The 68,464-nt window shown below is 63.7% G+C and overlaps 3 protein-coding genes across 4 annotated transcripts in view; 1 reads left to right on the forward strand and 2 right to left on the reverse strand.

Moving 5' to 3' along the window:
- LOC309821176 (sodium-dependent neutral amino acid transporter B(0)AT1) overlaps positions 1-5,957 on the forward strand; it is a gene marked incomplete at both ends in the record, with an annotated part of 15,841 nt that extends 9,884 nt beyond the window's left edge. The window contains 6 exons of the mRNA XM_082652339.1: positions 1,535-1,663; positions 1,767-1,923; positions 3,405-3,609; positions 3,751-3,910; positions 5,436-5,598; positions 5,754-5,957. Coding sequence (XP_082508465.1) covers positions 1,535-1,663; positions 1,767-1,923; positions 3,405-3,609; positions 3,751-3,910; positions 5,436-5,598; positions 5,754-5,957 — 1,018 coding nt within the window. The remainder of the gene's footprint in view (positions 1-1,534; positions 1,664-1,766; positions 1,924-3,404; positions 3,610-3,750; positions 3,911-5,435; positions 5,599-5,753) is intronic.
- Positions 5,958-31,067: 25,110 nt separating this feature from the next.
- Positions 31,068-50,979, reverse strand: TERT (telomerase reverse transcriptase; the record flags this gene model as incomplete). The annotated part of the gene is made up of 16 exons (XM_082651917.1): positions 31,068-31,171; positions 31,648-31,785; positions 32,578-32,702; positions 33,296-33,357; positions 33,995-34,121; positions 35,566-35,754; positions 37,441-37,512; positions 37,925-38,038; positions 38,787-38,872; positions 39,337-39,432; positions 42,093-42,251; positions 42,853-43,032; positions 43,891-44,071; positions 45,257-45,452; positions 49,293-50,655; positions 50,761-50,979. The coding sequence occupies 16 exons, from the start codon at positions 50,977-50,979 to the stop codon at positions 31,068-31,070; spliced, it is 3,411 nt and encodes a 1,136-aa protein (XP_082508043.1).
- A 9,353-nt stretch (positions 50,980-60,332) lies between these two features.
- Positions 60,333-68,464, reverse strand: part of CLPTM1L (CLPTM1 like) — a gene marked incomplete at its 5' end in the record, with an annotated part of 12,665 nt that continues 4,533 nt past the window's right edge. For both annotated transcript variants that reach the window (XM_082651879.1, XM_082651878.1), the window contains 13 exons: positions 60,333-60,825; positions 61,334-61,449; positions 62,168-62,212; positions 62,293-62,348; positions 62,832-62,866; positions 63,326-63,408; positions 64,148-64,198; positions 65,149-65,214; positions 66,120-66,223; positions 67,125-67,209; positions 67,680-67,774; positions 67,984-68,101; positions 68,388-68,464. The exon at positions 68,388-68,464 is cut by the window's right edge and continues 2 nt beyond it. In XM_082651879.1, the coding sequence (XP_082508005.1) occupies positions 60,741-60,825; positions 61,334-61,449; positions 62,168-62,212; positions 62,293-62,348; positions 62,832-62,866; positions 63,326-63,408; positions 64,148-64,198; positions 65,149-65,214; positions 66,120-66,223; positions 67,125-67,209; positions 67,680-67,774; positions 67,984-68,101; positions 68,388-68,464 (1,016 nt within the window). In that variant the 3' untranslated portion in view covers positions 60,333-60,740. The remainder of the gene's footprint in view (positions 60,826-61,333; positions 61,450-62,167; positions 62,213-62,292; positions 62,349-62,831; positions 62,867-63,325; positions 63,409-64,147; positions 64,199-65,148; positions 65,215-66,119; positions 66,224-67,124; positions 67,210-67,679; positions 67,775-67,983; positions 68,102-68,387) is intronic.

Below are 68,464 nucleotides of genomic sequence, written 5' to 3' on the forward strand. Positions count from 1 at the left end.
AGGCGCACCAGCACGGTGAGCTTCTGTCAGGTCGCAGGCAATGAGAGACTCGGAGAAAAGGAAGAACCGAGCAGGGCGAGGGGTCTGGAGCCGGGGGCTGGGCCGGCTTGGTGTCAGAGCGGGCTGGGGCTCCAGAGCACGTGATCAAAGGCTCCGACGGCGGGTGGGCGATGAGTGTGGTCGCCCAGGCCGGGGGTGCCGAGTGAGGTCGCCCAGGCCGGGGGCGCCGAGTGTGGTCGCCCAGGCCGAGGGCGCCGTGAGGCCCAGCGGATTGGCGGCGGGGCGTGGGGGTAGTTGAGGGTGAAGATTCAGCTGCTTCCAGCCGCACACACCCGCCCCCTTTAAAGCGCACAGTCCCGTGGCTTTTCGTGTGTTCACAGTCATACAACGATTGCCGCTAATCCCAGAATATTTCCAACCCCCAAGAGAAAGCCCGCACCCTCCCCGGCCCCGGAACACTCAGCCGCTTTCTCCCCGGGGGTCAGCCCCTCCCGACATCTCACAGATGCGGCCTCCACCAGGCTCCGCCCTCTGTGTCTGGCTCCTCCCACTGAACTTGAGGCCCTCGGGGTTCGTCACGCTCCTTCCTTTCGTGGCTGAGTCGCCCTGAGGCCTGTGGACGGGCCACGCTGGGCTCCGTGTATCATCCCTCGGCCGCTGGCACCTGGTTGTGTCCACTTTCCGGCTGCTGTGAACGTTTGCGTCCAAGCTCCGTGTGCGCCTGTTCTGGCTCCCCACAGGTGTACCCCAAGGGGCAGGGCTGGCGGGCTGCAGGGCGGCTCGAGGTCTAAGCATCTGGGGCGCCGTTCTCCACCGCGGCCCCCCCACCTCACAGCCCCCCCCAGGGCCGTGTGCGCGGCCCTGGTCTCTCCACACCCTCACGCCCACCCATCACTCTCAAATGTTTTGGTTCCGGCCGCCTCGGTGGGTGTGCCGTGGCGTCTCACTGTGGTTTGACTTGCATTTCCCTGGGGCTCCTGATGGAAGCGCCTGGAAGGATGGTGTTGTCAGCAGCAGGGAGGGGGGAGGTCAGTGGTCATGTGCTGAGCTGAGGGAGGCTTCGGGTGTCCAGGTGGAGGGGGGCGTCCTCAGCCGTGAGGGCCTGCGGCCGGCAGAAGGGGTCCCGGCCAGGGGGTGGGGGACACCTGGCCCACGCCGCCTCTTTGAAGCCTCTGTGGCTGGCGGGCTGTAAGGTCCAGGCCGTCCTGCCCGCGTGGGGCTGACGAGTCACCTCCCGGGCCCAGAGCAGACGCTGGCCCAGCAGAGACTTGAACACAGGCATCTCCGGCTCCAGCTCTGGGGTCCCCAGGGCCTGTGGGGGCACCGAGGGGCCACCAGGTCGCAGCAGGGCTTGGGGACCGTCACCTGGCATCGGGCGGGTTGTCCGAGAGCCCCCTCCCCCATCCATGCCCGGGGGCGGCTCCGTCCCAGGCTGGCCCGATGGCTCTGGCCGTCCCACTCGTGCCGGCGCGGGCTGGCCGGGTGGACACGGCGTCCCCGGGCCTGTGGTCACCGAAGCCGCTTTCGTCCGCAGCAACAACTGCGAGATGGATTCGGTCATCGTGTCTGTGATCAACGGCTTCACGTCCGTGTACGCGGCCACCGTGGTCTACTCCATCATCGGCTTCCGGGCCACCGAGCGCTTCGATGACTGCTTCAGCGCGTGAGTGGCCGGCTGGCGCCCGGGTGGCCGCTGCGTCCCCGCCCCTCGCCTCCGCCTCCAGGGAGCCCGCCCGGGGCTGGAGTCAGCCTCACTCTCTTTCCAGGAACATCTTGACACTCATCAATGGGTTCGACCTGCCCGAAGGCAACGTGACACAGGAGAACTTCGCCGAGATGCAGCAGTGGTGCAATGCCTCCAACCCCGCGGCCTACGCAGAGCTCAAGTTCCAGACGTGCGACATGAACACCTTCCTCTCGGAGGTAGGCACCTTGGGCCGCGAGGCAGGGCAGCGGGCACCTTGGGTGGACACCAAGCTTCCCCCGGGAGCTCAGTTCTGACAGACCCGTCCCCCTGCCACGTGCCGGCCCACCCTGCCCCTCCTGCCCCCTGGGCGCCGGGTCTAGGTCACCAGCGTCTGCTGGGCCACGAGCCCCAAGTGTGAGGCCCCGAGATGCAGAGGCAGGGACCCAAGGGCCCCCATGGGCCTGACCTCTCCATGGCCTCAGGTCAAACACACAAAAACACCCCGGGGTCCATTTTTACTTTAATTTCTTCTGCAAAAAGGGCAGAGTCATTATAACTGTACTTTTTTTTTTTTTTTTTTTTTGCGGTACGTGGGCCTCTCACTGTTTTGGCCTCTCCCGCTGTGGAGCACAGGCTCCGGACGCGCAGGCTCAGCGGCCATGGCTCACGGGCCCAGCCGCTCCGCGGCATGTGGGATCTTCCCGGACCGGGGCACGAACCCGCGTCCCCTGCGTCGGCAGGCGGACTCTCAACCACTGTGCCACCAGGGAAGCCCATAACTGTACTTTTGAAATTGCTCGACGGCCTGTGGCTGTCACGGTGCTGGGAAACCCTCGCCTGACGCACAAATGCTTTGAACACCAGCTCCAAGATTAGTGACGTTTCGTTCTGTGATGCTCGTGGGCCAACATTTACTAATTTTGTTTTTGCAATTTTCTTATTTGGAGCCACCCGACATTTCGGGGCACGTGGAGCATTGTGGGGGCCTGGCACTGTTTCTCCGGCAACAGCACAATCTCGCCAGGAGTGGACACAGAGCAGAGGGTCCTCCCTGCCTGGCTCTCCCCTGGGAGCCCCGGGTGAGAGGGACAGAGTCACAGTGACCCCCTCCCCCGCCAAGAGACTGAATTTCCTTTCTTTTTAAAAAGCAACCTTATCGAGGTGTCAGTTCTCACCTGGAAGCTCTCCCGTGTCCAGCGCAGTTTGCAGGGTTTTAGTAAGTTTACGCCGTAAGTTCACGCAGTCCCGCACCCTGGACGTCCTCCGTCAGCAGAGCTCCTGCCCCCCTCCCCACGCCCCGGGCAGCGCAGACGTCCTTTTGTCTTTTCCACGGGGTCTGGGCTCTTAGACCCCCGGACACGCTCCTCCGCGTTGTGGGCACCAGGCCGCTGGTGACGACGCCCCTCAGCCTCCCACCCTTCTGCGCGGAGCTGAGTCCTTGTGTCCTGGGCCCTGGCGTAAAGGCTGCTATGCTGCCTTGGGCCCCGGCTTCTGATGGGATCCCGGCCCTGCGTGGGTCCTGCGGGGGCTGCCGGTTCCCCGTTCAGTCCCTCCGAGCTCAGGTTTAAAATACGCTTAGGGCTAAAAGACGAGATCTGGTCGTTTCCCAGAATGGCTCCCGTCAGCCGTATTCGCGTGGTGCTGGCTGGCGGGCGGGGGGCCGTCTGACAACAGGGCCAGCCTGGCCCCTGGGTGACGCGCCTGCCGCACCCTGCAGGGTGTGGAGGGCACCGGGCTGGCGTTCATCGTGTTCACCGAGGCCATCACCAGGATGCCGGCGGCCCCGCTCTGGTCCGTGCTCTTCTTTATCATGCTGTTCTGTCTGGGCCTGTCGTCCATGTTCGGGAACATGGAGGGTGTGGTGGTGCCCCTGCAGGACCTCAACGTCATCCCCAAAAAGTGGCCCAAGGAGCTGCTTACAGGTAGGCCGGACCGGGGCCGGGGCTGTTCGGGCAGAGCTGGGAGGACCGGCTCCGGGGGTCTCGGCCGTGGTGCAGATGTGGGGCCTGGGTCCCCGGCGGCCCGCTCTGCCCCGGTGACAATGGCCCTGCTGTGCCCCGCAGGCCTCATCTGCTTGGGGACGTACCTCCTCGCCTTAGTTTTCACGCTGAACTCCGGCCAGTACTGGCTGTCCCTGCTGGACAGGTACGCGGGCTCCATCCCCCTGCTCACCGTTGCCTTCTTCGAGATGTTCTCCGTCGTCTACGTGTACGGCATAGACAGGTAAGAGGGAAGGCGAAGGACCATCTCTACTGGCCAGGGGACATTCCCATCACGGGACAAAGGGATGCGTTCGGGGCAGGACAAGGGGCGGCAGGCCCGCGAAGACACGGGACCAAGCCTGCATCTCCCTTCCGGCCCGGCGTGGTGTAGGCAGGGGCCTGGCCCTGGGAGGGCGACAGGGAGAGAAGAGGGGTCCCGCATGCATGCAAACCGTACCCCCTCCAGCCTCCGGATGCTCCCAGGCCCCAGGATAAGCGCTGGCAGCAGCGGAAGGAGATAGCACAGTCTCGGGGTGGGTGAGAGAAGCCAGGGTGGGTGCACAGGCAGGCCGCTTGCTGTGGGTAGAGGGGCTTCCCCAGCACCCCAACTGTGGGGTGCACAGCCAGGGCTGCACAGCCAGGGCTGCTCCCTGGGGTCTGGGGAGGGTTCTCAGGCAAAGAAAGGCAGACAAGTGTGGCCTGGTCAGCCATCCCTTGGCCAGCCGTTCAGGGCATCGGGGATCGGTGGGGACCCAGAAGACGGTCCCTGGGCTCTTAGTAGGAGCTGGACTCACCACAGCTCCAGAAACAATCTGCTGGAAACCCATAGAGCGAGCCACCTTGGGACCCCTTCCCTGCACCCCCAAGAGCACGCGCGTGTGTAAGGACACACGTGCAGGGGGTTCACTCGCAACACAACTTGAACCAGCCTGGTGGCGCCGTGGGGAGACTGAGGCGCACTTGGGAGACCTGCTGTGTGTAGCATCAGCAGACGTCAGGGAGGGACGTGCGGATGGAAAGGTACGGATGTCATCGCATGTGTGATGCTGACCTTGCAGCAGGTGTGAAACTGTCTGAGAGAGCACATCCCTCTGTGAACAGCCGGAAGACTGTTGAAGCCAGACACTGGCCCGGGGCAGCTGCCCTGTATCACTTGCCTCGGGGAGGACGGGCCGAGCGGAAGCGTCCGGTCACGGGGCTCCTGGGCCCCACGGGGGACGAGGCCCGGGCGCCTGCGCTTCTCCAGCAGCATCGTCTGTGTTCGCCGGGCCCTGGACGGCTCACGTTCACGCTCTGCCCACTTTGTTCTGATTTCTGCAGATGACAAACGCATCTGTGCAGAAGGGCATTGGGCACAGGACAGGGGGAGATGGTGAGGTTCCCCAAGGTCAGGGCTGCTGCTATGCCAAGGAGGCTGAGGCAGAGGCTTCGACGGCTTCCCTCCTCCATCCCCAGAAGTTCCGGCCCCTCCTTTGCATCAGTGCCTGCCCGGGGCCACCTCTGACGCGAGTCCACAGTCCAGCTGGGCAGTGGCGCGGTGGGGCGGCGGGGGTTCTCAGAGGCTACAGATCGGCTTCTGCTGCACCCACGGTGGTCTTCCTCGGGGAGGTGCACCTTTGCCCAGAAGGATGTGACGGGTCAGGGTGCGGCGTGGCAGGACTGGGACCGTCTGTCTGGGGGTGGAGAGGCTGCCTGCCCTCCGCCATCTTGGGATGAAAGGCATCTCAGTGTGCACCGGCGACAGCCCCCTCGGTCTCTGCTTCCAGGTTCAACAGGGACATCGAGTTCATGATCGGCCACAAGCCCAGCATCTTCTGGCAGGTCACGTGGAGGGTGGTGAGCCCCCTGCTCATGCTGACCATCTTCCTGTTCTTCCTCGTGATCAGCGTCAACGAGGAGCTCGTGTACAGCGTCTGGAACCCGGCCTACGTGAGCCCTGGGCCTCCGCGGTGGGGCTGGGGGCCGGCTCCCCCGCCCTTCAGCCTGGAGGCCAGGAGGGAGTCACACGGGGGAGAGGGCATTTCGCCCCGAGGGAGGCCCCGGCTGCCTCGTCTGCTCACCCCAAGGTCGCTCTCTCTCTCCAGGAGGAATTTCCCAAATCCCAGAAAATGAAGTACCCGAACTGGGTGTACGGCGTGGTGGTCGTCGTGGCCGGGGTGCCCTGCCTAGCCATCCCTGGCTTTGCCATCTACAAGCTCATCAGGAACTGCTTCCAGAGGGCAGGGGACCAGCAGGGGCTGGTTGGCGCGCAGTCCACGGTCTCGGTGAACGGGGACGTGAGGTCTTGAGTGGCCCCGCCCACAGCACGGGGGGTGGTGCCAGAGGAGAGGGTGGGCTGCACGTGCGTGCGTGTGTGAGCGTGTGTGTGTGCACGAGTGTGTGTGTATCGTGTGAGTGTGCCTGCGTGGGAGTATGTGTACACGAGTGTGTGCCTGTGTACACACGTGTGCACGTGTGAGTGTATATACGTACGTGCACAAGAGTGTTTGCATATGCGTGGATGCTGTGTGAGTGCACGTGTGTGAGTGTGTATGTGTACATTGCAAGTGTACAAGTATAAAAGTGTGTACACAGTGTGTGTGCCTACATAGGTATGTGTGTAGGGCTGAGTGTATATACATGTGCAAGGCTATGTGTGCGTGTGTCAGTGTATGTAAGCATGTGTGCACAAAAGGAGACAGCAGGGACCCTCCCGGTGCGGGTATACACACATGTGAGTGTGTGCACATGCATGTGTACGTGTGCTTGTACGCGCATGTGTGAGCAGGTGCATACGTGAGTTGGCACATGAATGTACTCGCACGTGTGAGTGTGTGCGCAGTGCGTGTGTCTGTGCACCGTGCACACGTGCGTATGTGTGTGTCTGTGTGTACGCATGCACACCTATGGCTGTGTGTGTACACACGCACGTTGCCCTGTAGCACACGTGCCTGCCAGGTGAGGCCAGCGGCCCGGGAGCAGACTGGTGGTCCCCCCGCCCTGCCCGCACTCCCAGGGAGAGTCAGAGCTGCAGCGGGGGTGCGCCCGCTGGGTGTGCCCTGCTCACCTCGGCCCCTAGGAACATAATCTCGTTGCCCCCCCCCCTCCCCTCGCTGTCACCTCCTAAGCTCGGGACTCCCGCGGTGAGGTCGGGGCCTTTACCTCGTGGCTAGGAGCGCCCTTCTCAAGGCCTGTCCAGAAGAGGCCAGTGAGCTTGCGAGAACCTGGCAGAGTCCTGTGGGGCCCCGCCCACCTGCTGGCCGCGAAGAGCCCCCGAGTCTTGGCCACATTCCGGCGTCGTGAAGGCTGACCCACTTAATCACTGCATCTGGCCGCCATGAACAGACGAATAGTTAATAAAACTCAGCTTGGGCGAGTTGGGGCAGAAAACCCCCCTTCGTGTTTTCTTGAGAGGACGGTAACTGCATGAACATTTAGCCAGGTGTTGGAAAAGACGAGTTACAGGGTAGCTAACTCAGCCTTGGCCACCGAGGTGGAGGACGGTGCACGCGTCCCGAGCAACGGCAGGGGAGCCACGAGGGCCCGGAGGACCGTCCACCCGGCGTCGCTCGGCGAAGGCTGGCGTCAGCTCCTCTCTCCCAGTCAGGGACGGGATGCGACACCCATTCTCAGGCCAGGTCACGTGGCACTTGGGTGTTTGTTTCCAAGAACTGGTTGCCTCCACTTTCCATGGAAAAATCTGGAAGTTCAAGTTAAACTGGACCTTCTGGGGATTCTCGGAGCAGGATGGGAGACCCGAGTGGGAGTGGGTCCCGGCGCCATGTCCCTCCCACTTGGAGACGCCCCGCCAGCTTCCGCAGAACCCCACCTCCCTGCTCCCCAGAGTGTTCCGACCCTCCTCTGGGACAGCTCTGCTGCGGACCCCTGGACACACGCCGCTACCTCCCGCCCCGGGGCACGGAGGGGCACGCGCTCGCAGGCGTGACCTGGCCGGGTTGGCCCGTCCGTCTCTCTGCGGCTCGGTGAGGACTTCCTGCAGGCCTCACATTTGGCAAATCGTTAGAAATCTGGGCTTCGTGGGCATCGCGCATCTGTCTGAATAAATCTCTCCCTTTCACACTCTTGGCCTAAATGCTGTCTAAATGCAGAGGACACGCAAGCAGCGGAGCCCCAGCCTCGAGGGGACGGGGCCAGACTGCGCTTCTGCTGCGCCCACGGAGCCCCCATTACCCGAGGTGCCCGGTGGAGTGCGGGGGTGGGTGCGCCTTGACCTCAGGATATGGGAGCTGCCGGCCGGGTCACTGTGGGGGGACAGGGAAAAGAGGGAGCTGGAGGCACGGAGGGGAAGGCCTGTGTGGGTCACTCGGGGCTGGGCCTGCCCTCCCCCTCCCATTTCCAGCCTCCCCTCCCCCTCCCCCCACTGCTTTCCATCTTCTCTGATTCTCCCTTTTCTCACTTTTTACTCTCACCCAAAAAGGGATGTCTAAAAATGTGTCCCCTGGGGCCTGCGTTTCCGGGACCCCCACGTTTGGCCTTGGCTGCCCGGCTGCAAGCCCACCGTCCAGGAAACATGAGATTATGGATGTAGGGCCCGGGCCTGTCCTAGTGGAAGCGTCTGCTGGGTCGGGGCGAACGCGTCCAGGGGGCCCCCAGGGGGAGTCTTAGGCTGAATCCGCCGTGACAGCTCACTACCTCGCCAGCCCGCAGGCAGGGGGTGCTCCGAGGTAAGGCGAGGGCTCACGTGTCCCCCCAGCCTGGCCAAGCCCCCTCCCCTGCGCCCTGGTGTCACCCGCCCACCCCAGGGAGCCCCCTGAGGATCCAGGCCCCCACTCCCTCCACGACCCCTGTGGCTAATGGTGGGCTCACACCCAGCGTGCATTCCTGGGCACCGGGGCGCCAGTGGATGCAGAGGGGAGGGCTGATCTTCTGGAACTTACCTGGGCATCCTCAGAACAGGAGCACTGGGAGCCAGAGGGAAAGTTCACGTTCAGACAATCTGAGAAGTTTGGAAATCGCTTTGGAAGATAAATGCGGCTTAAAAATAAACACGGCCCAGGCCCGGCAGTCCTGCCCGGGCGCTGGCCCCACGTCCACACAGAGCCGCGTGCAGGTGTTCATCTCAGCTGCCGCTCACAGCCCCACCCGCCCAGTGCGCAGCGGACACGGAGCCCCATGGCCGCACTGCACCCCTCCCGGTGGGTCTCCAGAGACTGAGGCCGACCCCACGGTCACACGGTTTATACAGGGTGCCTAAGATGACGAATCTATAGCAACGCAGCGCGGAGCAGGCCGCCAGGGGTGCGGCCACACAGGGGACAGAGGGGCCCTCGGGGACGGACACGTCCGCTGTGGCGTTGGCGAGATGTTTGCAGGACGTCTGCACTGGGGGGCTGGGAGCGTGGGCACTTGGTACTGCTCCTCACGGCAACGTGCAAGTCTGCAATTATCTCACGAAGTTAATTAAAAGTAAAATTTTATAAAAACAACTAAAGGTGCCCCAGCCTTGGAATCCTTGAGGTTCTCGTGCTGGTGGTGGCAGCAGCTGTGGGCTGTTGGCGTCGGGCGGGAGCCAGCGGGGGGCGGGGGCACGCAGTTGTGGCGGGCGGGGGGGTTGTTACCAATTAACCGGCTCCACTGGTTTTCCTTTAAATCATGAAAAATCACACCTGCAGGGGAGCCGGCTTGCGGCTTCCCGTCCCCAGTGGAGGTCCCGGGCTGCGGCCAGGAGCAGGTGGTGGGCATGGCGGGCACCCTGGAGCCGGACCCACCTGTGCATGCTGGAGGGGACGAGCGGCCCAAGTGGGACAACAAGCTCCAGTGCCTCCTGAGTTGCGTCGGGTTTGCCGTGGGCCTGGGCAACCTCTGGAGGTCCCCGTACCTGTGCCAGACCTACGGGGGAGGTGAGCCGCGCACCCTCCACATCCGCCCCCACCTGCAGCCTCCAGGGTGTTAGGGACCTGCCGCCCCCGGGGGATTTGTCCCTCTGAGGCCCAGTGGCCTCAGGTTTGCGGTGCTGTTCACTAGGCTGCCCGTCTGGGCTTGCGGCGGTCAGGGCCCAGGCCCCCTCTGCAGGCGCTGCGGCCTTGCTGACAGCACCCCAGAGCGCGAGCCCAGGGCTTTGCTCGGGGTCCCAGCAGCGAAGCCCATGGGCTGGAGCCGGAGCGGCTCAGCTGGGCTGCTTCTCACTCGAGGGCCTTCTCTCGGTGTCACACTTGCTCTTGGGGACATGAGGCCGCAGGCTGGCCGGACCACTGCCTTCGGGGGCAGACGTGGCCCGTTTTGTCCCCAGGTTCAGGGCGGGGGTTTTCAGGCAGGCTCGTCCTCATGTGGGTTCTGAACTGAGGCTCCTCTGCCCTTGCGAGACCGGCGGTTCCCCAGCACCTTCCGACCTTCCCGCCTGAGTTGGTCTCTGGTGGGAAATTTGGGGAGTGTCTCTTTCAGGGCCCAGGAGCTGGTGACACTCACGCCCCGTCTTCTGGTCACGGGGAGGCATCCTTGCCCTTCAGGGGTGGACAGCCAGCCCTCCTCGCGAGATGGGGGGCAGTGGGCGGTGGGAAGCAGACCTCACGTGAGCACCGCCTGCCGGCTTCCTGGTCATAAGGACGCTGCGTCTTTATAAAGTCTTTGTTTCCTGATTGTGAGACGATACAGGGCATGCAGGAGAGTTTGAAAGTGCAGGTACCCCTGTAACAGCTGCCCCAGAGATGCCAGAGCTCCCGCGGTTTGGGGTCGGGCGAGCGCCTGGGTCCCGGGTCTCCTGGCCAGCGCCTCTCTGACGCGGGCCCCTCGGGAACTGCAGAGGCACAGGCGGCAGACCCGACCCGGGGCTCGTGGGTGCCTCTCGGCGCCCTTTGCGTCAGGTCAGGGCCTTGGCGACGCTCCGCACGCGGGGGATCTGACGTCTGCAAACGTTTCACTGCCCACAACCTTACTCGCTGCTCAGAGCTGCCGGAGCCGGGGGCCTGGGAAGCCCTTTCCTGCGAGGTCCGTCTCCCCGCGGTCCAGACAGTGAGGCCCTCGGGGCGGCCGTGCCCAGGGCTTTGAGACACTCCTGTCGCCTCTGTTTTCAGTCGTGGAAGCTCTCGCTGCAGCGTCATGAGATACTTAAGCTTCTCACGCTGCGAGAGGCCCTTTTCTCCTGCCCTGAGCACCTCTGCTAACTCCCAGGATGAGGGAGAGGCAAGAAGCAGACGGCGCCTCACCCTGACTTGCACAGACTCCCCACCCCAGTGTTCTGCCCCCGCTCTGGAAGCGCCAGGCAACGCTGGGACAGAATTGAGCAGAGCATCTAGACAGATGGCCAGGGATCCTGTCACACAGACGCCACTCCGCAGCGAGCTGTTCTTTAAGTCAGACGACGGTAGAAGCCCAAAGGCCCGGCGGTGACTCCGGTCGCCGACCGCGGGGCTCCGACACGGGCTGCGGCTCGGGGTTCACCCCAGGGAGACACACGGACGGGGTCCCCCATCGAGAGGCTGCGATTTCTGCGCTGCCCTGTCCCGCCCGGACTTCCGCGTCCCTGGAGGTCCGCGGACTCTGGCACCGGAAGCGGCGCAGTTAAGTCGTGCGGGTTTTTAAGGAGCCCTGGCGTCCAGCAGCGATCCTCTCGGCTTGCGCTTCCTTCAGACGCCTTTGCCGTCACTCTTCTGTGTGAGCCAGAGACACAGAGGCACCAGCCCGGGTGTCTGGCCTGGTGTCGACTGTCTCGGTGGGTTTGGGAAGCAGTCCCCCCAGCGACGTGTCACCCCTCCACACACGCACACACACACAGCATGTCACTCTCCTTTCTGTCCTCGTGTGATTCTCTCCGTAAAGATCTTGGGCAACCCGGGCTATTGGTGCTGTTCCGACCGGAACCCTCTTTTTCCCCACAGTTTCTTAGCGGATTGGCCTGGTGTGTGCTGCACCCAGCACCCCCGGGCTGGTGGAGCGTGGGGTGAGGGGGGGGCTCTCCGAGATCCGCCAGCGGGCTGCCGTGCACAGCGGGCCCCCCCGACGGGGCTGCGTGCTCCGCGTCACCGGCTCTTTGGTGCCCCTTCTGCTCTCAGGGCTGTGGCACCAAACCTGTGAGGTTTTCCCCACACCGACCGGGTCTCCGGTCCTCAGTGGACACCAACGGGGTGCCCCACGACCTCACCCCACCCTGACACCGCCTGACCCCACAGGCCAAGGGCTCACCCACAGGATGCCCCCATCAGACGCCAATCTGGAGTAGCGGGTCCCCAAGTCACCCACAGCTTCTGTCCAACTTGGCTACAAATTCAAGGGGTCCCATGACCCCTCCTAAGGCTCAATAATTGGCTAGAACGGCTCCCAGGACTCAGAAAAACACTTAGGCTGACAGGTTTATTATAAAGCACGCAACTCAGAATCGCCACATGGAAGAGGCGTGAAGGGCGAGGCGCAGGGAGGGGCACGGAGACCCCCCCTCCGCAGGGGCCACCCGCCTGTGCCTTGAGTGTCACCCACCCAGAAGCCCCGCCGGGCAGGGTTTTCGGTGGGACCACTCGCCACTGACTGGGGATTAACTCGGTCTCCCTGGTGGGCGTGGTCAGGGCCTCTGGCCACCAGCTCCATCCTCCAGGGGTTATACCCCATTGGCACGAGCCCAGGTAAGGTTAAAGGGCTTCTCACGGACCGCAGATGCTGCTTCTCTCTCCCGTCGCCCGCGAGATGCTGAGGGTCTTGGGAGCTCTGAGCTCCGAAATGCATTTCTTTTCGGGATGAGGACCAAACATGCTTGTCTTACTTCATCCCAGCATCACGGATCTTGTGGACCCTGTGCTGAGGTCCACCCGATGATGGACCAACTCTCCTCCCTCCTTCAGATCTAGCAGAAATGAACTTACTGTGTGAGCTGAGGGAGGCAGGTGCCCACGCGGGACGTGGAGCCCTCTGCGCCCCGCCCCCAGCGCCCCAGCCTGGTTTGCGATCTGCGTTCCTGTCCCCATGGCAGTCCCGTTGGGGTGAGAGGCATCGGATGCGCAGGGTGGACGCTGCTCCCCACGTGGTCACAGAAATGCCTCTTGTTCTCTTCTCCCCCAGTGCGGCGACCCAGCCCCAGGAGAAACCCCCGCCCTCCCTGGATATTTCCTCTGGGTGGGCCCAGTCATGCTGACCTCGGCCACCCCTAAGGCCCCCACCTGGGCCCGTCCGGCCGGGGTTTCCCCTCAGAGCAGGGGGGAGGGGGAAGGGGCCAAGGTCTGGTTGGCCCGGAGGCTACAGCCCTTCCTAGACAGTGGGCCACGTACCTAGGACTCCGTCCCTGCCCGCGTGGCCATTCCACGTCGGTCCTCGCCACGCTGCAGCTGTGCGTCCCGAGGCCTAAGGGTGGCTGGGAGGCCCGCCTGCAGGAGACCCCACGGTGCAGCGTAGAGACGGGGCGGGCAGGGAGGAGGGGCCCTCCGTCTGTGCCCCGGGCCCCGGCCCTGTGACCGGCCCCTCCCCCCAGGGGCTCCCTGGGTGACCTGGGTTTTGTCCACACCCGTCTAGCTCCGAGTCCCAGCCCACAGATGCCCTCGCACCCCGGGGGCGTCCGGCGCCTCCACTGAGGCTGAGTCCCTCGAGTTTAACTTTCTCCTCTAATGCGGCTGCTACGCAGAAGACACCGACAAGCACTGTTTGCCCCAAGCGCTGGCCCTGGAGTCCCGTCAGAGGCCAACGTGGGCTGAGGGCTCCGTGGCCAACTGCTCCCTCCAGGGCCCCAGCTCAGCCTCCAGACACCGGATTGTGACACGAGAAGCCAGACGGAGGCTGTGCTGGTGAAGAACACGGGGCCTGTGGGGCATGCAAGTGGCCCTTGGACGCTGAGTCCAGGCTTCCTGCAGACGGCGTGGGGGGGACGCAGCCGGCCGACCTCGCTGGCCAGGCGCTGACGCTGAGCCGCTCCGTGGGGTCACCTGGACCTGTGCGGGGGGCGGGGGCAGCTGCCGTCGGTCCTGGAGCATCGACGTGCCCACACATGCCGGTCCGAAGCGCGCGGCTGGCGGGGACCCGGAGGGAAGGGCCCTCAGGCGAGACGCCAACATCGCCGACTCCGTGCTGGGGAGTTAGTGGCCCTCCCGACAGCGTGGGAGCATCCAGTGGGGAACCGGGGTCTCCCCAGCAGGCCTGGCAGGTCTGTGGGTTCGGGGAGGCCAGGCCCTGCCACCTCGCGGCACCCACTTTGTCCACGGGGGCTCGCGGGGCAGAAGGGCCGCCGCCATCTCTGCCTGCCCTTCCCTCGGGCTCTGGCATCCGTCAGTACGTGCTGGGGGCCTCGGCGACCTCTCGCGCCGCCGCTGGGTCCACCTCCCAGCGTCTGGACTGGGGTGAAGGGTTGGAGAGACAGGTTCCTGCGCCAACTCAGGGCGAAGCTTGGGAGACCGTCTGGGGTGTCTCCTACTCTGAGGCTCCACGTGAGCAGACCGGCTCCCCGACTCAGGAGCCCCGGAACCAGGGGTCACAGGGCCTCAGGGAGAACCATGCAGCCTGTCTGTGGATGAAAACCACCAATAAAGCACCAGATGGTGGGGTGACACCAAGTCATTTAAAACAACGGCAACCCCCTGACATGGGGGTCCCCTATCCTCCCCTCGGGCAGCCACAAGTGCTTCTCCCTCACCCGTGTCGTCCTCCAGCCCGAGGCCTGGCCGGGCAGACGGCGCCGCTGGCTGACCGCTGCGTCTTTTCAGACACCTTCATCATCCCCTACCTCATCGCCCGGCCTTCGAGGGCAGCCGCTTCCACATCGAGCTCACCATTGGCCAGCGCCTGTGCAGGGGCAGCCTCGGGTGTGGACGGCCATCTCGCCCTACCTGGGCAGAGAGGGTACGCACCTCTCTGCTGGGGGCAGCGGGGCGGGGGGGCGGGCTGCATTTACGTGTGCCATGCGCGTTTCGTGGGTGTTTGATCATCACTCCAGTGCATATCCGGTTGTTTTGAACCTGCAGACACGGGAGGTGCCCTGATGTAAGGATGCAGGGGCCCGGGCAGCGGCGTCCCTGTGGGAGGACTGGATGCCGGGTGTGGTGGCAGAGGCGGCGGGCCGGCCCCGGCGCAGCAGCAGGCTGTCCCATATCGCCCAGCTCACGCGTGCAGAGCGCTGAGCCCGCCTATCCCCGAAGCTCAGGCGCCAGGGGAGACCAGGCGAGGGCAGGCCCAGCGCCCCGTGTACCCTCGAGGTGGGCGCTGCACTAAGGGAAGCTCAGGCGCCAGGGGAGACCAGGCGAGGGCAGGCCCAGCTCCCCGTGGCCAGGGGAGACCAGGCGGGGGCAGACCCAGCACCCTGCGTACCCTCGAGGCGGGCGCTGCACTAAGGGATCCGAGCACCACCGTCCAGGCCTGTGACACACCTGGTGGCTGCAGGCCGTCTGAAAGCCCCACCTGGAAGCAGCCTGAGGCTGGTGGAGAGCCAAACGCAGCCCAGCCCGGAGAGCACCACATGGCCGGGAAGGTGACGGGTTGCCCACGGGCGGACGCAGCCAGCTGCAGGCCTGCGGGCAGACAGTGGGAGCCCTTTGGGGCGATGTAGGGAGCAGAACTGTGGGATGTGCTTGAGGACGGTCTGCAACGGGGCAGCCAGGAGGGGGACGCTGACCGCGGCTGGAGCCCACAGGGCTCAGCAGCTTCGTCACATCTGTCCTGGCCAGCGCACGCCGCGCCGCGGTCCTGGCCAGCATGCGCCGCGACACGGTCCTGGCCAGCGTGCGCCGTGACGCGGTCCTGGCCAGCACGCACTGCGACGCGGTCCTGGCCAGCGTGCGCCGCGACACGGTCCTGGTCAGCACGCACTGCGACGCGGTCCTGGCCAGCATGCGCCGCGACACGGTCCTGGCCAGCGTGCGCCGTGACGCGGTCCTGGCCAGCACGCACTGCGACGCGGTCCTGGCCAGCATGCGCCGCGACACGGTCCTGGCCAGCGTGCGCCGTGACGCGGTCCTGGTCAGCACGCACTGCGACGCGGTCCTGGCCAGCATGCGCCGCGACACGGTCCTGGCCAGCATGCGCCGCGACACGGTCCTGGCCAGCGCACGCCGCGCCGCGGTCCTGGCCAGCACGCACTGCGACACGGTCCTGGCCAGCATGCGCCGTGACGCGGTCCTGGCCAGCACGCACTGCGACACGGTCCTGGCCAGCATGCGCCGCGACACGGTCCTGGCCAGCGTGCGCCGTGACGCGGTCCTGGCCAGCGTGCGCCGTGACGCGGTCCTGGCCAGCGTGCGCCGTGACGCGGTCCTGGCCAGCGTGCGCCGTGACGCGGTCCTGGTCAGCACGCACTGCGACGCGGTCCTGGCCAGCACGCACTGCGACACGGTCCTGGCCAGCGTGCGCCGCGACACGGTCCTGGCCAGCGTGCGCCGTGACGCGGTCCTGGTCAGCACGCACTGCGACGCGGTCCTGGCCAGCACGCACTGCGACACGGTCCTGGCCAGCGTGCGCCGCGACACGGTCCTGGCCAGCGTGCGCCGTGACGCGGTCCTGGTCAGCACGCACTGTGACGCGGTCCTGGTCAGCACGCACTGCGACGCGGTCCTGGTCAGCACGCACTGCGACACGGTCCTGGCCAGCGTGCGCCGTGACGCGGTCCTGGCCAGCACGCACTGCGACACGGTCCTGGCCAGCATGCGCCGCGACACGGTCCTGGCCAGCGTGCGCCGTGACGCGGTCCTGGTCAGCACGCACTGCGACGCGGTCCTGGTCAGCACGCACTGCGACGCAGTCCTGGTCAGCACGCACTGCGACACGGTCCTGGCCAGCGTGCGCCGTGACGCGGTCCTGGCCAGCACGCACTGCGACACGGTCCTGGCCAGCATGCGCCGCGACACGGTCCTGGCCAGCGTGCGCCGTGACGCGGTCCTGGCCAGCACGCACTGTGACGCAGTCCTGGCCAGCGTGCGCCGTGACGCGGTCCTGGCCAGCACGCACTGCGACACGGTCCTGGCCAGCATGCGCCGCGACACGGTCCTGGCCAGCGTGCGCCGTGACGCGGTCCTGGCCAGCACGCACTGTGACACAGTCCTGGCCAGCATGCGCCGTGACACAGTCCTGGCCAGCGTGCGCCGCGACACGGTCCTGGCCAGCAGGCGCCGTGACGCGGTCCTGGCCAGCACGCACTGCGACGCGGTCCTGGTCAGCACGCACTGCGACGCGGTCCTGGCCAGAGCGCGCTGCGACGCGGTCCTGGTCAGCACGCACTGCAACATGGTCCTGGCCAGCGTGCGCTGCGACGCGGTCCTGGCATGGGTGCTGTGGTACCTCCCCAACTCCTCCCAACCCGCTGCCCTGCAGCGCCTGCCCGCCGGACCTCAACCACACGGGCACTGCTCTCGGGGGGGAAGCCCAGCCTCGGCCGGCACCTTGAGACTGGGTCTCGTTACCCCTGCTGTTGCCTGCTCCCTGCGGGACCCAGGGCCCCGGACGCCCTGTTCTTTCACTGAGGAGCACCCAGGCCCTCGCGGCTGCCCGTGTGCTCGGCGACAGGAGGGTGACGCACAGGCTGCTGCGCTCCCTGAACTAAGTCCTTAGGTGGAGACCCCAGCCAAGGGCGTCATCGGGGGACACCTCCCAGATGTGGGGAACAGTCACGGTTTTCAAGTTCGCTCGTAAAGCTGGGTTGATCTCTTTCCCTTCCTGCCTCTAGCTGATAGAAACTTGTGCTCGGCACACGCTGGACAAGGCTGGCCCTGGGTGCTCAGGCCAAGGGGCTGGGCTGGGAGGCTCCCCGTGTCGGCCACAGAGGCCACTGGCAGTCAGCCTCCCTGCCCCTCACTCAGGGTGGCAGCGGTCCCGCCCAGTGTGCCCCGGTCATCTGCAGTCTATGGCCAGCCCATGACTGCACGGGCTGGCTCCAGGCTGGAGTGCCGGGATAGCAGCGCTGTGAGCCTCTTCCGGTACCGGCAGACGCTGAACATCACGGCCGACACCAACGACAGTGGCTCTGTCCAGCGCTGGCTGCGGGTCTGCTTGACGGCCTCCTGGGCCATGGTGCACCTGTGCGTCATCAGAGGCACTGAGACCACTGGGGAGGTGAGAGCCCACAGGCCAGACCCCGCTCCCACCAGCCCCAGAGGACCCCTCCCCACTCCCATCATTGCTGGCCTCTGGGGTCCAGAGGCTCGGCGAGGAGGGGCGCAACTTCCGCGCTGTCACGTGTCCCCGGAGAACTGAGGCCTTTGTCACCGTGAGGTGAAGCTCCTTAGCCTGGCGACCGTCGGCTCCAGGTGCACTGGGATGTTAGAGGAGCTGCCCCAGCCTTTGCTGACTAAATCAACATAGTGCACTTTTTCCAATTTTTTCTTTTCACCTCTCTGGGCCTTTTTGTTTGAGGTGTCATTCTCGTAGACAGCATACAGTTGGTCTTGTTTTTTATCCAGTCTGACAATCCCTGCCTTTTTTTTTTTTTTTTAATTGGCTGCGTTGGGTCTTCGTTGCTGCGCGTGGGCTTTCTCTAGTTGCCGCGAGCGGGGGCTGCTCTTCCTTGCGGTGCGTGGGCCTCTCATTGCGGGGGCTTCTCTCGTTGCGGAGCACGGGCTCTAGGTGCGCGGGCTTGAGTAGTTGCGGCGCACAGGCTCAGTAGTTGTGGCTCACAGGCTTAGTTGCTCCGCGGCACGTGGGATCTTCCCGGACCAGGGCTCGAACCCGTGTCCCCTGAATCGGCAGGCGGATTCTTAACCACTGCGCCACCAGGGGAGCCCCCCTGCCTTTTTTATCTGGTTTGGTTTAGCTTGTCACCTCGTACTTCCTTCCTGCTTGTCCCCTCTGTTCTGTGCTCCTGTTTCACTCTGGCTGAGTATTTTTTGGTCCCACTCTATGTGCTTTGCTCATTAGTAGCAACTTGGTGGTTGAATCAGGGGTTGTAGCATCATGGTCTGTCTCCAGGCAACGCTGTGCCACTGCACGGAGGAAGCTCTCAGCATCACCCTCCCTCCCCAGTGTCCACACCGTTGTCGTACATTTGACTTGCAATGTGTTATAAGCAGCAAGTTCATTCTCAGCACTTTTTTTTTTTTTTTTGGCTGCCCGGCACGGCTTGTGGGATCTTAGTTCCATGACCAAAGTGCCAAGTCTAACCACTAGACCGCCAGGAAACTCCTGCATTCTCAGCATTTTTGTTTCAAACAGTGGATTATCTTTTAAAGAGACGTAGACAATGAGAAAAAACATACTGATAGCTACCTGGTCTCCACGCAATAAGGACCGGGGAGCCGGAGCCTAAGCCCCCAAGCCTGCCTCTCAAATTGCACCCAGCACAGAGCTTCCCGCCCTCTCCTCCTTCCGGGCTTGGATAAGTCTAATATGTTATATGTCTGTCCTTTAAATGACTGTGACGAAATCCTGTGCATTTCTCAGGTCTCCCGATCCGTGATCATGGAGGTTTGCAGGTCCGAGTGTGCGTGTGTGCCTGTGCTTTTCCTCGGTTACCTCGTGAGGGTGATGGTTACTCTCCCGTGAGGGGCTCCAAGCTTGAGGGCAATTTTGGAAGCAGCCGTCCGTCGCAACAAGCCAGCCAGAAAGCCCGCATGATCCTGCCATGAAAGTCCCTAAAGACGCGCTGGGTAGCTCCCCAGTGTCTGCATTGGGGTCTGGGGGTCAGGAGGGAAGGGCGTCCACTCGCAGATGCCGTGTGTGCAGACCCCTCCTCAACCCTGGAAGAATTGGGGGCTGGTCCTTCTGCGGGAGAAGGTGTGGGCAGGTGTGTGGCCCCATGGACCCTGAGAAGCGGCCAGCTGGGGGCCTCAGCGTGGAAGGAAGAGGGGCCTGACTGTGGGCGAGGGGGAGTCCGCCCACCCTGGGGAGGCCATCGCCCTCCTCAGCGGCGTCCACGTATGGGCTTCAAGGGGGGCCCCAAACGCCGCAAGCTTGACTGGAGCTCACATCCCACCATCCCCTCCCAGATCCCATGGGTGACGTGACAGTGGACCCAAGCATCTCGGTACACCCACCCCTCTCAAGGGTTCATGCGGAACAGACACACTGAGAAGACTAACAGCCGGCCTTTTTCAGGCAATTTTTCATGGCCTCGTTCCTGCACCTGCTCCTCTTGGTTTTCCTCATCAGAGGACTCACCCTGCCTGGGGCGACCGAAGGACAGACCTACCCATTCGCGCCCGATGTAAGTGGGTCCCGAATCCAAGCCCCCAGGGGTCCGGGCTCTGGAAGCACGCGAGCCGGGGCCCCTGCGCAGCCCAGCTCGTCCCAACCCCTGGCTGTGGGAGCAGAGGTGTGGTCACAAGGAGGGGCAGCCTGGGATCCCAGGGGTCAGGTTTGGAGGGGAGGGAGCAGAGGAGGACTTGGTCTGGAACATGGGGACCGCTATGAAATGGGGGTTCAGGGGGGAGGCCGGCTGGGGACCCACATGTCCCACCCCTAGGGCCCTCACCCAGCAGTGCAGCCCCACCAGGCGAGGACCACTGGGCCATTCCACAGTCTCCGGGGCCCAGCATCCCCGGGACCCCAGGGGCTGCCCGGCTCATCCCGCAGCCTCCCAGGCAGAGCCCTGCCCGGGGGAGGGACAGACCCCTGGTACGCAAGCGGGTGGAGGTTTGCCCGGTCTAGCAGCAGAAACATCAGGCACTGTGTGCACGGGGGCCCCACCTGGCCCTCAAGTCCTCAAAACCCCGGGCCTGAGGGGAGCAGTACACACCCTGAGTTCGAGCTGCTCAGCCTTGACTCCCAGCCCGAGAGGGCAGTGCCCCTAGCGCTCAGGGCCACACGTCTCGTGTGGCTGGGACCCGGGGGGCCATTACGCATCACGAACAGGCAGGTGGAGTTGGCCATGTCAACTGCTCCTCGCGTGCGGCCCCGAACTCTTCTCGGGGCCTGAGCAGGTGGCACTGCTCGTGGGAGTAGTCCCAGGGACGCTGGGAACATTCCAGAACAGGAGGCACTGGGCCAGGGCAGCTTGTCTGATCTCGGGCCCCTATCTCCTTGCAGATGCAGGTCCTGCAGAGCCCCCTGGATGCAGCCACCCAGATACTCTTTTCTCTGTCCCTGGCCTTCGGAGGACACGTCACTTTTGCAAGTTACAACCCGCCCAGGGAGGGCCGGGCTGGGGGCAGGGAGCCAGGCTTCAGAGAGACACACCACGCGTTTCTTTGCCGTGACCTGCTGCCGGGGACGGAGGGTGATCTGGTGTGAGCTTCTGAGAAGAACAGATTGTCAGGATCTGGTAATTACTGAGTCATCCCCCAAGGGCCGGGAGGTTGGGGCCCTCTGGGGCAGCTTCCAGCAAGTTCCGGAGTGGCTGCAGGCAGAGAACCTGGGTCATCAAACACCGGAACAAGGCCATCACCGGGGGCTGCCTGTGTGTGACGCATGTGGCCATAAAAGCAGAAATACTGCCTGTGTCCACCTCCTTGTTACTTAAAATAGACGCCAGGCCCACGCCCGTTTATGGATGGACTGGCCCTGGCACCAGGCACGACCGCGGGTCAAAAGCCACTCGGCGCCGGCAGTGACGCGCTTAAACCTACCTCCAGGTGGCTGTCCGTGCAGACAGGCGGGGGGGCGGGGGGCAGGAGAGGGGGTGGGGACCACAGGGTGAGTGTGAGCCGGGCCCCTGGGAGGGTGTCAGCAGGGAGGGGTCTGAGCTGTCCTCAGAGCACAGCAGCGCACCGTGCTCCAGGTCGAGCACAGGCGGCCCCCGGGGGCCCTGATGACACGCGTGTCTGCCCAGGAACAACTGTAAGAGGGACGCGGTGACCATCGCCCTGGTCAACGGCATGACCTCCCTCTGCGCCCATTACTGTCTTCTCTGTCCTGGGGTTCAAGGCGGCCAGCGACCACGGGCGCTGACTGGATGGGGGAGCACAGTGCCCTCGGGCTCTGGGGCCAGGCGGCCCCGAGCTCAGCCCCCACGTGGGGATCCCCCAGATGACCTTCTGTTTCCCCAGAGCAGTGGGGTGGAGGGTCCACCCAGAACCTGGAATGGGACCTGACCCGGAAGCAGGGTCCTTGCAGAGATGACTGGTTAAGGTGAGGTTGTCCTGGACAGGGTGGGTCCCCAATCCAATGGCTGGTGTCCTGATAAGAGACAGAAGGGGGACACACAGACACGGAGGAGAAGGCCGGGTGACCACAGAGGCAGAGGCTGGAGGGACGTGGCCACAAGCCCGGGGACACCTGGGCCCCAGGGGCTAGAAGAGGCAGGAAGGACCCTCTCCTGTAGCCTCCGGAGGGAGCGCGGTCCTGCCCACACCTTGATCTTGGACGGCTGGCTGCAGAGCTGGGAAAGGATGAATCCCTGTTATTTTAAGACTCCCCAGGCTGACGTCGTTTGTCACAACAGCCCCGGGAGCTGACGCTGTTAGGATGCCCCCACCCTTGAAGTTAGCACGTTAGACGGACGGCCTGGTGGCCTCCAGACATGGTTTAGCGGTTGGAGCCCGTCTGAGCTGCACAAGCCTGCCTTTGGGCACTGCTGAACGTCCCCACGGCCCCGGACGGCCAGCGGAACGGTGGCCGTGTCAGCAGAGCGTGGGGGGACGCCTGTCCTGACCCTGCTCGGCTGCGCTGGGGGATGAAGGGCAGCGCCAGGCGCTCCGGGCACTGCTGAGCAAGTGCGCCTCTTGGAATGTTCCGGAGAGGCTGCAGTGGCCACGCCCGAGCGGTGAGCAGCGTCACCCCCGCGGGACAGCAGCTCATCCCCGTCTTCTTGTTGCACCTGGGACACTGGATAGCACTTAAACAGCAAAATCACCGACAAAAATGCGAAAACCGCAGCCACAGCAGCCTGGGAGAGGCTTGTCTACCGCTCCACGGATGAGAGGGCAGAGCGTCCCGGGGGCCTGGCGGGAACGGGCGCGTCAGCCACTCTGGACACGTCTGCAAATGCCCTCGGGATGGTGTGGGGACTGGATGCAAGGTGACAAGTTCCTTCTAGCCAGCAGGAGAATTCGCAAACGTGGAAGCCCCGCGGAGTCTGAGCCTTGAGCCCTGAGACAGACGTGGAGGCATGAGGAGAGCTGCCCCCCCGCAGCACCACCGCAGCAGCTCTAGGAGCGCCACCCCCAGGGCCATCGGGCCCTCGAGTCGGGGAGGCAAGGAGTGGCAGGTCCATTTGTATCCGGGCCCCGAGGCTGCAGCCTCTGTCCCCCGTGTGTGCATGAGGCCAGGCCTCCCAGGGCCCGCCCCTAGGGCATCTACTCCCCCCACTGGCCACCCTGCAGAAACATCCTCTGCCTCGTCAACGCCTTCGATCTCCCCGACCAGAGCATCTCCAGGGAGGACTATGCGGCTGCCCTCGTGCACCTTGACTCCACCTGGCCCGAGCGGGTGGTGGGCTCCCCCTGGAGGCCTGCTGCCTGGAGGACTTCCTGGACAAGGTACCCCAGGGGCTGCGGCCAGGCTGCAGGTGGCTGCAGGCGTTGAGCCAGGGTCAGCAGTGAAGGGATCGGGGCTGACCCTGTGCCTTGCTTCTCTGAGCTCCTAGAAAACCCCACGGCCTAAATGCAGCAGGTCCGACGGGCCCTGCCCAGCAGTTGGGGATCCAGGCTGACCCGAGAGTGGGAGTTGTGGGTGCCCAGAGCCGAGGGAGAGGGGCCTGAGCGTAGCCACGGAGCCAGGCTGTGTCTGGAGGAGATACGCACAGGGCCAGCTGATGCGGGGACAGGGACAGCAGGCTGGGGGCAGTCGGGGGGCAGGACCTTGGGACAGTCGTCGGATGGGCTCCTGAGCCCAAGGCCCCCAGGCCCCACGGCGCCTGCTGCAGGGGGTTTAGGGGTACAGGCCCCCTTCCTTCAGAGGCGCACCTGTGGTTTGTTATAACACAGCCTGACTCGGGGGGGGGGCTGGTGCGCACGCGTGCCCCGGTGCGGATGCGCCGCGTTGCAGAGCGCCCGGGCACAGGCCTGGCCTCCGTCGTCGTCACACAGGCGCCCCCACATGCCGGGGGCCCCCGTCTGGGCCTGCTCTTCTCAGGGATACTGTTCAGCCTGGGCCTGACGTCCACGCTCAGGAACACGGAAAGCGTCGTCACACCACTCCTGGACTTGAAGGCCACGCCCAGATGGGTCCCCAAGGAGGCCCTCCCTGCAGGGCCTGTCCTCACTGCCCTGCTGCCTCTACCCTCTGTCCACTCTGCCCGACGTCCATGAGGGCTCGAGGGCCCTGACCCCGCAGCGCTGGCTCAGTGCCTCAAGGATCGTCCCAGGGGAGCTGAGGGTCAGGGAGGGGACTCCGTCCCACACTGCCCACGGAGGCCACTCCATCCGAGCACGTCCTCCAGCCCCGTAGGTGCAGGGGGACATGCTGGGGGAGTGGACAAGGGGAGACGCCTGAGCGTGGGGCTGGGTCCAGGGCTGGCCCGCCTGCTTCACGCTGCGGCGGGAACTACTGGCTCGAGATCTGTGACCGCTGCGTCGCTTCCCTGCACCCGAGCCTCTTCGCGTTCTCCGAGGTGACTGGTGTCACTCATGTTTATGGGATGAAACGGTGAGTCAGCTTCCAGGGGTCCCGCCCCTCTGCTCCAAGCGTCCCCAAGTACACACGTGTGGGCATCGGGCAGCCGGTCTCCTGGACAGCTGCGGGATGACACGGACCATCTGAGTTCCCTCCCCGAACAAACCCGTCCACAGATGCACCCCTGGGACCCACCCGCCGGCTGTGGGGACGCTAGTGACAAAACGACCAGTCCCCAGCCATGCGGGGGGACTCCTAAAGTCCAAGGACAGGTGGACACCCAGGGTTCCAAGCCCCACCGTCCTGGAGGCCTCTGAGGAGGCCCCACGCTGGTCCTGCCCATCCACACCTGGCCCGGGCCTGCGGCGCACCTGTCACTCACGCCTGCACTCACATCTGTCTCCCTCATGGCCACTCACGCCTGGACTCACACCTGTCACCCTGACCGTAGCCCTGCCCAGATGACCCTGGACGTTGTGCCTCTAGGAGATCTGAGAGGCCCCAAATGCCAGGGCCTCCATGCTGCTCTGTGGGCACTGGGACAGCAGGCTTGTCCCCGGAGGGATGCTGCCCGCCTCGCGACACCGGAGTAAGAGGCAGTGGTCCGTGGTGATGAGGGGGGAACAGTGAGGCCCTGGACTCAACGGGTTGTGGGTCTCAGAAGGGGACCCTCAGGAGCCGTGAGGAGTGGCCTGGGGGGGGACAGGAAGGGGAGGGGCCCCAGGAGGGTGGGCTCCTGGGTGGCTGATACCTCCTCCTGGGTCTGCAGCGGCTGCTGCACATCCTGGGCTTCCGTCCCCATCCTGGGGGCCCGGGTCAGGTGCCGCCTTCCCTCCCACAGCGGGCCGGCAGAGGGTTCTCTATCCCTCACAGAGCCGGAGCTCCCCGCCCCCAGGGCCAAATCCACGGGTCCTGCCGTTCCCTGGGCCAGGCTGGCCTGCCCCTCTGGCCTTCCCCACACATTGACCTGGGGTTGGGTCCTCATCAGGACCCCAGAAGTTTGCCTGGTCCGGGGGCCACTCAGGAAGATGTGGGGCAAAGGTCAGAGTGGAGGTGGGGCGGCCCCGTGGGCTCCATCTGTGTGGCAGGACAGAGGCTACTGGTCGAGCGGCTGGGGGATCTGAGCCCGTGGCAGGTCTGAGTGTCTCTGTGGCAGGTTCTGTGACGACATAGCGTGGATGACCGTGCGCGGCCCGGCCTCTACTGGCAGGCGACCTGGAAGGCTGTCAGCCCCCTGCTGCTGCCGACCACCTTTGTGGCCTACATTGCCCTCCTGGCCAGCTCACCCCGGGCTGCGAGGCCTGGAACCCCCAACATGTAGGTCTCTGGGTGGGGGTCCGGGAGCACCGGGGCCACCTCAGACCCGGCCTGGCCCTTCCCTGGCACCTCCGGGGCCCAGGGGACCCTCACGGTGGACATTCGTGCCCTAAGGGCCACGTGGGCTGCTTGTGCTTTGAGACCCCAGATCCCCAGATCCCCGATGTCCCCGGGGGCAACGGTGCCAATTCCAGTGACCTTGGGCAAGGGCCTCCGTCGGTGGCGGGAGGACAGGAGCAGTTTCCAGACTCCGGTGACTTCGCAGGTGCCTGAAGCCCCTCCCACAGGGACGTGGCTTCAGGCCACACTTGCCCAGCGCCGCGGGATGGGCTCTGCAAACGCCCAGCCGGGCCGCAGACTAGAAACCGCCGCCGAGCCGGTCAGAGCGTGAGCCGCGTGGGCCCGCCGACCTGCCGGCTGTCTGGTGGCTCCGAGCTGCCCCTCGCCTGGAGTGCTGAAGCAGCTGCTTTCAAACTCTCCCCAGAAAGGAGCTGCCCCTGAGGACCAGGACGAATGGCGCCACGTTTCTCAAAGAGCTTCTCGTGGCTGTTGTTGTCCTGTTCGCCACAGTGCCTCAGCTTGGGTGGCGGCACTGCCCCCCTTACGGGGGGAGCGCAGCGTCTGACGATGCCCAGCGGATCAGACCCGGCAGCCCCTAGGGGTGTGCGGAGTGGCTGCCTCCAGAACCCGACGCCCCAGATCCCAGGCCCGTCTCAGAGCCAAAACCCTACGAGAGGCTCCGCCAAGCCCCGGGGCTTCCGCTGCCCGAGTCCCCGCTGCCCCAGGGAGCGGGCCCCGGCCGTGGGCCTTTTCCCTCCACCCACCCTGGGTGCTTCGTCTCGGGAAGAGATGGGACGAAGCTGCCCCACACAACTCAGCCCCTGTGGCCGAGCGTCCGCCTCGCTGCGCCCGGGAGTGGAGGTGGGGGGACCTGCCCCCTGTCCGATGCCCACCTCGGGGCCTCGTGTCCTGCAGCACAGCTCCCCTCGGGCAGGAGCAGGCCTGCCCGGGCTGGGTGCAGGCCACCTGCGCGCTCCTGTCCTCCCTGCCTGCACTGTGGGTCCCGCTGGCCCCGCTGCTCACCCGGCACAGACAGAAGCGGTAGCACAGGCGTCCGAAGCTGCACGGCGGTGGGGGGGGGGCGGCCGAGGGCGGGGCCGGGGTGGCGGGGGGGGGCCCTGCCTGTGCCGGAGCCCGACCACGCCAGCAGACACCCGCCTGACCCGAGGCCCGCGGTTGTTGCTCCCGACGCCGTCGCGCCCTCCAGACCAGCTCGCGGCACAGCCCAGCGCCGACACTGCAGTCCACGCGCTTCCCCAGATGGGGGACAGCCCGCCGTCTGCCTCCTGGGCCCTGCGGCGGGCCAGGCGCTGTACCCGGCGACTCCACGGGCAAACAACTGGGGTGCCGACAGCCAGGCCAGCGGTAGGGGGGCATCTGGGAAGGCCCAGCCACACCCCACAGCCGAGGGGTCTCGTGCCACGCGAGCTTGGGAACCTGCAGGCAGGGCCGGTCTCCAAGGAAAAGCAGACTGCGTTCTCTGCCATGAGGCCCCGCCCCATAGAAGTCCCTTTCTTTACCTAGAGCTCTGGAGTCACGGGGAGGGTCTGGTGTGCTGCACGTGATGGGGAATCTCGGGGGTGTGGGTCCGTCTCGACCGACGTTCGGGCCACCCAATGCAGAGACTCGTCACAGAAGCACGGCCCATCCCGCTCTCAAAGGCCAGGGAGCTGCGGCGGGAAAGCCAGCAGCGAGGCCGCCTCTTCCCAGGCTTGGCTCAGAAGCCCTGCCTTTATTCTTAGAGACTTTCTCAGTCGAATGTGTCAGGAATGATCAAAAAGGCCGATTACCACGCAGGTTTCAACTGTCTCCAGGGGAAGGCCGTCCTCACTCATGCCCGGTTCTTCCTTCAGACAAGACCTGCCCATTCTCGAGCCCACTCACCTCCCCCCGCCCTCCTCCGACAGCCAGGGGTCGGCTCTACGGCGCTGGGCACTGGGTACACGGGCTTGCTTCCAGCCCCCAGCCCCGCGGCCTCACTCAAGGAGACCGTGTGTGTCCTTGTATCCTGCTGGGAACACGTCCCGCTAAGCTCCAGTCCCAGGTGGGGCCAACGCTGTCCATGGTCCTGAACCACCCCCAGCTGACAAGCGCCACGGTGTGGCCAGGCATGCGTGAGGGGGCCCTCCTCGTCCTCGGCAGCCCAGACCCCAGCAAACAGAAGCACGTGCACTACAGCCCACCTAAGAGGAGCTGAGTATTAACGCGGGGTTAACCCAAGAGTGCCCCCAGAGTGAGTCCTAAGCCGCACGGGGAGCCCGGGGCCCGCACGTTGCCCGCTCCGTGCCACGCTCCGTGGCTCGTGGCCCCTTCCTCCATCAAAAAGCCAACACAGCCGTAAGTCTTCTCAGCTTCCCTCCTCCACGTTCAGGGACCCTGGGCTTCCAGTGGGTCCGCCCAGGGGATCCGGGATCACGTCCCGGCTTCAGGTTAGCTGATTAGTTACAAACTCCACCTGCACCTGTAATGCCCCTTTGCCACGTCCAGTGACGTGGATTCTGGGGTTAGTGTGGCGTCTTTGGGGGTCATTATTCTCCCGCCAGCGCCTGGGGGACTCTGAGCTGCCAGGTCTGGGAAGCCCTCTGCTCTACAGCGAGCTTCACAGGTGAGCGTCCCATGGCTGGGCCAGCACACACCAGGGCTATGGCGGTGAGGGGAGCAGAGCCGTGGGGCTGAGGGCCCCCGGGCATCGTCTGTGCCCTGCTTTCACTCCTGCCCCTCGTGCCTTTCACACCTTGGCTTCTCTGGCTGTGCACACATCTGGGGGCACGGGAGTCAGAGGCTCCTTCACCTGCAGTTAAGACCTAGGGAAGCCCAAGAAACTAGATGTTTTTTCTTTGCTTCTCAGCATTTTATTATTTTCATGTTTCACCCTGAGGAGACTCGGTAGTCTGCGTGGTGATTTAAAACAATAGATAAATCAGAGTGACGTCTTACTCGGTTGCGCCTGACCAGAGCACACGCCCTTCCCAAGGGTTTTACGCTTTAGTAAAATACAAGTGACTTTGAGTAAAACTGGGACAAAATGCATGTAGTAGACAAGGTTCTAGAGGCATGGAGAAGTCAGAAAACAGCCATGACTGACCTGTTTCTGGAAATGCCAGAAACAGGTCCAGGGGTGCTGGGAGCCTGTGGTGGCCGGTGGCGGGTCAGTGGGGTGCAGCTGTGGGGGCCAGGTCACCTCCCCCTGCATGGGGAACTCTCTGCTTTGGGCAGCAGGTCAGTCCTTCCCAGCAGGGGCACCGCCAGGCCGGCAGCAGGTGGGTGGGGTCAGTCCCGCGCTGATTATTTATGATGCGCTTGTGGACTTGGGTCCATCATAAACGCTCGGTCACTCGGACGCTGCAGCAGTGGCAGTGAACGGGCAACAGCCATAAACCCCGGCAGGCGGCCTGCACTCACGCTCAGCTGACCTGGGCTGCGTTAGCACCGAGCCCGTCCAAGGTACGCTTGACGGCACCTGCCACATCACGTGGACCCATCAGGGCCATCCTGGAAGGAAGCTTGGGAACTGCTCAAGGTCATCAAAATGCCGCTTTCCAGCCTCCGTGTCGTCCCCGGGCACAGGGCGGAGAGCCGGCCCCCAGGTCACCCCCCGAGCTGCCCCTCCTGCTGTGAGCCCCACGGGGCTCTGAAGGGCGCAGCCTCAGTGCAGACAGAGCAGGGCAGGCCCGGGCGCTGGCTTCTCCAGGTGGAGGCGCCCCACGGGGACCTGAGGCCGGCTGGACGCGGAGGCGGGGACGCTGACGGGCTGCTGCGAGGGGGCCCGCTCTCACACAAGCCCCCCGGCACTTCAGATCCTCCTGGTGTCGGCTGAGCCGTGTCCCTGCAGCCTCGCCCTTACCCACCTCCTGAGCCCTGACCCTGACGCTGGACCCAGCCAGCCTCTGTCAGCTCCACCCCGGGGGGGTCACGGCATGGAAGACAGCCCCCAGACCAGCCTCCAACTTCCCTGCCCCCAGCAGCACAAATACCACCTGGAAATAATTTGATTCACATTCCCAGACCTGCTGGGCCGGAAACGTGTGTGTGTGTGTGGGTGGCATCTGTGTGGTCCACCCCCCGGGGGGTCACGGAGGCAGCACCTGTGTGGTCTACCCCCCCCCCAGGGGACCAGGGGTGGCAGCTGTGTGGTTCAACCCCACACCAGGGAGCCCAGGTTGAAATCTGCCCCTTGCCTCCAAGCCCCTGGGCTCCCTGGACAAGCTCTCTGGGGCACTTGGCCATGGCCGGTCAGGGGCTGACCACCGTTCTCCCCGGGTCCTCCACACGGCCCCCCGAGACACAACCCTTGACCTTGAGCAGAGCCCCATATGCCCCGGCAGTGCAGGGAGGCCCCCGTGCATAAGGAAGACTCCCGTAGAGACCTTACCCTCGGGGACCCGAGCAGCTCCCCCCACTTCCGGGAGGCCCCGTTCCCAGGCCTATCGTGCTCGTCCCCAGGCGCTGTGCCCGAGTCCGGCTAAGCGGATGTGACAGCACGTGGCCAAAGGAGCCCCACAGCCGTCAGCACGCAGGCCACCCAGATGACAGAGGGGGGCAGACGGGGTGGACAGCCAGGGACTGCCTGAGCACACCCACCTGCCCAGGTCCAGCACGCGGCGACAGGTGAGGAGACAAGCACTCTGGGGGAGGGATGGGGCCGGACTGGGACCCCCGTGCGCACGGCCCTCGCTGCCCACTCCACAGAGCCCTCGAGAAGGAGGGAATCCCACGGTCCACTGAGAAGGTAACGGGCAGAGGAGACACATGCTCAGGAGGAATCCCGATGTCCTGGACCTCAGACCTTTCTTGTCCGTCCTCTCCCACGTGTCCACGGAGCTTGGCCAGAGCTGGCTGCAGCAGTGGGGGGTGCTGGGCCGGGCCCCATGGGAGCACCCTCTCTGAGCCACCCGCCCCTCCCTCCACATCCCCCGCACCAGGAAGCCCCCTCCAGGCCGAGAACCCACGTGGCTCTCGCACCCCAACAGGTGCACGTGTTTGTAATTACAGAACACAGACCTCACTAGTACGCGTTTTAATACAAACTCAGAGAACAGTCGTAAGCTGTGAAACCAATCAGCAAAGGCTCCTTTCACTGGGGTGACAGGGCGGGGGGGCAGGAGGTGGTGCAGGAGTGCAATCAGGACGACCTGGGCCGTGTGCTGAGAGGGGACCAGCGGGGAGGGCCCAGAGATGGGGGCGCGGGCGGGTGCAGAGCGTAAGGACAGGCGGGCTCGGAAGCAGGGGCGGGGCCGGGTGGAACCGGGCCTCAAACAGCTGACCGGGCCCTTGGCTTCTGGGGAAGGCGCCACGGGGCGTGAACCGCGGATGCAGCCGGCAGAGGCACCCGGGGCAGGCTCTGCTCCCGACGTGGGTGTGAACGGCTGGGCTGGGCACTGACTGCACAGGTCAGCAGGAAGGAGCCCACGCCCACCACTCAGCCCCACGTGCCGCCCCGTGCCCTCGCTCCAGACCGGGGCAGCCCCTGCAGCGAGGGGAAGGGGGCGACAAAGGGCCCCCCAGCCCCGTCCAGATGCCTGCCGCCCGATGCCCGGCTCTCCCACCTGCCGCTTCCCGGTGGTCAGCGGCTGGAGAACGGACCCCGTCACGGGAAGGCCACGGCGCGCGGGCCCTGCTTCCCTGAGGACTTGGGGGCTGCCCCCTCCCAGCGGGCTCCGGAGCCCAGCCCAGCCCAGCCCAGTCTGTGAGCAGGGCTGCCGTCAGTCCAAGATGGTCTTAAAGTCTGCGGTCAGGGCCGGGTCGGCTGCTGCCTCCAGGGCGGCCAGAGTGGCCCTCGGGAGCCGCCGGCACAGTCGGGCTCTGGCTACAAGGCAGCGACTGAAGTCAGGCCACCAACCCCCCACCTACGCCCCGGAGAAACCAGAGACCGCCCTTCCCCGGGCCCGCAGGCACTTACACTGCCAAGCACCCTGCGTGCAGGCGGGATTGGGGTGGGCACCTCAGGAGGGGCAAGCACCCACCCCTGCCGGGGGCACGGGGACTGTCCGGCAGAGGCCCGAGGGGGATCTGGGTCGGGGGTGCGAGGAAGGACACGCGGGTGGGGGGCTGCAGGGGAGACGGAGGACGAGGACCCGGGGCGGGGTGGAGAGGTGGCGAGACCCGGGTGGTCATGCCAGGCCCCTGGACGAGGGAGGGGGCCTGTAACCCTCGGGGCACCCGCACCCTCACCTGGGGGCTCTGAGACCCGCCCACCTGCCCCTCAGACACGGAGGGGCCCCAGCACCGGAGCGCAGGGCCCGCACCTCACGAAGGGGCGCCTGGCACTCCACCCGCGCCTACCTGTCCGCAGCGCCCCCAGAAGACAGCTGTAGGTGACGCGGTGACGAGCTAGCTTGAGCAGAAAGGCGTGCAGGCAGAGCCACTGCGCGGCCTCGGAAGGAAACGGGCCGGAGGCGCCCTTGGCCCCCAGTGACATCCCTGGGGGACACGAGGAGAGGCTGAGGCTCCGCTGGCCCCGCCGCAGCGTTCCTCCCTGGGGATACCAGGGGCCCCAGATGGTGCCCTCCTGGCGGGGTCCCTCCAGGCTGATGGCATGAGTGAGGTCTTGGGGGCGGCGGGGGGGAGACTGGCCACTTCATTTCAGGGGCCACCCGACACGAGCACCAAGGAATTCTGAAAACTGAGACGTTTTCTTCAACTTCTCCAAGAAACCTCCACAAACAGACGTGACGAAGAGCAAAGTCTGTTACACCCAGGACCTCAGAGACACGCACGGCCTGAACCTCAGACAGATCGGGAACGCCCAGGACGAGGCCGGAGGTGCAGACACAGGGGCTGCAGTGCGAGCGTTCAGGTGGGGACGCCCCCGAGGAGGCCGGGCCAAGGAGCGGTGAAGCCAAAGCCGTTGGGCGCGCGGCTGCCGTGGGTGCCCCTCGCTGAGGTGGGCAGGGGTGGCCCGGGGCCTCCTGCGGACCCTGGCCTGGACTGATGCAAGCGCCCAGAGCCCCAGGGGAGGAGGGCCACCAGCTGGCCCCCGAGCACCACGTCACTCTCCAGTCACGTGGCAGAGGGCGGCGAGCTGCTAGCAGGTTAAAGGCGCCCCGACGCCCCATCTCCGCCGTGGCTGCTGGAGAGGCAGGTGCTGCAGTGGCTGCAGGACACGGGGGACCCGGGACGGGCACAGGACGGAGCGTGTGGGCGTGACCCCGATGCCCAGCGCCCCGGGCGACCCCTCGGCCCGCCAGCCATGCCCTGGTCGCCTGTGCACACCTGCGTTCCTGGCTCTCAGGAGGGCGTGGCAGCGGGACGAGGTGTCAGAGATGACCCGGAGGAAAAACGAGGGGTTCCTCCCGACTGGCTGATTAAACGGGAGCTGCAGCACACACGCGTGGAACCTGGGGATGTCAGCTCTGTCAGGGCCCAGCCTCCCCAGGCTGCCTGGGGCAGGGCTCCCTGGAGACCACGGGCGGCAAGCCTGGCTCTGGGTCCCAGAGGCCAGCCGGCGCGGTGAGTGAAGGACGGGGTCCGCCTCCCCAAGGTGGACAAGAGCGGACTCCACGATCACCTGCCTGGCCCTGGTTCTTGGAGGGGGACCGCAGAGCCACCCGAGGGCAGGGAACGTTCCGGAAGGGGCTGGAATGATCGGGAGACGCATCCCGCCGTCCCTTCCGGGGGCGCCTGAGTGTTCGGGACCACACACGCCTCCTGTGCACTGACTGGCCCTCTGCTCGCCTACCCGCCCCTGCCCCGCGGCCACCCTCCTCCCGCCAGCCCCTCCCGCCGCGGGGACTCAGGCCGCCCCGGCCGCTCGGGCCTCCCAGCACCATCTGGTGCCCGGGAGCAGCGCCTCCAGAGCTGCCACGGGCTCCGTGGAGAGGCGGTGTCCGCCGCGGAGACGCACCCGCTGCTTCCTCACGGACCCGGGGGCAGCGCGCTCCCCGGGGCGGGGCCGTCGCCTCCCTCGCGGAGCAGCCACCCGTGGACCCACCTGTAGGCCTGCAGCAGGAATATCTTGTAAACATTTGTGAAAACTGTCTCAAGACTGTTCACCTGGAGTCATAAGAAAAAGCAATGTTGGCGATACCTCTGGTGTTTGAGTTTGTCTTTTGCTTTATTGCCCCATCAAACGGAACGAAAAAAAGGACCATCTCAGTAAGAATCCATCAGTCTCTCCCGTGAAACCCGCCAGGTCCTCACTGGGGCCCCTCAGCAGCTGCGGTGGAGTCAGGCCTGCGGGAAGGACAAGGGGGAGAGCCCAGCCTGGCTGGACGACGGCCTGGGCCCCGCGGCTCCAGCGCTGAGGCCACAGCGGTCCTGGGCCCTACAGCCTGTGAGGAGGGGCCCGGGCGAGGATGGCAGGGCAGCCACGCGGCAGGGTGAGGGCCGGGGGCCCTGGACACACACGCACACTCACCCACACAGTGCACACCTGCACACACAGGCACAGGCACGCATACCCACACACTACACACCTGCACATACTCACAGGCACACTCGTTCACACACACGTGAACCTGAGAGTGCACACGTATGTGATGCCTGATGCGCCCCCACACACGTGCACGCGCCCGCACACGGGAACAGACACACGTGCCCCCCCAGGATCTGCGCCGCGCGCGCAGACCTTCCGGTGGCGTCGGCTGCCCTCCGCTCTGCAGCCCCAGCCGCCCACGGGCAACCCGCACACCTGCAGGTCCAGGAAGAGCCCTTGGCACTTCAGCCGCAAGACCGCCGAGAGTTTGCGACGCATGTTCCTCCCAGGCTTGAAGCCCTGGTTGAAGGTGAGGCTCGCTCTGATCGAGGTCCCGGCGTAACTGCGAGACAGCGTGGGGTTCGTGGAAACACGTGTGTCCACTTCACACTCTGACCGCCACACACGTCCAGCCCATCAGCTGCGCTGGGCCGGAATGGGCGCCAGTCCCCCAAACGGTCACAGCTTCACGGGGAGCCAGACAACCTGGTGGACAGTTCATGACTGACCGGTGTGGTCGGTGCCCGGACACGAGAGGGGGCGGCGGGAGCAGCAGACGGACGCGTGGAACCGCGCGTGGAAAGCGTCTGCACTTGCGTCTTCCCGGGAGCACCCCAGAAAGAGGACCAAGTGCAGCCCTGAGGGCTCCAGCAGAACCGCGTTACCAGCGCAGGACGGGGCACGCCCATCCACCACCGTCTTGACACCTGCGCTTTTTATTCATGAGAAAGCACAGGTTCCTGTGTCCACGTGCATCGCGAGTCTCTCTGCGCAAAGCCTGAGGTTGGGCTGTGTGCTCTCAGGCTCAGTGTGGGGGAGGTGGGGGGACGGGCTCTCAGGGGCCGAACTGCATCCCCCACACTCACAGGCTGAAGCCCCGACCCCTGAGACCGTCTGGGGATAAGGCCTTTAAGACGGTGATTAAGGCAAAATGGAATCATAAAGGTGGGGCCCTAATCCCATGGGACTGGTGCCCCAAGAGGAGACACCGAGGGGCTGAACACAGAGGGTGACTGTGTGGGGCCTTGGGGAGCAGATGCGTCCACATGCACTCACAGGAGAGGCCCCAGGAGAAACCGGCCTGTGACAGCTGGACCTCAGCTTCCAGCCTCCAGGACCGAGAGAAAGGAAAGGTCCGTGGTGTTTTCTGCGGCAGCCTGAGCTGACCGAGGCAGGGACCCAAGACTCTGTGTACAGAGCAGGCCACACGCACGGCAGCCCTGCTCCCCGACGGGCCAGAGGTGACCACGAATCCTGGTGCCCAGTGAGACCACAGGGACCCTCGTCTGGCAGGTCCTGGAAGCTCTGGTTCAGATCCACACGCTTCCCGGCGGAACACGCTGTGTCCCCGAGTCTGCCACGCGATTTCCTTTTATCAAAAACGCCCAGAAGGTACTTCCCTGGTGGTCCAGTGGTAAAGAATCTGCCTTTCAATGCAGGGGACGCAGGTTCGATCCCTGGTTGGGGAACTAAGATCCCACATGCTGCGGGGCAACTAAGCCCGTGCGCCGCAACTACTGAGCTCGCGCGCCTCGACAAGAGAGCCCGCATGCCGCAAACTACGGAGCCCACGTGCCCTGGAGCCCGTACGCCACAACTAGAGAGAGAAAAACTCGCACACCACAACTAGAGAAGCGTGCACGCCGCAACGAAAGATCCCGCGTGCCGCAACCAAAAGCGCCCAGAAAACGGCTCCCCCAGAGAGTCCATCCCCTAGTGCCCGCCGCTGGCCTCTGACCCCCCTGCCACGCGGGGGGACGCGCAGAGCTGCGCGGCGCAGCACTCACCTGGAGTGGTCACAGCGCACCTCCAGGGTGCGGGTGTCCAGCAGTAAACCACACCAGGGGAACAGGCAGTGCGCCGGCAGCTGCAGGGGGGCCGCGCCGCCCAGGCCACCGTCCTCCACGGGGAAGTTCACCACCGTCTTCTGCAGGTTCGCCAGGCAGCCATACTCGGGCACGCCGCGGACCAGGGCCCTGCAGCAGGGGGGCACGTCAGCCACCGGGCAGAGGGCACGCCACCCGCGGGTCTCGGAGGCATAGGTCAGCGTCACCTAACAGCCCGGCGAGGCGGGCGGGGACTGGAGGGCTGGGACCATGAGCCCGCGAGGAAGGCCGGACACAGCCCTGCTCTGGCCTCCAGGCTTCTGCGCAAACAAGTACCAACGATTAGAGGCCAGGGTGGACAGGCCAGCAAGGGCAGAGGCAGGCAGCGGGGAAGGGGAGCACGGAAGGCCCAAGAGCCAGTCCTGAAGGACGAGCACACGCCGGGATGGCCCTCCAGGTAAGACAGGTGGGCGACTGAGCTGACGGGTCGGCTGGGACCCGGGAGACACGGGGCTCGGAGGGCAGGCAGAGTCCAAGGGACGGGTCCTCTCTGTGACGGCCAGCCGATGTGTCCACCTGGCGAGGCTGCGGTCCCCAGGTGTGCACACTCGAGTCTGCGTTAAGACCAGGGGATCTGTAGGTGGGGCTGACACCTGCAACCAGTCGGCTTCAAAGGAGGACACTTCCCAGAGTGGGGCGGGCTCACCCATCGGGGAAGGGCCCTGAGAGCCAAACAGGGGTGTCCTGACTGCGGGGGTCGCCCACTGACTGCAGCCCCAGCACCTGCCCTTCCTGCCACCCGCCCCCGGGTTTCAAACCTGCCCAGCCAGCCCCACCATCACGCGAGCCAGCTCCTTTGCAGCAAGTCTCCTGGACGTGTGCCTGTCTGCTGCGCCCCCTGGTGGGACCCTACGGACACGCTCAGAGCTACCTCCCTGCCCAGCCCAACGACCACAGAGCAGCGCCGCTCCCAGAACTTCCCATGACAGAGGCGACGACCTCTGCACTGTCCCTTCTGGTGGCCACTGGACACGTGTGGCCACTGAGCTCTCCAACTGTGGCCGGTACCCATGCGGACCCGTGTGCAACACGGGTTTACATTTGCAGTGTCCTGTGCCGGGGCCGCCATAGGGAGCCCCAGAGCATCACAGCGGGCGGACTCTACAGGCTTCAAGCTGGGGTACCCCGCAGGCAGACACGGGATCCGTGGCTGCTGTCCAGGTGGGTTTCTCCAAAGGCAGCCCAGCGACCAAAGTGTCAGGCTCGGGGACGGCTTGAGGGCTCAGTTTTGAACTTTCTCCTCCCTTGGAAAACCACGCTTTGAAACAAGCCCCCAGACTCCCGGGACGGATGGGGCACTGTGGCCGCAGCCCGAAGGGTCCCAGGTGCCGGGTTTGCTTTGGGCACCAAACCCATGCGATCCCCACGCCTGGTAACCCCTCCTCCTTGACACGTCTGAATTCCCCGCTCTCGCAGACGCTCTCCGCGGGGAAGCCACAGGTGAGCCGTGCAGGCCTTCCCTCTTCCGTCCCCCGTGGTGCGGAGCGCACAGCCTCTGCTCCGTCCACCACAGCGCATCATGGGCGCAGAACCTCCAAGGAGCCTCTGCAGACCCAGCCCTGCTGCCCGAGCTCCTGCAGTGGCACCTGCGTCCTGACGGCCACGCCAGCGACAGGAGGAAGTGACAGCACTCTGGGCTCTCAGAGCCGCGGGACCACACCGCGTGACACTCCCCAGAGATGTGACGTGTGGGGAGCACGGACGTTCGCACACAGGTCCCACCGTCGTACGTGGGCCAAAACGCGCCTGCAGAGACACACGCGTGGGGGCCCTTACCTGAGGAAGGCTTTGGCTCGTGGGAGGTGAGGGGTGACCAGCAGGAAGTCGTCCACGAAGCGCAGGAGAACCCTGGACACGGATTGACCCCGAGATGAGGGGGACCCTGAACGCACTGCTTTACGCCCACAGGCAGCGTCCTCCCACAGGAGCCAACGCTGAAAATTTAATGTCTGTGTTCCCGTGGACACGGGTAAAGCGACCTTCTCCACAGAATCGAACCAAAGACTCTGGTTTCTGTGGGATTTGGCTCCAGCTATGGATGCCAAGCAGGGGCCCTGCAGCTGGGCCGGAAGCACACGAGCTTGGCGCTGGTCCGAAGCCCCGGCCACACAGAAGGCCACGTTTCCTCCCCACTTGAGGCCTGCTGACCACCTCCTGTGCGCCGTTATGAGAAGAAAGGGTGAGGCCCAGTGTACATCCAGGACCAAAAGTACGAACAGGCCCCAAGCAAGGCAACGCCCGCCCACAGAGGGCTCCGTACCCGTCCCGCTGGATTCCGGGAAAGAGCTCGTTTTCCATGTCTCCGTAGCAGAAGCTGCAGAGCAGGGTGGACAGGATGGAGCCCTGGGGGACCCCCTGACACTGGACGTAGGACCTGGGGGGCAGGACGCGGTTAGAAGGTGGGCCAGCCACGGTGGGCCTCCTGCTTACGTCGTAAACACACGCACAGACGTGGAGCACAGACACACATGCACATGCGTGCCCACGCCGCACCCGCCTGGGGGACATGAATCAAGATTTATCACGCTCCCGTGCCACGACCCCTCTCCACGAAGGTCACAGCGGGTGGTGGTGCCCCTGGGGAGGAGCCAGGGGCCACAGGCGTGGCCTTTCCGGTGGAGAACGTCCTCTTCCCCCCCGGTGCCATTTACACGCACGTGCAGACGTGTTCCCTTTGGCAAAATTCGCCCCGTTGTGCAGTCGGCACGTGTGCCTCCCCAGGGTGTACGTGTTTTTTTATATTTTAATGTGATTATCTTTCAGTAAGTGTTGTACTTACTGAGAATATAATAATAATGAAAATACACCCTTTAACTAGAAAGCTTCCTGAGCGTGGCCCACAGTTAACGACCTCCGAGAAGGCCCCGCGGTCCAGGCTGAGCTCTAACGGCCGTGGCTGTGAGCCTGAACCCCCGGGGCCACTGCTCTCCTCGGTCGCACATGGGGTCCCGCTCAGGCACTCGCCCAGGCCGGTTTGGCTCCGCACACGTTAAAGAAGTTATCTGCCGGCTTCTGAACGCAAGGACTTCCCACAACCGTGGGAGCCTTGCTCTGTCACCCAGCCGCACGGCCGCAGTGCCTGTCCGCGGCCGGTAAGGGGGAGCCACGGGGTCCGGACTCACCTGCCCCCGATCCTGACCACGTGGTTGTGGACCAGGCGTAGGAAGAGCTTGAAGAGGCTGCCGCCGGCCTCGTTCAGGGAGCAGCTCTGCGAAGGCAGGCAGGCGTTCACCAGCGTGGATGCCGCCCTGGGCCAGCCGGCGGGCCAGCCGGACGGCTCGCGGTGGGGGCCCCGCACCCAAAGGAAGGCATCTGGTGTCTGGGAGCCTCACATCGTGGCAGGGTCGCTCCGAGACTATTGTGCACAAAGCGGGACCGCGAGGGCCGACCCGCTGCTGGCAAACCTGGCTTTGGGACACTCTGCTCACACGAGGCAACAGGTCGCTCGATGGGTAGCTCGAGGCGGGTGTACGGGGCAAACCCTCTCTTGTCCTCCTAGAGGGAGGGGGCTCGCCTTCGTGTGACCTCGAGGCCAAACTGCGAGCGAAGATGTACGGCAAATCTCAGAAGAGCCGCGGGCAGGCGCCAGAGGGTGCGTGAGGCCCAGAAGAGGGAAAACGTGGCCAAAGGTGGGTGCAAGTCTCTGCCACCCACAGAGGCGCCCGCACTGACCTGCTCGATGACCACGGCGTCCCTCAGTGAGCCCGCTGCCTGCAGGCGCTCCACGAACTGTCTCATGTAAGGCTGGAGGTCTGTGAAGGTGGACACCTGCTGGCCGGGAAGGCGGGGTGAGGCGAGCGGACGCCCCCCTCCCCAAGCCCCGATAGCAAGGGCACACTCAGAACGGGGAACAGAGCCTGGGAGGCCCCGCCCTGCAGCTTCTGTGGTGCCCCTGCCATGGCCGCTACGACCAGGGATGAGATGCAGAGCTCGGCCGCCTGGAGATGCTGGGGAGGCGGGATGCAGGCGGGCTGGGGTCTCAGTCCTCGGGGTGCATCCCACCCTCACCCCGACTTCTCCCCAAGGCCTGTATCCACCTTGGGAGGTGGAGCCCGAGCAGAAAGTGGGGGCTCTGAGGCTGAAGATGCTGGGGTTCAGAGCCACGAAGTAGCTGGGACTGAGGGGCAGTTCCCGGGGGAGGGGCTGCAGAGAAAACACCCTGAGCAGCAGGCGCCCCTGGAGCCACGCCGAGTGGGGCTGAGGGAGCCCCGCCCCTCCGAGGGGACCACACTGGGGAAGGGCCAAGTGAGGGAGACCAGGCACCACTGTCTAGAATGGACCCCCGCCGAACTAAGGTCACGGCTCCACCGCTGCCAGGAAAACACCACCCACTCCGGAGAAAAGCTTGCAAAACCCTTGTGTTAAAACCCCTATTTACAAAGTGTGGCACACCGGGAAAAAATTCCAGAAGCTATAGAATAGGCCTGTGTGACCAAAACCACCCACAAACCAGCAGAAACAGACACGACAGAAACCTGCCTGCAGGCGAGCTGGTATCAGTTTCTGGCATTTTAAAATCACTCAAGATAACACTGCTAACAAAACAAAGATGGAGGATGTAACCAGAGCCCTGGAATCTGTGAGAAAATTCACATGGATTTCTAACACTGAAAAACAGGCTGGCTAAAATTAAGAATTTCATAAATGGGTTTAAAATCAGAGACAGAAAAGAGCAGGCGAGTGAACCAGAAAACAGGTCTATAAACGCGCAGATTCCGGCAGAGACGGAACACGTTAAAGCAGCAGCGCAGAAATTAACTCAGAACAGACCCTGGACTGAACGCCGCAGCTCTAGCGAGAAACATTCTAAAGGAACATCAGGGTCAGGCAGCCGGGCAGGCGCGCCGCTCGAGCACAACACGGCTTCAGCCCCACCCCGCGGATACGCTGGAGCCCGCAAAACAAAAGCGTCTGTCTGTGGAGACTCCACTTGCAAAAGAAAAGGCGAGACAGGCGAGAAGGCGCCTGGGAACCCACAGCTGCCCAAGGACTTGTCCCCAGAGCGTGGGAAGGTCCCCTAAGATGGATGACCAAGGAGACAGCCTGGCAGCACCGGGGAGATGGGATGGGCACCCCATGAGAGGACACAACCACGTGGCCGGTACGCAAGGTGCCCAGAACCGGATCTCCCCAGACCGAGTCCCACAGACAGGACCGCGCTGCGCCACCGGGCGGCCGGGCTGCAAGCTGCAGCCCTGGTCCCTCGGTACCGCCAATACCGCCGCCAGGGCCCCCTGCAGCGCCTGCAGCCGCGCTGGAACCTCTTGGGCAACATCGCCTAAAACTACACAAGCCTGGAATCCGCCCACGGCAACGAGGACTTTGTTTCCCAAACGGCACATCCTGGGGATGCTGGCAGCGGCCGCACTCACGTCCAAAGAGGAACCGGCAAACGCCCACCCAGCGGAAGGCGAAACCTCACCGCGCACGGTGACCGCGGACGGAACACGGAGACGCTGCTCTGGGCGGCTGGACCCCAGACGCGGCGGAAACCGGACAGGAGGGCAGAGTTTCCCTGATTTCACATTACAGAGTTAGAGACAAGCGAGCATGTCGCCGTGCTCGGGGTAGGAGAGGTGCCCCCGGGGGCGGGAGGGAGTCCCGCGGGCGCCGCTGTTCTGGGCCGTGAAGCGGAGAAGACGTCATCCCTGTCCACAAACCCAAGATCCTGCGTCGCACACTCAGGACTCGCAAACCATGCTCACCAGCGCCTTGTGCTGGGGTCTTCACACGCGCCTTTTCCAAGAACTTCTGGGGGAATTCCGCCCCCCCCCACGCCTCCACTACACACGCTGTTTCGGCCGGGGTGGGGTGGGGAGGTGGTCCAAAAGCCTTCCCGACAAGCGCTAGGAAACCCCCCACCTGATGGCCTCGGGCTCAACCGAATGCCCTTGTCCCCTCCCAGCCCTGCCTGGGCCGCAGCCGAGGGGCTGCCCTTCCACCCTCAACCCACTGCGCCCACACGGACAGCAGCACAGCCCAGGAGTCCCGGGCGAGGCGCCCTGTGGCACCTCCCCGCCCATGGAGCACACGCGGCCCTGCTGCGTGGCCGCTGGGACACCACGGAAACACGCGTGGCTCTGCTGCCACCAGGGTCCCTCCTCTCTGATCAGCCCGCTGTGTAGTCGGGGCCCTGCAGCTGTGAAGGGGCAGCGGGAGGACAGTAACCGACGGAAACACCAAGAGTGAAGATGACGACCGCGCGTGCGCATGCGCGGGGGGTGGGGGAGGAGGGCCTGCTGCGCATGCCCACGCCCACGCCCACCACCACGCCCACCACCACCACCACCACCACCACCACCACCACCACCACGGCGCATGCCCCTCCCGCAGACCGCGCCTCCCGCAGCCCACGCCCCCCACCACCCAATGCACGCCTCCCGCAGAGCGCGCTCCCCAGCACCGAACACACCCCAGGTGGGGCTTACGTGTCTCTTGAAGGACTTCCGCACGTGTCCGCGGGCAGTCCTCTGGACCACGGCATACTGGCGCACGCAGTACGAGTTCTCATGAGGCCGGATCACGTTGGCTATCACCTCCGCCAGCCTGTCCTGGGGGAGCGCGTCGTACGCCCCCGCCACGTCCACCTACATGGGAACCGAAGTGCCTGAGGACGCGCTCACCTGGTCCCCGAGTTCCCGGTCCCTCTGGTTCTGACCTGCGGTCAGCAAACCCTGGGGTGAATCGTACACCAGGGGACTGGGGAGACCCTGGCCCCCCCCACACTGTCCCGTCCCCGCCCCCCACGCCCGCCCCCCACGGGGCTCTCGCTGATACCCACTTCCCCCGGACTCTAAGCACCCTCGGGGCGGGTCTTCGCCCCTCTCTCTGAGCTGCAAGCTGATGACCAGGGTACCAGGGCACCCGGCGCTGGGGTGTGAGCAGGTGTCTCCTTCCCTGAAGGAGCTCCCGTGGAGTTGGGGTGCAGTCACAGAGTCCACTCCACAGGGGAAGGCACAAAGCCTCGGCCCCGGGGAGCCAGACACCCCCAAATGGAGATGGGGTTCCCTGCCCTCCCGCGCACAGAAGAATCTGTGGGACGTGGACACGGCTCCACCAAGGGGTGACTCGTTCTGGCAAACACGGGACTGCAAAAGGCTGGCCACTGCCCACACTGGCGGGGGCCTGAGGCGAGGGGTCACCCGCAGGGCCGGTTCCCTTGGTGGGGGGCGGGAATCGGGCGCCCACCTTGACGAAGTAGAGCGGGGCCACCGGGCCCCGGGCCCGCAGGGGCAGCACGAAGGCCTGCCAGGCCCTGTAAATGTCATCCATGCCCAGCACGGAGGCCCCCAGAAGGCCGGGGCGCCTCAGCCGCTCGTAGTTTAGCACGGCGAACAGGGTCTTGACCTGGGAGGTGAGATGCTGGACCTGCAGGCCCAGCCCAGGACGACCAGTGTCACCAGAGGGGCCCCAGACCAAGGGGATGTGGGGTCAGACAGCCCCCGGGACGAGAGGCAGGCCCCCGCGCTGTGCCGCCGCCGCCGCCACCCCCGCCTACCCCGCCTCCCTCGGACCGCAGAAGGGCCAGATGGCTGCCCCCCCCACGCCCACCCCAGACCCCAGGGTCTCCCCAGGACCCGTCCTGGGGTCACGGACGCCACGTGTGGGAAAAGTCAAGTAGCTACCCCCTTGGTCCCCTCTACTTACCTGGTCCCCCCCACCCAGCGAAGAGGGGTGCTGCCTCCTGGGGGCCCTACCTCCTCGGGGACCCCAGCCCACTGGGCGAGCACTTTGTCTTCGCTCCTGGACCAAACCCCCATCAGCAGCGACAGCTTCTCTTTCTCACTAACGGTAGAATCCCCCCCAAATCCCCCCCAAATCCTACAGGGAGGCGCATGGAAGGGGGCAGAGCTGCTGGTGAGGCAGAGGTGCCGTGGCAGGGAGAGCAGTCACGGGGGCTCACCATGGGGGTGAGGTCCTACGGGGGTCCTCGGGACCCTGGCAGGCTGGTGAGAGCTAGCGCATGGTCCCTCTGCCCCGGAGAGCACACCGTGCCCACCCCCGGAGGATTGCAGGGGCCAGGGGCACAGAGGGTTCCCAGAGCCCATCCAGCACCTCACAGGACTGGCCTTCCCGGGAGCTCTTTCTCTGGGCCCGGGAACCCCCATCCACGGCACCCCACCATTCCACGGCCTCACTGAGGCTGCCAGCCCCCTGAGACCCTGACTACAACCACCAGGCCTGGGGTTCAAATGCACTTTGCCTAAAAGCGGCACAAGCGGCGACCTTCCTGTCTCTGTGCGACCTCCCGGCTCCCACGACGTCGCCCATGTTCACGATGGGCCGCAGCCCGCTGGGCTTGGGGACGAAGCGGAGCTTGGACGTCGGCAGAGCCGGCCTGTCCTCCTGGAGTCGCCTGACATCTGCCTCGGATAGCTCGCGGAGCTGCACGCGCTCTAAGTGTTGTCTGAAACAGAGGTGCCCGTGGGAAGCCGGGGCGGGCAAGCATGGCAGCCGCCAGTGCCCGTGAAGCCGGCAGAACCCATGCCCAGCACCCCAGACTTGCGGCGTGGCCGGGCGTCAGCTGGAGGCCCCTCCTCGGCAGGGCCGGGACACCCAGTTCCCGGTGGACAGAGCCCCGGCTGGTGTAGGCCGGGACCCATGGGCCAGAGAGCCCGCCCTCCTCTATACAGAATGGGCAGGGAGTGCTCGGCGCGGCCCCGAGGAACAGAAATGTCTCCCCATGGGCCTGCTAGCTCCTTGTTACCTGTGACCTTCAGCCTTTACCCCAAAACCACCCACAGGGAGGGCCTGGGTGGACCCTGCCTCCTGGCCGCTGGGGTGAGGATGCTCCCTGGGCTGGTGGCCCCAGGGGTGAAGCGTGGTTCCAAGCACAGCCCCTCATGGGATTCAAACACCCACCAGGCAGGGGTCGGGCCCCATGGGCCCCACAAGGACAGCCTAAACGGCCGCTTTGGGTCACGTGGCGTGAAATACTTAAATGGGGCGCCTTCGCTCAAGACCACGATCAAGACGTCCAGAGCCTCCCCCCACCAGACACAGGAGGACACGGGCCCCAGCACGTGCGCTCAGGGACCCCGGCCCGGCTCCCTCCACAGACGTCCTAACGCAGGGCACGGCTCTGGCGCAAATGCTGAGCTCTCTGACACTGGGAGCCTCGCCAGGCCCAGCCCGTGTCTTTCGGGCTGTCACCCCATCCATCCTGGCTGGTTCCTATCCAGCTGACACCTGCCCAGTCTTTCCAAATGGACATAAGACAGTCAGTGAGCAGCTGAGACAAAGCTCATGGCCGCCCCACGGCCATCCAGCCCCCGGGAGGCCTGCTTCACGGCAACGCCTCTGCCCCAGACGCGCCCCACTGCACGGCGTCAAATAGGCGGGTCTGTCATCTGTGTCATCCTCCGTTCTGTGCGGATTAAACAGCACCGGGCCCATGTGCCGGGGGAAGTAAGCGGCCCGCCCGTACTGCTTCAGTCCAGACAGACTCCCAGACCCCACAGGCCATCCAGCCCAAGCCCCCGGCCTTCAGGTAGGAAGGGGCTTGCAGGAGTCCGTGACGGGGGCGGGGTCCCTGGAGGGGCTGGCCGAGGAGCCCTGGGCAGGGAGAGGCCGTGGTTCCCCATGGCCGTACCTGATGCCGACGCTCTGCAGCTGACTCCAGACGCGCTTCCGGAAGAAGAAGAGCCGGTTCTTCTGGAACGTGGTCTCCGTGACATAGAAGAACGCCCTGAGCACCTCGACTACGTACGCACCCATCAGCCAGCACAGGAACCTGGCCAGGACGGCCTCGCGCAGACGGTGCTCGGCGGCCGGGACGCAGCGAGCCCCTGGGAGGAGAGAGGCCGGTGCTCACCCCGCGTGCTGCCTGAGCGGCCCCTCGGGCCTGGACGGCTGCACGTGCGGCCCACGGGCCGTGACTCGGAGCCTCGGGCAGAGGAGAACGCGGGTATCTCAGCAACGACGCTTCCCCCATTGCATGTTAAAGTGACTGTTGGATCACTGGGCTTTGATAAAAAACGTCCTTAAGTTAGTTTCACCTTTCCTTTTTTACTTTCTTATTGGGGCTACGGAAAATCTGAAATGTATGTAGCTCACGTTAGGTTTCTACTGGGCGGCGATGACGTGGAACCTCATCATCTGTCCCCTTTACACACAGGCTGGAGGAAGCAGAGACTGCTCTCCACACGGGGGACGTGCAGTTGAGGCTGGCGTGCATCGCCCCCGGGGGGCAAGAGCCAGAAACACCTGGGCTTTTCCAGGCTGAACACCGCGGGCAAGCAGACACAGCCACACACCAGGGACGCCCGACACCGCGGGGCTCCGGACCCAGCCGCGGGCCAAGGTGAGCGCGCTCCCCTGCGGTCCTCTGCATTTTACTCTGTGCACTCGGAAACGTCTCCAGCAGAGGTGCATCTCGAGAGCTGTCACCAGGCTGCCAGGGGGGCCTCACTGCGGACAGAGCCAGGGCTTTACCACCCGTAACCGGCATGAAAGAAACACAGAGGAGAAGAAGGGGCCCCAGAGGCAGGTCTGGGGCAGGACAATGAACAGTGAGCAAGGAGAAGAGAAGGGGGATGAAGCTACATAAACATCGACTGTAGAAACGGTACCAGCAGCATCTAACTTGGGACACCACTGGGTTAGTGGAGGGAACAGCTCAAGTGTGATCTGGTCCCAACACGCAAGGCCCTTACACGGTTCCCAAGGTAACCAACCACCCAGGGAGGGAAAGTGGAGAATACAGAGCTAACACTGGAAGCAAACCCAACGCACGCACACCCACGTGAGAAAATGCACGTCAGGAAACGAGGAATAACAACGCGGAAGAGGGGGCCAAAGTGCAAGGTGAAAACGGCATCCACACTCGCCTATCATCACAGGAAATGAAAAAAAATCACTCCCGGTAAGTGGTAAAGACTGTCAGAATGGATTGAAAATAAACGGAAAACGTCAGCTCAGGGCTTCCCTGGTGGCGCAGCGGTTGAGAGTCCGCCTGCCGATGCGGGGGATGCGGGTTCGTGCCCCGGTCCGGGAAGATCCCACATGCCGCGGAGCGGCTGCGCCCGTGAGCCATGGCCGCTGAGCCTGCGCGTCCGGAGCCTGTGCTCCGCAACGGGAGAGGCCACAGCAGTGAGAAGCCCGCGTACCGCAAAAAAAAAAAAAAAAAAGAAAAGTCAGCTCAGTGCTGTTGTTAAGACACTTAAACCACGTATCCTCATAGGATACGAACAGGTTGAAGATAAAAACTAAATAATGAAAAACGACACAAGCAGGAAATACTAACCAATGGGAAGGCGGGTAAACACACTTTATGGTAAAAAGAGCCACTAAACACTAAACATGGGGAAGATTAAGTCTAAAATGTGCCGGCAGCTAACAACCCATCGTGCAGACCATCGGGCAAGCAGGAAAGGACACGCCCACCCCCTGGGGCCGTGTACCCTCAGCGTCGCGGCATCTGGAAGGACACACGTTTTGCGCGGCACCCGACGTGGTGACCACAGCACCAACCCCGGCCTGCAAACACACGGGAACCATTAGTGCTAACGCCACACACGAGACCAAGCCAGTCTCCGCGGGCTCCAGGCCACCGCGGTCCTACGTACCCGCACGTGGCTGAGTCAGAAATCAACAGTAAAAGGCAATTTAAAACTGCCACACGTTCGGAAAATAAAACATAATCGTCCAAAGAACTCCAAGATCAACGGAGCCATCACAGTAGAAACAGAAAACACCGAAAAGCGGCCGATCGAAACACGGGGCAGCTACTGCGGGGCTAGGGAAATGCACAGCCGGGGAGGGAGTCGGAGGGGCGGCAGGTGACTGAGGAGGAGAGAGGTGGGGAAATTAGGAGCGGCCGACACCCCGCTGAGACGCCAGAGCCACGCCTCAGGTCCATGGGGCTCAGGGGCGGGAGGGGGAACGCTCCCACCCGCAGCTCAGGAAAAGCAACCGTGGTCGGATGTAGGCGGACAGGATGGGCCAACCAGAAGCTAAGGCAGCGAGCAGGAATCCTTCTGGTGATGTCTCTAGTGACACGTGGCCCCAGATGTGGACAGTCCGGTTGTCTGGCCTCCGGGGCTGGGGATCAGGGAGCTGACAGGTATCAGTGGGCAGCATGGCAGGCACGACAATGGCCTCAACGGAGGCAGAGGAGGCTGGCGCTGTGGACGGAGTGCCTGGCCGGCACGGAGGAAGGGCAGCATTCCGGCAGGAGAGGGTGGAAGAGGCGACCTCGGAGAGCCGCAGCTCAGAGCAGCATTTATTCAGCCAGTGGGCAGAAGGCGTGGCCGAGGCCATGGAAAGGAGCAAATGACCAGGGGCATAGCTCAGGTGAGCAAGGGCCCAGTCGCCTGGGAAAACACCACCTCCTCAGTGCCTGCAGCTCGAGGGGCACGGGGACCCCATCTGAAATCGGGGCCAGAGCACAGAACTCAGAGCCTCCTTCCACAGAGCAGGCTGGGGCCCCACGAGCACAGAGGCGTCAGGTGAGGGCCTGGGCTCCCGAGCCCGCCTCCTGGAGACTCATCCACGGCGTCCCACGTGCAGGGAGTCACGCAAGATGCCAAGTTTCTGGAGATCCACTGTAGGACACCGAGCGTGCAGTGCGCAGTACTGTGCTGTCCACTTCAACGTTGTTTAAGAGGGCAGGTCTCGTGTTACGTTCCCACAATTGAAAAAACATTTTTTTAAACCAAGTTGCTGAAGGTCACCCTGACTGTCCGCGTCACCTGCCCCGGGGTCTCTTGGGGAGCCAGAAAGGGTGTGCCCCGGCTGCACCTGAGGCCACCACAGCCGCGATCTTTGCGGCCCCCACCCCGGGGACTGTCACACGCATGGGGGAGGCGGGGGGCAAACCTGGCTCTCACAGACGACTTCCTTCTAGAGGTCATGATCATCTCAGGAGCGTGGGGAGAGCAGGGAGGGTGCTGGGCCTTTCACTCCTGGCTCCGCCCTGCCAAGGAGGGTGCTGACCCAGGCGGGGCTGACAGTGGCTGGGCCGGAGGAAGCCCAACGTCAAACCCAGAACACCACAGTGGGAGGGACACGGCAGGCTCAGCTCCACAGAAAAAATCCTGCCGGCGCCCACAGTGGCTGCCCACTGCCCTGAGACAGCGGTCGGCGTCCTGATGCTCCCCTTTGACCCCTGGTGACGCTGGGGCCTTGTTCAAGGACACGGTCTTTTCACTCCTCCCACCTGCCTGCCCCGACCTAGCAGAGGCACAATTAGAACTCGCATCCGGATCCGCGTGGGGGCTGACCAGATCCAGCGGGGAACCGAGGAGCCGCACCTCCCAACCCCATAAACGGGGTTCTGGGTCCAGCCCCCGTTTCTATCAGCGGGGCCACGCCAAGGTGATAAACCTTGACGTCAAAAAGGGTTACGAATGACCCGCAGACACGCCCACGGGACCTCCTGTTGACCTCCGTCTGTCGGCGCAGCCCTAGACCACGTGTCCCGCCTGCTCACCGCCCCTCCCCATCGCCCAGAACCTGCCTGAGCCCATGAACGTCCGGAGGTTTATGCGAACTGGATGGGGGGAGAGGGGGACAGAGGCAGAGCACTCAGAGGGAGCAACCCGACAGCCGCCAAGAAGCCCCTGCCCCCCGAGCGAGGTACGGAGGAGGCGCTGCCGCACTCGAGGGCCCGAGGGCGGGGTCCTCACCTGGGCTCCCGCGCAGCCAGGCGCAGTCCTGCACCTTCATCTTCCAGGTCAGCTCCTGCGGTGAGAGCTTGCCGTGCTTCCCCAGAGAGAGGAGCTTCTTCACATTCCTCAGGAAGCGGCGCTCGTTGTGCCGGGAGCCCCAGAGGCCTGCGGGCACCAGCCGGCGAAGGCAGGCCCGCAGGAGGCCGTACACCTGCCAGGGGCTGCTGTGCTGGCGCAGCAGCTGGACCAGGCGGCGCGAGCCCGCGTCCCCCTCGGGGGTAGCGGCCGGCCTCTCCCCGGAGCGGGCGCCCACTCCAGGGCTCTCCCGATCGCCTGGCCCCGCCGGGGTGGTGGAGGCCGGCAGTGGGCAGTGCGCCCTGAGAAGTGCGCCGTAGGGGCACCGCACGTGGTTCTCAAGCAGCTCCCGAAACAGGGGCCTCATCCGCCAGTAGCGCGCGGGCAGGCGGCGAGTCCTGCGCGGAACCCCTGGTGGCCGGGGCTTAGAGCCCAGAAAGATGGTCTCCACGAGTCTCTGGGCCCCCGCCAGGCTGGGAGGCAGGCAGCAGAGCAGGAAGGAGCGGCGCAGCCGTTCTTTGCTACCCGAGCAGTAGAGGAACTGCTTGGTCTCAGCCCACGCTCGGGGACCGGGCTCGCCCTGGGGATGTGACGGCCGCCAGGATGGGGAGCGAACACCCCCCTCGCCGCCCACCAGCGGGAAGGGGCGACGGGTCCTGGGCACGTTGCCCTCCTGAGACTTGGCTTCCGCGGCGGCTCTGGTAGGTGTCATCACGCGGGGGTCGCTGTCGCTCCGCCCAGGCGCCCTGCCCAGGTGGGCCCCGGGCGCCTGCCCTTCGGTACCCCGCTCGGGCTCCAGGCCATGCCTGGGCTTCTTGGCTGGAGGCGGACGGCCCCCCGCGCCGCCCCGACGCCGCCTCGCGCCCTTGGCCGGCAGCTCCCGGGGTCCCCCCGCCTCCCCGTCGCCGCCATTCCCGGCCTGGCGCGTGAGTCCGAGGCCAGTCCGGGTTCCGCCCGCGCGTCGCGTGGGCCGCGCCGCGGCGGCGGTGCAGAGGTCATAGAGCGGCGGCCCGCACACCTGGTAGGCGCAGCTGGGGGGCACCAGCAGGTAGAGTGCGCAGCGCGCCAGCAGGTGGGTGAGCACGTCATCGCCCACGCGGCGCAGCAGCAGTCCCCACGCGCCGCTGCCGCGCAGCGTGTCCGTCACCGTGTTGGGCAGGTAGCTGCGCACGCTGGTCGTGAAGGCCACGGGCGGCCCGCCGCGGGCCCCGTCCAGCAGCGCGAAGCCGAAGGCCAGCACGTTTCTCGCGCCGCGCTCACAGAGCCTCTGCACGACCCTGGCCACCAGCTCCTTCAGGCAGGACACCTGCAGGGGAGGGCTCCTGAGTCGCTGGGGACGCAGGTACGTCCTTCCCCACCCCCTCCACCACCACCGCGGCGGGCCCGACCGGAGTCCCCGGAGGCAGCCCACCTGGCGGAAGGACGGGGCGGCAGGAGGCGGCTGCGCATCCCAGGGCACGCACACCAGGCACTGGGCCACGAGCGCGCGAAAGGCCACCGGGTCCCCGCGCCGCACGAGCCGCCGGTCCTCGGGCCCCAGGCGCCGCACGAAGGTGGCCAGCGGCAGAACCTGCCGGTAGCGGTCCCGCAGCAGGGCGCGCACCGCCCGGCACCTGGGCGCGCGCGGCATCTTCGGAGCAAGGGGGGTCCGCGCGGAGGAAGGGGCGGGGTCGGGAGGAGGAAGGGGCGGGGTCGCGGGAGCCCCGCAGCCCCGCCCTTAGTTCACCCTGCGGGCCGCGGGTGTGGCCCCAGAGGTGTTTGCGCCCAGGTGCCTCGAGAACCTGCTCCGACCGCGCAGCTGCTCCGCGCAGTGTCCCCACCCACACGCCGTGACCCCTCCCAGGGCGCAGGGGTCTTGCGAGGGTCGCACAGAGGAGAGGCTCTATGGTACCGAGGGAGGGGACCATAACGTGGGGTCCCTGGGGGACCTGGTGCATTCTGCGCCCCCGCGGAGCGGGTCCTTCTGGTGTGTTACTGTCTCACGTGGGCCGTGAACGGGCAGTGAGGGATGCTTTGGGGTCCAGCAGGGGCTCATGGCAGCGAACTTGTAATGATGTGCAAAGAAGAGAATGGACCACCGCCCCTGCCCCGCGGGCCTGGGGAAGCCAAGGCAGCAGGCGCACCCTGGACCTGGACCGGCACGCGGTGGGGCTCCTGGAGCTCTTTCCCGGCTCCGGCGGCTGGCAGTGGTCAGCAGGCAGCGGTCGGCGGGCAGTGGTCAGCAGGCAACAGCGGCACTTCCCCCACCGGCTTGGTCTCCCTGACCCCAGGCTGTAGTTTCTCTTTTTGAGTTCTTCTGTGATCCCCACCAAAACCAAAAATCCTCAAATCCGCTCCCTATGAATCACCCACCTGATGGCTTGGGCAAAGGAAGGGGAGAAGAGGAGCCGCAGCCTCCCTGGGGCACCACCTGCAGGCTCCTGGCACCTGCCATGGCCTCCCTCCATACCCAGAGCTGCCGTTCCCTCCGCAAGCAGCAGGAGGAAGGTGAGGCTGGACAGGTCAAGGGCCTGTCCCCAGGCTCGCAGCCCCAGGGAGAGGAGGAGCCCCCGCCTTGCAGCCCAGCCGCAGACCCTCCCCAGGCCTGGGGCGCCGTTCTGACAACGGCTGGTCATGTGAGCCAGACAGTTCGGAGCAGTCGCCCTAATGACACTCCACCCGAAGCCAGACGCTGCAGCTCTTCAAGGCTGAGTCGTAAGAAATGGGAAGCTTCTGGGTCTCGGGGGGCTTGCGGGGTCTCGGGGGGCTTTTGCGGGGACGAGGCGCCTGAGTTTGGCAAACACTGGGCGGCTGAGCAAATGTTAACCTTTCACAGCGTTAAGAAGCGTGGTCAGAAATTGCTCGTCTTCACGGCGTAAACAGGCCTCTGCCACCCCTCCGTCGACGACGCCGTCTCACGTTCATCCTGCTTGCTCTGGTCTGCCCGGCTCGTAACCCTCGGGACTAAGGGTGGCTCTCCTGGAAGTCCACTGCGTGAGCGCCGCAAGGTCTCTGAGACTTGCTTGTTTCTGCCAGTAGAGGATTTGGGGCGGCTTTGGGGAATTTGTTCTTTCCCAACAACTAGAAACTGGAGAAACCGGCATGGAAAACAATTTTTTTTTTTTTAAAGAAGAAACAGAAGCAGTGTGAACAATGCCATGTTGAAGTGAGGAAACTTTTCCTAGAGAGAATGGAAATCGTTCATCTCCTGAATACTCTGTGCACTATTACACGTGCGGTTAATCCGCCTCTGGAAAGCTAGGGGTGGTCTCAAGTCACTGCGCCATAAAACATGAAGATGTTCCCAGAAAAAATTTCATATTGTTGGCTTATGACAAAATACAGCAAAATCCGATTCTAGAACTTCTGGAAGGCAGGGGATGGGTTTCACACTTCATACCTGGCAATTTCTAAACAGTGGATTCTGTGCCAGGAGCCAAATACGTGTCGTTTGTCACTGAAGGGGCAAACAGAGCCCCCCGCCCCCCAATTACGCAGTAGCCCGACTGAGGTTTCCTACTGAGTGTGCAGTGATTGGACACCGGGGCTGCTCTTGGGGAGCTGGTGGGGGGCCTGCAGGGCTGGCAGTGGACCATCGCCCCCCGTCTGCGAGGAGTCACCGCAAGGCGTGAAGAGGGAGAAGCCCAGCAAAGGGAGGAAAGAGGGTCCCAGAGGCTCCAACCGGTGGGCATGACCGGAGCCCTGGCCAGTGCTTAAATAAACGATTACGCCATTGGTTCCCGAGCAGGGCTGTCCGAGGGCAGCGGCTGCTTCCTGCGTTCGCTGCCACTGGCCTCGGGACACCGCAGCCCCGCGGGCGCAGGAGGGCCGGCTCTGGAGGGCGGCCCAGGGAGGGGGACAGGCCACAGTGACGCGTCCGGCACCACCCCGTGCCCACGGGCTGGCACACCTGATGCACCTGCCCGCCCCCCGACCCAGGCACCCTCGGGTCTGCAGTCAGGACGAGGGACAGCACCACCAGGACCCAAAAGGGTCTCAGCTGAGGAGGTTGGCGGCTGAAACATATGCAGTGCAATGTAGGGACACATGCAGACGGCTGAACAGCACGGGGTAAAAACAAAGCGGCCAGCAGCGCAGCCCCGAGCCCAGTGCTGGGGCCTGAGGACCAGATGCTGGGAGGGGAGAGAGAGAAGGAGGGGGAGGGGAGGGGGAGGGGGAGGGGAGGGAGAGGGAGAGGAGGGGGAGGGAGAGGGAGAGGGAGAGGGAGAGGGAGAGGGAGGGGGAGGGGGAGGAGAGGGAGAGGGAGGGGGAGGGAGAGGGAGAGGGAGCGGGAGAAGAACAGGGGGAGAGGAAGAGAGGGAGGGAGAGAGGGAGAGAGAGAAGAGGGATGGCCTGCGGACCCACCAAGCTCTCTGACCCCAACCTCTGCCTCTGTGGCTGCGTCCCCCTCCCTGACCCTGACAAGGAGCCTGCAATTGACTCAGGGTCCAGCTAGTCCAGGGCCGTGTCCCGGCCTCAAAGCCCCTAGGAAGGGGCATCCTTGAGCCATCCTTCTGCCTGCGACACTCAATGCAGCAGAGCGTGCAGCTGGTTGAGGGCAGCAGCTCTGCCTCTGGGGTCCTCTCCCAGCGACCCTGGTGGCTAATCCCCTGTGACACGGTGGACACCAAGCCAGGACCGGGACACTGACCCTGGTGCAGCGTGTGAGTGGAAGGCGGTGTCATTTTGTCACCCGTGTAGACTCGTGTGCCCAGCACTGCCATCAGGACACAGAACTGGCCGCCACCTCCGGCTGGGCCCCCGAGTTCCCCCTACACGCACACACATACACCATGACTCGCCTACTCTGTGCTGAACCGTGTCCCTTCAAGACACTTACATAGATGGGACCATATTACACGTCACCTCAAGGTGACTTTTCCACTCAGCATAATTCCTGTGTGTGTCAGTCGTCAGCCCCTTTGATCCCGGAACAGCATTCCAGGCCTGGATGGACAGCTAATGTAACCACGCGGCCTGTTGAGGGGCATTTGCGTTTTTCCCACTTTGGAACCATTACAAATACAGCTGCCGTGAATGACTGCAGATAGGGTGTTTGTTGTACGTAACGTACACAATTACATGACTTTTCGTCGCTCGAGGACAAGCGCCCAGGGGTCCGGTCGCTGGGTCACGTCCTAAGTATGTGTCTAGTTTTCCGTTTTGCATCCCAACCAGTGCCACATGAGAGGTCCCTCGCCTGCACTTGGTGGTGTCGCTGATTTTTCCTGCAGGGACAGACGGGTCCTGAGAGGCCTGAACTCCAGCAGCGCTAGAGACACCCGGGAGGGGGCGCTGATGCGACAGCAGGTCTGCACGTGGGCCGAGGTGGGTCTGGCTCAGGGAACAGAGAAGGCAGATGATGGGCAGAGCACTGCCCTTCGTGCTGGACACCAAGGGGTCGGGGGGCGGGGGGAACATCGCAGCCTTAGGGACCAGCATTTAGGAAGTGTTCTCTGGAGAAGCAGAGGGGCAGAGGGGCCGGACCTCCTCTCGGCACCAGAGGGAGAGCCAAGGGGCCCACTGGGGAGGGGATGGAGCAGGGGACAAGGAGGACGGTCCTGGCGGCAGGGACCACGCAGGCAGGAGGCGGCAGCCGCCCTGGGTGGAGGGCTGCCCTCCAGGACCTCGGCCCCCGTCCCGTCTCCCAGGTTCTCTGAGTCCAAGGATCCCGTCGTTCCAACGTGCGGGCTCAGAGCAACCGTTTTATTATCTCATGGGGTTCATGGGTCAGGCGCCTGGGTGGGTCTCCGGGAGCGGACTCATGCAGTGGGTGTTTTATGCCCCTATTTTGTGGAGGTTTGTCCTGCCTCAGGTTTACTGGAACGGTTGTTTAACTCTTAGAGGTGAAGATAAATAACATGAAGAACGGTCTTTGTTTTCGTGGAACGTTACGATTCACACAGCGACTTCCCACACAGCAGCGCCTATAGCGGCCCCGGAGGAGGTGGGTAGGTGTCATCGTCCCACCCTGCAGGTCCGCATGGCGGCTTCCTGAGAGCCCCCAAGAACTGGGGCAGAGCCAGGACGGTGTCCCGCTGCACACCCAGCTGGCGCTGGGGCGACGCAGCGTAGCCAGGAGAAAAGGCAGCAAGTTGGGTGGGGGACCCAGGCACACAGCCCACAGGCTCACTGCCTGCCCGGACGGCGACTCTGGGGAATACAGTCATCTTTCCCCAGTTTCTCAGCGCACGAGGCCTTTGATCTCCCGCGGCAGCTTGGCCTCAGATCCGTCTGACCCGCTTCCACGCCTTTGTGTACTTTCTCTCACACCTTAAACCGCCTTATGAAAACCAATAAAAAGTGCTTAGGACTAAAAATCCCTCCAAATGGGGCATTTAGTCCTCGCACTTCAGCAAACACAGTTCAGCTTCTGTTATACACACACCTTTGGCTCTCTGCACACTTGAAAGTTATTTGATGAAATTTAAGGAAGCGGTAAGATAAAATTATCCACTTGGATGCCGAATGGTGGAATTTACTCACAGAATTAAGCCCTTTAATCGCTCCCGGCCCAGCCGTGTCCCAGTTCCCCAGTGGGCACGGCCCAGGGCCGGGGCGGGGGGCATCTACAAAGCCCTTCAGCGGAGGGGGTCCTCGCCAGGGTCACTGAGAAGCAGTGAGCCATGGGGCCACTCTGCCCCGCCCGTCACAAGAGCGAGGGGGGAGGGGGAGAAAAGAGGCCGGGGTCCGAGCTTCGCTCTGAGCGAGCTGGGTCTTCCTCACAGACACACCGAGTCCACGGTCAGAATGCAGGGCAGCTGCAGCTCGGGGGGGCAGGCCGAGGGCTGGCTGGGTTCTAGCTCCTTCCAGGCCGCCAGCCACGCTCCAGGAAGCGCCAGAATGATCTCAGAAGAGCCCGAGAGCATATCACACCCACCAGAGCCTTCCACGGCTCCTGGGAGAAAACCAGACGCGTCACCCCAGACCCTGAGCTCACAGGGCCTCGGAGGGTCTCAAGGTGCTTCTGCCCACAGAGCCCGGGACCCGGCAGACGGGACACGAGCTCTAACCCTTCCTGGAAGGAATCACCCGCACATCTGGCCTCGGGATTCCCACAGATCAGTCTTAACCAAACGAGCTCACAACCGAAAACCTCTGGACACACAGGAGGACGAAGTACCGTGAGTGAGAGCAGATGGACCCCAGCAAAAACAAAGCAGCTGCATCAGGCCTGCAGACTCTGCAGCCACGAAGGACACTCACCCCCAGTGCCGACCCGTCCTCTACGCAAACCCAGAGGCGGGAAAGCAGGCAGAGGAGAAGACCCCTCAGACAGACCAGGAACTTTAATAAATACAATTAAATAGAACGTCTGGAACCATATAGATGACTGAATAATGAACAATTCAGTAAGTGAACTAAGTACCAAAGTCGAGAAAATTAGCACCGTGGAAACACGGATCTCTCTGAAAACACTGCGTTCAGCACAGAGGGGCAAGGAGGCTGACAGCAAGGAGGGAGGACAGAACAAATCCTAGCAGAGAAGAAACGTGTGGGAAGGGCATTTCTGGGATAAGTGGCCGAGGCTCTCCCATTGCCGATGGTAGACTCGAACACGCTGTTGGAATCAGTGCATCACACGTGGAAAGGGAGACGGCAAGGACGCCACACGTGGTAGAGGGAGCATCGCCGACTCAGACGGGAGAAGCCACAGCGGCTCTGGAAAGGCTGCAGGCAGCGGGAGATGCACCGCCATCCACCGGGAGCACCTTTCAAGGATAAGGGTGAAGTAAAGGCCTGTGTGCGGAATAAACCTGGAAGGATCTTACCAGCAGCCGGATTCCTAAAGGATGTGCTTCAGGAAGGAAGGTCTGGTCTGAGAAACGTGGGCCAGGGAATGGAAGCACGTGTGAGAGGAGGCGGCTTCACTCGCGAGGTTCAGGGAGAAACGGCCAGGACCCCGCGGGAGCGGCACTGAAGTGGGGTCAGAGTGAAACGTCCCGAAACGTTCTTCCCGCGAGGCCTGTCCGGCCTGGATGTGCGGTGATGCTGCCTGGGCGTCAGGGAGCATCCCATCCTGCTCCGTCTTCTGAAGACCACAGCACTGGTACCACCTCTTCCCTAAATGTCAGGGGGACGCACCGAGAAGCCGTCTCGTTCTAAGGTTCTTTGTGGGAAAGGTTTAGCTTCAAGTTGAGTTTTCAGAAGAGACAGGGCTATTCAGGTTTCTTCCTGTGAGAGCTTGGGTGGTCTGTGTCTCTCCAGGGCTTTGTCCATTTGTCCGTGTTTTTGGCTGTATCGGCACAAAGCTGCCCGGATGTTCTTCACTATCCTTTAAACATGTAGAATCTGGTGATGTCACCTCCCTCCTAACCGGTGCTGTGACTGCGTTTTCCCTCGTTTCCTCCTAGTTAGTCTGGCTGGAGGTTTATTCATTTTATTGATCTTCTCAAAGAACAAGATTTTGAGTTCATTAACATTCCGTACTATCTTTTTCTGAAGATTTTTTTTGATGGGGACCATTTTGAAAGTCTTTATTGGACTTGTTACAATTTTGCTTCTGTTTTATGTTTTGATTGTTTGGCCCTGAGGCGTGTGGGATCTCAGCTTCCTGACCAGGGATCGAGCCCGCACCCCCTGCACTGGAAGGCGAAGCCTTAACCACTGGACCGCCAGGGAAGTCCCAGTATTGTCTTTCTCCTGTGTCACTGATTCCTGCTCTGATACATGTTATGTTCTCCTTCTTCCTTTGGGTTTCATCTGCTCTTAGTTTCCTAAGGTGGAAGCTGAGGATGTGGACACCTTTTCCCGCTATAGGTTTTTAGTGCCCTGACCCCTCGTATGCATGGCTTCAGCCGGGCCTCCGCCTCCCCAGCAAGTACCACAGACGTGGATGTTCGTGTTTTCATTTTCATTCACTTCAAAATACTTTCCTATTTCCCTTTTGGTTCCTTCTTTGATTCATGGCTTATTTCAAAGTGGTGATATTTCATTTCCAAATATTTGGAGATTTTCCCAGATCCTTCTGTTATTGATTTCTGACTTAACTCTACTGGGGCTAAGGAACATAATTTGTATGACTTGAAGCATTTTAAATGTTGTTTAGGCTGGTGTTATGGCCCAGAATATTCTTTCTTGGTAAATGCTCTGCTTTTTTCTTTTTTTGGTACGCGGACCTCTCACTGCTGTGGCCTCTCCCGTCGCGGAGCACAGGCTCCGGACGCGCAGGCTCAGCGGCCATGGCTCACGGGCCCAGCTGCTCCACGGCATGTGGGATCCTCCCAGACCGGGGCATGAACCCGTGTCCCCTGCATCGGCAGGCGGACTCTCAACCACTGCGCCACCAGGGAAGCCCTCTGTATGCTCTTGAAAAGAATGTGTACACTTCTGAAGTTGGGTGGAGTGTCTGTGAATAGGTCACGTAGAGTGAAAGTGTTCAAGTCTCCTCTGTTCTTACAGACATTTCCTAGTACTTGTTCTATCAATTACTGAGATGGCGCTGAAATCTCTTATAACTGTGGACTCCACTATTTCTCCTTGCATTTCTAAACATTTTTGCTTAATATATTTTCAAGCTCTGTTATTGGGTACATAAACACTTAAGATTGTTATGTCCTTTTGATGAAATGATACCTTTATTTTTATGAAAAGACTTTATTTCTTGGTAATATTATTTCTCTAAAATATACTTTTCCTGATGTTAACATGGTGGATCTTCTCTCAGTGTTTGATTTTAACCTGTGTTCTTGGGTCCTGCTTTTTTATTTGGTCTGGTAATCTCTGCCTTTTAGTTGGGGTGTCTAAACCATTTACATTTAATGCGATTATTAACAAGCTGGGTTTAAGTGTACAGTTTTGCTACTGGTTTCAACTCGTCCCAACTGTTCTCGCTCCTTTCCACGTTGCCCTGCCTTCTCCTGCGCTGAGTGTTTCTGTCTTCCTCATTGGCTGTTTTGTTTCAGAGGCCCCTTGTCTCTAACCCATCTCCATCCACCTGGAGTCGTAGCACATCTTCACACGCAGTGCGAGAACCTCCCTGCGGGCCTTTGTGCTGTCACACATTTTACTGCTCCATGTTATGAACCTCACAAAACATTGTTATGTTTTAGCTTTAAGTGGCTTGCTATTTTTAGATCGTTTAAATAAGAAAATAAGTCTGCACTTGCCCATGTGGTTGCTGTTTCCAGGGTTTCCCCTGCTTTGTGCAGATCAGATTTGTACCTGCTGCCCTCATCCCTGATGGAAGGACTCCCTGTAACTTCTCACAAGCAGATTTGCTGTGATGAATTCTCCCAGCTTTTGGATGTCTGTAACTCCCGTTTAAAATGTATCCTGAGACATACCTGCAGTGGGTAAAGAATTCTAAGTCAGCAGCTTCTCTTCTAAAACACGGGGGGTGCATGCTGCCCGCTGGCCTCTGCATGCAGTTCTCGGTCTGGCTTTGTGAGGACTCGTGGGAAGGACACACAGCCCTGACCCTGAGAGCCGCCTCCAGACACCAGCCAGTGCCCAGCCGCCTCGGCTCCATGTTCCGCCTAGGGACGGGCCCTTTGATGAACTTCCGGAGGCCACAGGCTGCCAGTGTAGACATCGCCGAGGAATGATCCCATCGATGAGAACGACTGGATTCAGAGCCAGGCACAGGGGCTGAGATGCTGACGTACGTACAGGCCTCCTGTGTGTGCTCACGTGCCCACACCCGGTGAGGGCTGGCTCTCCGGAGCTAACCTCACTGAGCGTGACTCGACCCCGTCACCCTCCAGATCTCGCCCTTCCCTGTTCCGTCAGTGAAGACGCCTCCCTGCCCTGTTTCTCCCTCTGCGCTACCCAGGGCGTTTCTCTAGCGAAACCCCATCCACCTGACCCCTCAGGGTGCGCCGACATCGGCTTCAATACCAGACGCAGGCATTTTAAGAACAGTCCTGGCCTGAGAGGTTCTTTAAATTTGCTCCTTTTAACAAACATAGAGAAAAACCACATCACACGTTCATTTCTGGGAATGGGGTAAATGCCAGCATCTGAAACCTTACATGTTATACCAGATCAAAAAAAGTGTTACAGCCAGAGAAATTTATTTTAAAATAGAAACATACATACATTAAGCCTTAAAATAGTCAAATTTTAAACAAAAAGGAAAAAAGCCGTTTGATCCCAGAGTCTGCACGGAATGGATTCAAAAAGGCGTCTGATATCCCCTCAAAGACTGTTTACAGACCCTGAGACGAACTCCCCCGGGTGGGGGCAGGGCAGTGACAGCGCAGCCCCCGCCAGCACCGGACGCTCCCGCAGCCATGGTGACCGGACAGACGTCCACGCGGGCAGCGGCGGCAGTGCTGCCAGCTCCCGTCGGACACAGCGTGACGGAACCCGGGGACGTGAGGGACATTCAGGGTTTTGGCAACGCAGGGGGCGTGATGTCAGGAAGTTCCACCAAAGCCTCTGCGTGGCTGCGAGCAGCCAGGGTCGGGCTCAGTCTTCGTGGGGTTTCCGCTGGGGATTCCCCTCGTAGGACTCCCCGAACTCGTTCACTCTGCTCTTATCCACGGGATAAAGCCTGCAACAAGACCACGCGTGCGTCACGCCAGCTGGTTTGGACAGACGCGTACGCGTGTCCTGGGCGCTCGATGGCCAAGACCCGGACGGTCGGCTCACCACGGGAGAGGCGCGTGTGGGTTTGCCCCGTGCCCTCCCGGTGTTCTCGTGACGGTCAGGCCAGAGCTCTGCCCTCGAGGCCGATGAGAGGACGAGGACAGGGATGCCCAAGGAGAGGCAGGGCTGGGATGCGTCCACAGGGGACCTGACCCCGGGCCCCCGCTGCGCAGCACAGGGGCTGAGGCAGCTCCTCCGCCGGACTCCGCTACAGCAGCTGCGAGCGACCCTCATGCCGCACGAGAGCCGTGTGCTCGAGGGGCGATCAAATCAGACAGCAGCAGCGCTCCGGCACCCAGGCGCCAGGCGCCACCCACCACCCACCACCCACCAATCTCTCCCCGCAGGACCAGGCGTGGGTCTGCGGCCCGAGCGAGTCCACTGGGGCAGCAGCGCCTCAGGCCGGCACTCACCATCGCTGGTAAAGGTACACGAGAAACACCACGTCGTCCCTGAAGCAGGCCAGCCGGTGGGAGGTGGGCATGGTGATGATGAAGGCGAACACGTCGTCAATGAAGGTATTGAAGGCCTGCGGGCGGGCGGGCGAGGCCGTGGGACAGGGCCCCAGCACCCACCCGGGCCACCCAGGCACACCGTCACGTCCCTGCACTCGCGCCGCCCAGTGACCTCAGAGCCACCCCACGAAGCAGGAGCCAGCTGGGGGCGGGAGGGGCTGACGCCCAGGGTACCCCCTTGCACAGACTCCAAGGCCCAGCGTCCCACCTGCTCTCCGCACGCGGGACCCAGGAGCACCACCTGGGAGCCTGGCTATCACGGTGCCGGCCTGCCCGAGAACGGCCAACCGGTTCTGAAGGCAGAAGCATGTTCTAACCATTGCCCCACCCCAAAGCCGCTCGCTCTAGTTCACAGCCAACAGCACGGAGGGCCGTGTGGTCCCCACCTGTGTGTGTGGGACAGGCCATGATGCACTAAGACAGCCCTCGGCCAGCCCGGCCCCGGGAAACTGGACGCGCCGTCTGGGTGGACACGGACCCAGCACCCCAGACACTGGCCACCGGGTCAAGGGCGTCTGCCTGCTCTCTGATTCGTGTTGGCGAGCAGCAGCACGGCTCTAACTCGGAGAACCCCTTGTGCTGCTGTGACAGAGAAGCCTGGCCTTTCAGAGTCGCCGCAGGGCACCCTATGTCTTAAAGGAGCCCCCGACGCTCTTCCACAGAGGGGCCTCCTGATGCATGGCCCAGCCTGACAGCAAGTCCCCGAGGGCCCTGTGCAGGCGAGGCACTGACCTTGTAGGTGAAGGCCTTCCAGGGCAGGTGAGCCACCGACTTCATCTGGGGACAGGGAGACGGAGCACGTCAGCGGCGGCACAGGGACGCGGGGGGCGGCACAGGGACGCGGGGACGCGTCTTACCTTGTAGTTCACGAAGAGCTGGGGCAACATGAAGAGGAAGCCAAAGGCATAGACTCCTGAGGAGGCAGACGCGGCGTGGAGACGTGCCGTCTCGGGCCTGCGGCCGCTCCCGCTGGGCTTCAGGACCACCTGACCCCCCACGCCCGAGAGCACCGTCCTGCGGTGGACCACCTGCCTCCCGCCCGCGGGGCTGTGAGACAGCGCCCCTGCCCACACCCGGTGAACGCGGCAGCCTGCGAGCCCGGCCCTGTCCGCCTGCAGGGCGGCCGCGCGGTCAGGACGAGCCTAGTGGGCGGGCGCTCCTCCCAGGACACAGGGCTGGGGGCTGGGGCTCCAGCGTGCCCTAAGACAGCGGGTTCACTGCCCGCACCCAACCATTCCACGGAGAGCACACCGCCCACGGCCAGTCCCGCAGGGCCCAGAGAGAACACGGGGCAGGGCGGGCCTGACGGGGACCTCTCGGCACACCGGGCCACGCAGCGGCGGGACAAAGCGACCGCTGTAAACGCTGTCTCTGAGACGGGAGACCCAGGACTCACCATTGACGAAGCTGCTGACCAACCAGGAGTACCAGCTGGAAGGGAGGAGCGGGTGATGGCGGAGGCCGCAGGCCCCGGTGCTAGTCTGCTAACCGCCGAGCCCCACACACGCCCTCACGCTCTGCTCTCCAGTCCCGGGACCCCGCGGGCTGGCCAGGGGCGACCTGCACGGGGAGCGGCTTCCCAGGAGCCCTCACCGAGGTGAGGGCAGAGACTTGGCACCTACCGACTTTCCTTCACGACTTTCAGTGAGACGGGAAACCACGGACGCCCGTGGGCGCCTCGGCCCCTGTGGCCCCGGGCAGTGTGTTCAAGCCCGAGGCCTGCGCCCGTGAGCATTCCCGACCCCGCAAGGACCAGAGAGGGCCGCGCAGAGCCAGCAGCGGCGGGCAGGCCCAGGCCTGCGGCCGAGGGGCGTCCCAGTGCCGGCCCCACTGCTGGCCCAGTCAGTGACCCTGAGCCCCAGCTGAAGAGTAGCAAAGGTGACGTCCTACCTCTTATATCTGACATTCAGCAGAGAATAGACGGCGCCCCCGATGCAGAGAGGGTAAAGGAGGTACGACAAGTACTTCATGGCCTACGGGGAACAGAAAACGTCCAGTGGGAGTCCACCATCAAACCTGCGGAAACTTTCTGGACGGAACTCACAGACAGAACGGGGCAAACACCCAGAACGTTTAGGGCAGCGAAGCTAGTCTGTGTGGAGGATGTGTGTCAGTGAGCATTTGTGCAAACCCCACAGAACGTCCACCACGAAGACCGCACAGCACAGGTAACAGTAACAATACTGGCCCGTGAAACACAGCCAAGCTGACAGACCGACCCAGGGCAGAGAAATGACGCCACATCCTGGAAAGAACTCTGAGGAGATGCTCCCAGAACTCCGAGTTAGGGCTGCCTTCCAACTAACGCGGTGTGTCACCCTTAATTCTGATTTGAACTTTATCAAAAACCTAATAAAAACTGGGATGCAGCTGATGCCCATTAAGCCAGAAAATAAAATCATCCCTGCTCGGGAAACGTGTATCACATCAAACTGAAAACCACAGTTCCCCTCGGCAGGGGGAGTTCGATGGCCTAGGACGCAGAGCCTGTGGGGTCACCACGTCTCAGGGACAGAGGCTCAGCTCGCAGCCCCACAGCTGACCACCGGAAATAAGATATCTCCCGGTGGTACAGGACTGAGCACGGGCGCCCGCAGGGGCTGGGAAAGAGAGGAGCCCCCGGCCTCCCTCCCGGGTCAGGAACCGCAGGCAGGCAGGCTCCCTGGGGGTCTTGGCTCCAGGCAGGCATGCATGCCCCAGGTCGCCGCTCACCTGAGTGTCATACTCCTCCGTCTGCCTTTCAGATTCACTGTAAGTGCCGAACTGCAAGGAAATTCAGTGCAGCCGCGTTAAACCGCGGCCCAGGCAGGCGTCTGCGCTCAGCTGGGCCGCCACGCAAGGAGGGACAGGGCGGCAGGCTGAGAGGCACGAACCCTCGGCCCAGGCGTGGCAGTGCCCCCGCTTCAGAGCCGGGGGTGCAGAGGACCCGATGGCCCCAACCCGCGAGCCACACCGTGTGGGACGCGAGGCGGAAGCAGGCCCGTGAGCCTGTGCGGCGCTCCTCGCGCTGCTTCCTGTTCCCAGTTCCATTGAGTTTTGCAGTGAAGACACTGCTCTTAAAGCAAAGCGGGTTCCCTGGGCTGACTCAGATCAAGAGAAGCCGCATCTCGTCTCCGAGTGCCCTGCCCTTGACCTGGAAACCTGGAGTGCCGTAAACCCCAAGGCCTGTCACAGAAAGCAGAGTGAGCTGCCCGCCCGTAAACCTCAGTGACGCCCGAGCCCCCGCCCGAATCTGCCCAGGGAAGTGCACAGCAGAGGGCAGCTGTCAGGGAGGCTAGGAACTGTGCTGTCATGTGGAGGCATCGCCCCCCGCAGGAGTGGGGAGGGCCACCCCTGAGCCTGGCCGACCACGTCCTGTCCGGTCACGGAGGTGGACGTGATGCTCAGCATGCTGGTGCTGGGCCTACGCCTGGGGACCCCAGGCACATCAGAGAGCCCCGGAGAGGTGCGGTGACCCACCCACTCGCCCCGAGACGCCCCTGCACCTCCCTGCCAGTCTGCAGGTGACAAGCTGCCCCTGGGGTCGGAAGGTCAGCAACATAAGCACGTGACGATCACCGGCCCTCACGGTGACCTGCATCTCACCAGGACGCAGCTAGGAAGTGCATCAGCAGTCAGCCTGCACGAGCAGACCGGCCGAAACCCGAAGAAGGTGGGCTGGGAGAAGCCGCAGGAGGTGACACATCCCCGAGAGGGTGCGGCTGGGTCCCTACCTGAAATGCGGGCCTCAGGCCTCTCCAGATGACGGTCACCTTCAAGGCCTTTTTCACTTTCCACAGCTGAGAAGTTGAAAAGTCCACACTTCAGGCTCCAGGACCGGGGAGAAGCCAGGACCCACTCCTCGGACGGTGACTGACCAGGGCACCGGCTGCTCGGGCCCCTCGCGCCCCAGCCCAGCCCGACCCTTCAGCTACGCGCTGTTCCTCACCTTGCCGGCGGGGACGCCCCGGGACGGCCCCCGGTCTCCAGCCCACACCCAGTGTGCCCACATGGACCTGGCCCCCTCCCCGGGGCCACTGAGGTGGCGCTGGTCGGGCCGTCCCCCCGCCCAGCCCATCTGCACTGGCGCCCCACTCCGCCTGTCCCCAGACTCGCCCTGGCACCTTCTTTCTGCTCCCCGGGGCACCCCAAGCCCCACGCCCTGCTGTGGCTGGGTCTCTCCAGGACCCTCCCTAAAGTGGGACCGGCACCACGGCTGTGGGGTCGGTTCCGCACAGTGACTAGTGCCCACAGGGGGTCCTGCCAGCACTTCCTTGATGGGCGGTGCCAGCGCCGTCCCCAACCCGACAGCCGTGTGAGCCAGTGCCCACTGGCAGGGGCGCTGGAATACGACCACAGCTGAGGGTCCCGGTCAGGGTGGCGCCAGGGGCCTGCCGCCCCCGCCACCGCCCCTGCATCACACGTTCTGCTCCGCACGGCGTCCAGCGCAGCGAGAGCTGCATGGGCTTCAGCCACCGTGTTAGCAAGTCCCGTGGACAGACGGGCCAAGCTGAAGCTTCCGGGCCACGAGGAACGTGGAGGCATCGGCAGCTCTGCCCGGGGAGCCGCGGCAGCCACGCCCTCGCCCTGCTGCCGCGCCGGCAGCCACTTCTTCGGCAGTGACGCGGGTCCCGACTGCGCCGAGCGCTTGGGCACCGGAACCACAGACACGGCGCTCAGCCCGGCGGCCCGGAGGGCAGCTCACCTCGATGGCAGCCCCGATGCCTGCAGGAACCAGCACCAGCAGGCTCGTCCGCTCGTCCAGCAGGAACAGGAAGATGACCACGGTGCTGAAGCAGCGCCAGAGCACTGGGGAGAAACGGGCTGTGCTGAGGCCCGGGGAGCGGCCCCCCACGCACCAGCACCCTGACCGCTTCTGCCCCTTTGTCCACTACGAAGGAACCGTGGACCACAGGCGGCGACGGGAAATGCAAAACGATTACAAAAGGCTACGGCCCCAGCAGAAGGCAACCTCAGCAGGTGAACGTGTGTAAGTTACACTTACAGACACAAAAGGCACAGGAGGCGTGCTAAGAACACTGGTTCCTGACGGGATCCCGCACTCTAATCCCAGGCTCTCCTGCTTTCACACGGGCCCTGCGGAGCCTGCGTCTGTCCTTTAAAAGCTGCACTTTGTCCTTTCAGGTTGTGCTTTAGGAGATGCCGCAGCCGTGGAGACACTCCCAGTAGGGAGCTCCCTACCGGGAGCTCAGGCCCCGGGACCCACAAGCCCCGCTCGTGCCACAGGCTGAAAAGGCCAGGGGAGGGCGCAGGAGGGCTCAGCGGGGGACCCTCCCCCCAAGGAAGCCAGAGGTCATGACAGAAGACCCCGAGACACGGACTCTGGACTTGGGGGCCACCCAGCATCCCAGAGCACCCACTCGGGTGTCACTTCCGCAGGAGGAAAAGAACCGTCTCTTGCTGGAGACCCAGCTCGGGAGACAAGCAAGACTGTGAACCGACAAAGACGGGCGCTGAGCACCGGCACCCGTGTCGCCTGCCCTCCGTGCTCCCAGGCTTCCGTGGCGCTCACCACGACAGCGGACATAGCACCCTCCCGGGCTGCTGCCACAGGGCATCTAAAAGCCCCTCCCGAACGAGAGCCACGGGCGATCGCAAACTGTAGGTTTCCAGACGAGCTTTATCCCCTGCCTGCATCAGCGGCGGCGGGACAGGCCCCGAGGGCGGGGGCAGTTCTCAGAGCACCTACCTGCTTTGGTGGACATTCCGGTCATGCTCTTCTTTTTCTTCCAGAAACTGATATCATTTTTAAACGCTAGGAAATCAAAAAGCAGCTGGAAAGAAAACGGGACAGCGATGAGCCCCTCAAGCTGTGTAGACAAGCCCAGGCCCGACCTGAGATGCTGGCCGTTCAGTAACACCCGTGTCTCCCAGCACAGCTCTGGAAGATTCGGCTTCACTGGCGCCAGTTCCCAGGCCCTGGGGACCGGCTGCAGCTTGGCGCTGGTGCCTCGCGGCCTCAGCCCTGCCCCTGCCCCCGAGCCCCCAGCCGCGGTGTGTAACGGGGATTCTGCCGGCAGGGCTGATCCGTCACTCTCTGAACTGCCACGCCATACCTCCCACGAGCAAACGCTTGTTTTACAAAGTCAGTCGTTGATCTCACTGGTTTTGGATTTGTTTTCAAAACAGCTTCCAAAAGCAGCAGATGAAGCCCCAGGTCCTTCAGCTGGTCAGCGCCCGAGGTGCAGACCCTCTCCCGAGCGGGGTGGGGGGCAGGCCCCGCTGAGGGCCCGGGACCACTCACGTGGAACGCGGCCACGAAGAAGGTCAGCGCTAAGAAATACAAGTTGGTGTCGACGAAAATCCCTTTCAGTTCGTCAGCGTCCTTCTCTGAAAACCCTGCAAAGGACCGAGACCCTGCGTGAGACGGACGACGCCAACCCCACACCAGAGCCCTGGCCGGGCTACCCCTCATCAGCAGGAAGAGCTCCGCGGGCCACACGTGCCCTTTCAAGGGGGACGATCGCACAGGCGGAATGGAAGCCGGGCTCCGGGGCTCCCGGGCTGGACTGAGCCCTGAACCCGGGGCACCCGCCCAGCAGCCTCACCGAACTGCTGCAGTGAGAACACAGCGTCCTGCATGTGGATCCAGAAGCGCAGCCGCCCCAGCGAGATCTTGTCGTAGGACACGGTGAGGGGCAGCTCGGTGGTGGAGCGGTTGATGACCTGCGGGGAGCGCGCTGTCAGAGCCCAGTCCCACGCATGCCGCTCCGCCCGGACCCAAGGCCGCGTCTCCCCTGCCCTCTCCTCCTGTGGGGCCCCAGCTGTCTTCGCGGCCCCGGCAGGGCGCCTCCCCCAGGAAGCCCTGGCACCCTGACCCCCCGCCCACCACCCGGGCCCTGCGCATCTCTCGTGACCACAGCCCCGGGCGCTGGCGCCTCCTGGGCAGGAGCTGGGGGCCCGCCCGAGCGGCCGAGCCACGCACAGGCCCGAGGGAGCCCTGGCTACTCACCGTGAGGTCCTTGACCCGGCTGCTGAGCTGATCGATGAACAGGATGGGCAGGTAGTGCACCGTCTTCCCCAGCCGGA

The sequence above is a fragment of the Grampus griseus genome, assembly GCF_964374135.1.
Source record: "Grampus griseus genome assembly, chromosome: 3".
NCBI classification, from domain to species: Eukaryota; Metazoa; Chordata; class Mammalia; order Artiodactyla; family Delphinidae; genus Grampus; species Grampus griseus.